The sequence below is a fragment of the Centroberyx affinis genome, unplaced genomic scaffold, assembly GCF_046629955.1.
Source record: "Centroberyx affinis isolate AG114_WGS23_722 - 3 ecotype Tasmania unplaced genomic scaffold, CSIRO-AGI_Caff_v1 ptg000874l_1, whole genome shotgun sequence".
Lineage (NCBI taxonomy): Eukaryota > Metazoa > Chordata > Actinopteri > Beryciformes > Berycidae > Centroberyx > Centroberyx affinis.
In genome coordinates this window covers 418,852-490,765 of record NW_027279466.1, presented here as the reverse complement: position 1 = coordinate 490,765, position 71,914 = coordinate 418,852, and the positions used below count along the sequence as shown (strand labels likewise).

The 71,914-nt window shown below is 41.7% G+C and overlaps 3 protein-coding genes and 5 non-coding genes across 8 annotated transcripts; 7 read left to right on the top strand and 1 right to left on the bottom strand.

The window, feature by feature from the left end:
- Positions 1-25,131: 25,131 nt before the first annotated feature.
- nppc (natriuretic peptide C) lies at positions 25,132-29,300 on the top strand. The gene is made up of 3 exons (XM_071521223.1): positions 25,132-25,386; positions 26,667-26,963; positions 28,838-29,300. The coding sequence occupies exons 1-2, from the start codon at positions 25,294-25,296 to the stop codon at positions 26,937-26,939; spliced, it is 366 nt and encodes a 121-aa protein (XP_071377324.1). The 5' UTR covers positions 25,132-25,293; the 3' UTR covers positions 26,940-26,963; positions 28,838-29,300.
- A 7,101-nt stretch (positions 29,301-36,401) lies between these two features.
- ncl (nucleolin) lies at positions 36,402-47,027 on the top strand. Its single transcript, XM_071521219.1, has 16 exons — positions 36,402-36,523; positions 37,670-37,774; positions 37,860-37,983; positions 38,601-38,732; positions 39,497-39,631; positions 39,901-40,053; positions 40,419-40,502; positions 40,689-40,812; positions 41,610-41,746; positions 41,864-41,990; positions 42,335-42,471; positions 43,339-43,468; positions 44,148-44,290; positions 44,809-44,935; positions 45,485-45,765; positions 46,247-47,027. Exons 1-16 carry the CDS (start codon positions 36,506-36,508, stop codon positions 46,309-46,311), a joined length of 2,022 nt encoding a protein of 673 aa, XP_071377320.1. The 5' UTR covers positions 36,402-36,505; the 3' UTR covers positions 46,312-47,027.
- Positions 39,237-39,374, top strand: LOC139645503 (small nucleolar RNA SNORA57). The gene has a single exon (XR_011695242.1). It is a non-coding gene; the product is annotated as a small nucleolar RNA SNORA57 (small nucleolar RNA).
- On the top strand, positions 40,553-40,610 carry LOC139645502 (small nucleolar RNA SNORD82). The gene has a single exon (XR_011695241.1). It is a non-coding gene; the product is annotated as a small nucleolar RNA SNORD82 (small nucleolar RNA).
- Positions 40,883-41,020, top strand: LOC139645504 (small nucleolar RNA SNORA57). The gene has a single exon (XR_011695243.1). It is a non-coding gene; the product is annotated as a small nucleolar RNA SNORA57 (small nucleolar RNA).
- LOC139645501 (small nucleolar RNA SNORA75) lies at positions 43,722-43,854 on the top strand. Its single transcript, XR_011695240.1, has one exon. It is a non-coding gene; the product is annotated as a small nucleolar RNA SNORA75 (small nucleolar RNA).
- LOC139645500 (small nucleolar RNA SNORA75) lies at positions 44,978-45,109 on the top strand. The gene has a single exon (XR_011695239.1). It is a non-coding gene; the product is annotated as a small nucleolar RNA SNORA75 (small nucleolar RNA).
- A 10,290-nt stretch (positions 47,028-57,317) lies between the features above and the next one.
- Positions 57,318-61,427, bottom strand: b3gnt7 (UDP-GlcNAc:betaGal beta-1,3-N-acetylglucosaminyltransferase 7). Its single transcript, XM_071521222.1, has 2 exons — positions 61,198-61,427; positions 57,318-59,578 (listed from the first exon to the last, which is right to left on the bottom strand). Coding segments are annotated over exons 1-2 (1,257 nt in total). The 5' UTR covers positions 61,200-61,427; the 3' UTR covers positions 57,318-58,323.
- Positions 61,428-71,914: the final 10,487 nt, after the last annotated feature.

The following is a 71,914-nucleotide window of genomic DNA, read 5'->3' as shown; positions in this document are numbered from 1 at the left end:
TAAAACCAGAAGTGCAGAATTTTATCAGCAATGAGGCCTGCAGCAAAGTGGCTCCAACTATCTAACTATCATTCAATACCTGATCAGCTATTCGATCGACTATTGTCTTTAGAATTGTTTTTTGCTGCTGTTGCCTTTGATGTTATGTATGCCATGGACTTCTTTTGTCATTTCTAATGTGTCTGAACTGAATCGATTTTAATTGAATTGTTCACTCTCTCTCTCTCACTCACTGATTACATCTCGTGTAAGAAAATCATCCATCCAGCGTTCAATTTGCAATATTGTTTGGTGGAGGAGGAGGATGCCTCATGACGTAGAACAGCAATAACTGTAACTGCCATTTGTAAGAAATAAAATGAATACTGTGGGGTTTTTTTATATGAATAACACACTCTGTTCATTTGTTCTCTGTTCTCAGAGTAGAGTGTCTTTTTTTCTCTAAATACCATGGTGAGGTAATCAGTGCATGTATGCGTGCACGTGTGCTATATATGGTTACACATTGCTATGCATTGTGATATTCTTTGACAACAAACTCTGGGATTTTGTCTTTTTATTTTCTGATCCCTGTTCCCCTCCAGCAGGCAACACCTTAGAGATTTTGTGAGATTCTTACCTCGTTGCCTAAATTGTTGCTGTTTCTGTTCACTCAAATGAGTATGGAAAATTACCAAATTACCATTCTCGGAATATGGACGCAGAAGTTTATAAGGATGTGTATCCTACAAACAGGAAAATGTGGCACCCTCATTAAAGATAACCAGATTTACTGTGACTCATTTTAAAAACAGCAGGAGCATGAGTGCCTAAGCTCTTACCTAAAGGCCACATCTACAGCTCAGGTAGTCTCCATTACCCGATCCCCAGCAGTTTTGTTAGGTAATTTTTGGTTATTGAGGTGAGCTAAACACACCTCACACATTCTCCTCTCAAAGAAAAAAGAAATGGAAAAGGCCAGGAAAAATTAAAGGTAATTAAGACCCAGTAACTGACTACAAACAAACCGCTAGGAAGGAAGTTACTTCTTTACGACTGGGAGAGAAGGTCTTTTTCCTATATCCAAGCCTATCTTTCAACTCCCCGCCGCAAAGTGCTAAACAGAATCAGCTGGTGAAATAGAAAGTTTGTTTTGATGCTCTCTGGTCTAATTGGTCTGTTTGACTCACGCCTCGACTCCTCAGCTGAAAAGAACGCCACCATGCCCTCAGATCCCCCCTCCGTATTTGTTTGATTTTGTTTTTGTGGAAAAACGATGGTGATCGAATTTCCACTCTCGCACTTCGAAGAATATGTGAAGAGATTTGTTCCAAAATTAGATATCCACCATTTGAACTTACTCTCTCCTCTAACACTTACCATGTTCCTTGCTTAAAGTAACTAAAGTCCTTGGTTGAGAAAACGGTAACACATGCACTGACCGTGTCTTCTACATTTTAAATATAGTGAATGATAAATCACTGAGCGAGCAAGATCACTTTAAGAAGTGATTTTCCCCTAATATGGATATAGAGTTTTAGAGATGTCTGTCTCTCTGTCTATGTGTGCCATCTTAATTTTATACTCTTTTTTTTTTCTTTTGGAGTGAGATGTTTTTATAAGTCCCTTGGGGTTTGTTTGTTTCATCTGAACAGTGTGTCTTTCTTCTTTCCTTTTTTCAGTTATCATTTTAAAACCTCTTCAAGCGTTGTATTCTAACACACACACACACACACACACACACACACCACACACTTGGGCTGGTTTCATGGATGCCAATCTGTTTCTGCCTCTTTCAGCAATTGCAATAAATGAAATTTCTGTGGCAAGTCAAAGCACCGACGATACATGTGTTCATCTGCTAAAGGACATCGTTATAGAGACAAACTGTGCAGTGAACTCCTTCACCCGCTATGCGCTGATATCAATCCAAACTCTGGCAATGATAATTTCCTCTTTAACAATGCTCTTCAGATTGCTGTTTATGCAGAGCAGTCCAAAAATACATTATCTAAACTAATAGTCTCGCTTTTAATGACACCAAGCCTTTTATTCTGCGCCAAATTGCGCTAGTCAGACGCCTTTCGGGTGTTTCTTCCTACTCAAGGCACCCCTATTGGGTTTCCAGCCCTTTATTTAGTTCAAATCAACATCCCCACCCAGAACAAATGGTCTACCTCAGATGACTCTCCAAACAGATCACACAGGATGAGCCCAGGTCTCCAACAGTGTTCCCTCTAACCCTCGGTCGCTCTCACAAGAGCCTCTCCTCATCAAGTGTTCCAGCACATCAAAGCCAGATCAAAACTTTTGCTGTTTTTCTTTGCTGAGTGTTCCCTGTCCATAGAGTTGACCAAATGACTGCAAATGAGCGAAAATGATGGAAAATTGCTGCTAAGTGACAATGACATTGACAGTATTGGGGATTGGTACCAGAAAATAGGAGTTCAAACGTAAGGACACAGCCAATGGCCCCTAATTTTCTAAAGGATAGCTATAATACACTGAATCATACCCCCCTCTCCAATATCTTCCTCTGTACTCACTCTAATGCTTTTATCGGTTTATCGTTTTTATTGATTGAGTTAAACCTCAATGGGCGGAGCCAAAGAACCACTAGCTAACTGGCAAACTTTAATGGCAAAGAAGGAGCTCTGGTCAAAATAAAAATAGAAAATATGACTGCCATTGACTTGTTTTTTCATTCATTCATGACCATGGCATTCATGATCTTGGAAGGTCAGCAGCTAGCTAACTAGCTTACCTAGATAGCTATAGGCTAGTGTGGCTAGTTTGAACTTGTAAGGTCAGCTAGGCTAACTAGCTAACATAGATAACTTAGTATGGCTAGATTGCCTTTTTTAGTTAGTAGCAGAGCGCTATGCTTCATAGCCTAATATTAGCTTCCTCCTCTCTTACCTCTTGCCTTTTTCACTTGGCTTCATGCGTTACTTAGCCAGAAAAACTGTGGTTCTCTGGCTCTATCCATTGAGGTTTAACTCAATCAATGAGATTATTTCTGCCTCAAGAGCAGCTCTGCCTCTGAGAAATGTTTGTATAACTAAAACGCCAATCTGCAGGGAGGGGTTGGTGGTGTTTGAGCAGTTTTGACACTGAACAATGATGATGTTGCAGAATGTTAAGAAATGAGCCGCCTGAGGGTCTGTCAGTCAGAGAGAGAGAGGAAGAGGAGAGGAGAGGAGGAGGATCTCCCTCAGGGAGGATACAGCGGGGCAGGAGACAACACGGCAGAGGCAGCAGGAGCCTCGGAGAACATGGCCGGCCGCCAAGAGCAGTTTGGCGGACCTCGGCTGACACAGCGCTTCGCTGCCGCGGCCACACAAGATCTCTTTGGTTAAGGCTTACGGGGCTTTGCGCTGGAACAAGCTCCCCTGGCCTCATGCGTATAAACAGCGCACACGCACAAACACCGGATCTACTCAGACATGACAATACTCTTTCGAAACCACTTATAGATGTGAACACTTAAGAGGCGTATGTTAAGCATGCAAAGTGGCATGCAAACACAAGGCATGCTGCCATATAAACAAAAACGCTGCCAGAACAGACTGTATTAGCCAGACCACACAAAAATACACACAGTACACGCCCACCGCAGGCACAAAATCACACACACACACGTTTTTATTACTATACTTGTCAGGACCATCATCAACTACATTCAACTCCTACCTTAACCCTTACCATGACCTGATCCTAATTCTAACCTTAACCCTAAACCCAAGTCCTAGACCCCCTTAAAGAAAGGAGGACCACCCAAAGTCCTCACTTTGGAAGTTTTTCCTCATCTTTATGTCATTGTGAGGACATTTGGTCCTCATAAGTATAGAAATGCAAGAATAAACACACAGATACACACACACACACACGTGCATGCTATTGCTACACTCAGTACATGTACACCCCCAGCCACAAAAACACATATGCTCACTGCAGCCATATCCCTGACAGACAAGATAAATAGATTGATTATGTAAGTGGAGCCTTAATCTCCCGGCTTCTGGAAAGCGCTGTTTGAGGCCTGACAGTTTTATGCAGCAGTGTGTTAATAAATGGTGCTCTCAAGTAGTATGTGTCTACTCTAAAACAACACAGACTCCAACCTGTCAATGGGGAATATTTATGAGGACAGCAGTATTTCCTCTGCTGCAAGTGGTTATTGACAGGTACTTTTACTAGGAATCCAGGCGCTAATTGCTGTGTCACTTCCCACACTTTCCTAAAAGTACTTTTCATGTTTTGCGATATGGTGAAGGGGACACTAACATGGTAAAAAAGTGAAGTAAGGTCACAGCTCTCCTCAGGTCTTATTTCGTGTCCTTACACTCCTTACTTTTGGTTTCTCGTAATGTTGGTGATCTAGGAATTTAAGCTTATTCTGCTCTTGAACTCATTGTAAAACACGAGGTAAATACAAGGTAACCTTGTCAGCAAAATGGCTAAAATACATTGTAAATGTATTGTCTTATATACGAGAAAATCACAGTACTCGATGTTGCACTCTATGTTCTTTGTATGACCTGATCTGACCACGGCTGACTGCACAATGTGATGAAAACAGCAAGGATGAGTTCTCAAATTATAGCTCACTGTGTATTATTTTAGCAATCAGTCCACTGAACCTGAGTCAAAAAGTGCTTCCACATAAATGTTTACCTTGAAAACATTAAACGTATGTTTGACTGAATCGACCTCTGAGATTTAGGAAACTCTATTGTAAACACTAGAGTCTAACATAAATTATCACTGAGGCGACGGCGCTGACACAAGTTTTACAAGAGCTGCCAAAAACACATCCTGCATTTCCAAATGAGTTGTCCTTGGCCTTTGAGAAAAATAACATTTTATGTAATGTTTTCATTTCTTTTATTATCCTTTTTTTTCACTTCTTAATTGGGACGTTTGTAGCTGCGAGGCAGAAGCTACGAGATAGTACAGCTTCTCGGCAGCGGAGGTTGTGGAGGTCGGGTTTCTGTACGCGGGCCAAACTGTCTGAGCGCTACTCACACTCACAAGTCATCAGCAGTACAATCATGCTATGTATCTCCAAAATTAACTGTAACACTTTGAAAAAGAAAGAATTTTCACTGGAACAACTATTTGAACTTTGAAGACTTAGTTTGTTTGTTTTTTAAAGATAATTGTTTTGGGGCATTTTGCCTTTATTTTGGATAGTTGACAGTAGAGATAGATAGGGAGACATCCTCTCCAGATCTTAAAAAATGGATAGAATCTATGTTAGAAATAGTATCATATGAACACATGTTAGCTAGAGTCAATGATGAAGGTGAGAACTTTAAGAGGTCATGGGACCGCTTTTTCGCTCATAGTATTGCTGGGACACGGTGATGATCTGGTTGTATTGCTATAACTGCTAAATGTTTATTTTGGTTGTTCTAAATATGTGCATTTCCCATGGGCCTTTGGATGTTTTATAGATAAAGGTAATAATACTGTCTGTTTGTGTATATTTAAATAAATAAATAAAAACTTTAATAACAAAGAGATAGATAGGGAGGCGGGGATGACATGTGACAAAGGTCCCCGGCTGGATTTTATTTTTTTTATACTGTTCTTACAGTTGTCATTGCTTCCATTTACTGTTGTTGTATTGCCGCTGTTTTGTCTTGTTTGATTTTATGCTGGTCTGTAAAGCACTTTGTAAACCATTTTTAGAAAGGTGCTATAAAAAAAGTTATTATTATGGTTTATTCGCTTTAGCCAACTGAACTACCAGGACAATTTTTTGTTATCCAGTGCAATGAGTGAGCAGGTAGGGGTTCAGTGTCTTGCTCAAGGGACACTCTGACAGGACACATGGTTCTGTTGCAGGGATCAAACCTGTGACCTTTTGGTTACAGGACAGTCTCTCTAACCGCTACAGACGAGCCTGATCCTAACTTCAATTCAAGAAAAGAGCTAACATCCCTCGCTGGCCAGTTCAGCTGTGAGGTAAGGTAAGCTAATATTAGCTCAGGGTATTAGCTCACAGAGGAGCAGCGCTGTCACCGGCGTCACCAAAACTGCCAAAGGAACGCTCCGGTGCTTGACCCCGCCGTCCGGTGCTGCGCTGTTTTAGGAAACAAACGTCCACTTCCCAGCCCCGCTGCCAGCTGCTAGTGTAGTGACAAATGACGGCAATAATTTGGGGGAAAGCTCCTCCCAGATGTGAGGGCAGCTTCAGGTCTTGTAAAGCGAAGGACTCTCGCTTTTTACAGCCGCCCACTCGCCCGGCCGCTGAAAGGTCTCCCTTCCGTTCCGCAAGTATATGACTTCCCTGGAGAACCTAATAACGTTGGTGCAGGGCGGCAGGGTGGCCCGGTGGTTAGAGCGAGCGTCCAATCACGGAAAGGACACGAGTTCAATCGCAATAACAGCCGTGCGTCCTGGAAAAATGCCCTCGAGCAAGGCAACTGAAACCCTTACCTGCACACTCACTCACTGGATGAGACTGTAAGCTACATGTCTAAAATGTAAACATACTCTGAAGCCAGCAGAGTGATGTTTCTTTTTTTATTAAACCAAGAATGAGATCGTCATGTCCCCAAAAAAACGTTGTGACTCATGGAGCAGATGAACATGCAAAAAAGAATTTATCAAACCGCATGCGGTCACCGCAGATTAATACCACATCTCATTGATGAGAAAGACACATTCTCAGAACGTAAGGGTGGAATCGGCGTTCAGATGTGAACTAGGTGAAGGAATAAGAAAAACAATGTATCGTAGTAGGAGTGTGTTTGGATAGAAAAAGATAATGTCTTTTTAATATGTGGCATAGCTCAATGTCACTCTGAAACAAAAATAGGGAACGCAGACGCGGTCTCGTCTTACCCTTTATGTAAATTCTGCTAATATATGTGGGAAATCGAAACAGAATCCAAATGAACTTTCCTCAGAGTGCTTCAGTACCATTTCACACAATATGAACACACACTAGGCATCAGCTTTGCTGCCAATAGATATATAGGGTAATTACTCTGTGAATTGCAATAAATTATGACAACTTACTCCACTCATATCCACAGGTTTATCCTGTAACAGGTTATGATTTATGTATCTTTAATAAGACCTGGAGCCACATTTACCAACAAAGAAGATCTAATTTTACCATCCCTTTTGCTATTTAGGTTAAATGCCTATGTAGAAAAGTGGCTTATAAAGGAGAGGGCAGGTATGTAATTGGGGTTATTAAGTGAGCACCTCCCATCTGAGTCTGTTCTCATTTAACACTTTGTCTTTTAACTTGTCTATCCGTGTCTTTGCTAACTGTTTGTACATACTGTTTCCTACTAATCAAGGTCTGGGTGCTTAGTAAATGTCCTGTGGCTTTTCACTAATGTGCAGCATGCCTTTGTACTTATGACTTATCTTCTTAAGTGCTGTGCTGTGACCGATACCAACACTTCATGTCATCTTGTCCTCTGATTGCGTTTTAATATTTGTTTTTAATCCAAGGAAGGCGTTAATGACATCTGGCCAGGGACTACAGATGGAAACTAGCCTTTTTGTCTAACTCTGACACTTTCCCTGTCAAATAAACTAATAAAGTCAAATAAATATCTCACTCAATAATTTCCAACCATAAACAATGAAGCTTTGAGAAGGGTCCTCCCTCCCTGTTACTGTGTGAATCTCTTATTGAGTGATACGTGTAATGTCTTGGAGGCATCTGGAAGAATGATCATTAGACTGACTGCAGCATAAGCTTTGGCACAATGCTGGTGCTGTAATGCCTTTAGGAAGGCATGTAAACTGGGCAATCAGAGCAGAGATTGGTAAATACTGACTCAGCTGTAGCAAAGTAAACAGAGATTGTATCGGTTAAGGCATTTGCATTTACATATTTCCAAGTGAATTCTGCAAGTCACAATACGCGAGAACCGAAACTTGATGGATAGGTGTTGAGCAACGAGGTAATCATTACAGGGCTGATCTTACACATCAAAAGCCAAGCACAGAGCTGTGGCATACACTTTCAGAAACACAAGATTGATATCTACCTGCTATCGCTGTGCCAGACAAAAGCCACAATCTAATTTCAAAGCCTAGGGGTCTGCTAGAGAAGAAAAAAATAACATGAGTGCCTCCAATATTTCACAAGTAGGAGTCTGGGAGCTTTTCAAAATTGGTTGCTGGCTCTTTTTAATAATCTATATTTGGAGCAAACAATAATTCCCCACTGGAGAGGGTAAATGAGGATAAAGCTAACCAAACAACAGCCACAGTCAACAGTTAAACAGCCAGCGTATGGTGGCTACTGTTTACACATTTAAGTAGTTTATAATGCTCCCAGATTGTGATAAAGATCATCTGTCAAGTGTCTATAACCACAGTTATTATAAGAAAAGCAAGTGAATGCAGAGAACATTGGGAGTTTAGTTACAGACTCTTTGAAGTGGCTAAGCCCTCTGGGATTCCCGTATCTCGTCTCTAAAAAAAAAAAAAAGTAAAAGAAAACCTAAAAAAAAAGAACAGAACAGAGCAGAACGTGTACCTGGAATCACAGTGCTGTTATGGGACATTATTGCACTTTATAAACAACTGCAAAGCATGGGGCCCACTCATGGAAGAATGCGCATGATGTATGAGTTGGCCAATTATGAACATGCACTTGATTTGTGGAACATCACTCTCTCCCATTGATTTCAGTCTTTTTTTATCTGTTTGTTGTTTTAGTTACAAATCCTCCAGATTAGCTGGTAATGAAAAAAAGCTGACAATCCCGCTCCGAAACAGGGACGAAAGGAAATGCGGATGGGAAATGTGAGGCGGGCCCACGCCCTTGAGTATAATGCCTCAGACATGGACTTTATGGCCATTACCAGTCCCTAATTTGATTCCGCCGTACGATCCGGAACAATCAGGACCAGGCTTGTCTTTAAGGACGACTGGTAAAACCCAGCCAACGGAAAAGTCAGTTTGCATAGCAACACAGAGACGATGCAAAAACAAGCTCGCTCAGACCCCTCATAGGTCAGCTCAAACATCAGGGGGAAACAGACATGACAATGACACACACCTGTAGCCTCTGGAATGGAAAAAAAGACAGAACAAAACAATGTAGACCAAATTCTAACTGCCCACTAAATGCCTGCTGCATCACAATTTACAGGGCTATAGCAGTGCAATATGTGAATCTCCATAGCTGGTTAGAACCTGATGGAAACTCGTTCCTCATCCTCGCTACCGTGGCCAGTTTAACAGCTTTTCCATGGGAACGCTCCCCAGTATACCCCAGCTGCCGGACGGGAGCCAAGAGATGCAGGGTTTGAACGCAGGCCCAGGCGAGCCTCCATTAAACTGGTGATCCCAGCATGGCGGTAAACCTCGGCGTGCTTCACTCCTTCCTACTGTAAAAGCCTGGTTAAGGCGTCAGGCCTGGCTAGGCACAGAAATGTCCTATGCCCCTCCCTGGCTAATACGTACCTCCAACCCAATGCTAATGCTAGAGACAAATACTGCATCTCCAATCCAATGCTAATGCTACATCCAAATGCTCTGTTTACAGCAGGTAAAGAAAATTAATGAGTATGACGCCAAAGCTAAATTAGGAATGCTCCATTTGCGCAGCATATCTACGTTGTGTGTCGCACGCTTTCATTGATTACAATGATGAGCAGCCATGTTGCATTGTTCAGGTGCCTGATGGAGCAGCCACGTAAGAGAAGTGTGTACTTGCAGTTTACCAAGAAGTATACGTTAGTACACTTTTAGTATTTGTGTGAGTCAACCTCAGGTATACTAAAGGTATGCAGAAATTAAGTTAAATGGGCTGTCCCATCAAGTACAAAATTGATACTAAGCATTACCAGTACCAATATTCCAATATGCCCTAGTGGGCAGGCCACACCAAGCCCAAAGCTGCATGGGCTGCCCACTAGGGCCCCAACATCTATATCTAGCTAGCCAGCTACAGCACTGTTTGTAAATGTGTGAATTAATACCAAATTTGATTTGAAAGCTTGTCAGTTCGCCTAGCAGTGGGTGTTAGCTTATTTATCTAGCTAGCTACATAGCTTAATGCTTTGAACATGATAAATGATTAATGCAATTATAAATCAATACTTTCAGTTGCAATACATTCCCCTGAATTCTCACAAACAATTTTGGATAGGACTGTTGGTATTTATTGAAGCCCAAATCGAACTTAGCAGCTAACTAGCCAGCGGCGATTGCTAACTTTCGCGGGTTAGCTAACGATTAGTGATTTGAACGATTTAAAAAAAAAAAAAAAATAGTACCTATTCACAGTAATATAAATTAATTAATTAAATAAAAAACGAAAATAAAAAATAAAGTTTTGATATTTCACTTGCTGGTTAAAAAAAAAAAAAAAGGAAACGATGTCATTGGTGTTCATCTTAAAATCTTTTACATCCAGAAACTCAAATGTCTCTGAGTCATGTCAAAATGCAGATTGTGCATAGCCAGTTTTAATAATACCATCACAGAAAGTCAGTATGTGCTTTTTCCCACACCTAGGAAAGGTGTTGCAAGCCCCAGTCCACACTGGCCACAAAAACCCCACAGTGGCCCCACAGGGGCTTGTTTGTTGGGTAGTTTGCCGTAGCTAGTACATTTCTTATACTGAAGTAGGACTTTAAAAATACACTTCAAGTTTACTACTTTTTTGTAAGGGAATAGCTACAAATTAGACATGCCATTTTCACGTGTTCATCACATGAAAATGTTAGCTAACGGTTAAGTAACTGGTTAAGGTTAGGCAATTAAAACAATTTGGTTAAGGTTTGGGTAAGGTTTTCGGTCATGGTTAAAAATGCAAAACTTTCACTGAAAATTAAAACTTACTGAACCCAGGTCATCTGAGTTACAGGAAAATGTTTATATCCATCCACCACTCCAACCTCTGGACTCTTACTTTCCACCACACTATTTCATGTCAAACTACTTCCTGTTTCTAGTCGAGTCTGTTTCTAGCATGTTATTTGCAAATTAAGACTTTGTGCTCATTTCACAGTCATGTCCAGTTGTTTACTTGGTCTTTAGCATGGCAACATCACAGCTCATGGTCTCAAAGAAAAAAAAGGGGTTTACATAGGAGAGGGTTAATAGGGTTCAGGTCCCACCTTCTTGTTCATCAAGCCACTCATGGTGACTCCCAGCCCCACCCCAGCCTGCCACACTGGCCATGATTTGCAATCGGAGATGACCTCACATGCTCGTTCGAGGCATGTTTGGGGTTTTAGGCTATAAATGGTTAACGTCAAGATCTGGGTGGGGAAAACTGATCGCAGACAAGTGATTCAGTGTGTGCCAGTCAGATAAAATAACATAATGTCTCTGGAAGAAAACTGACCATTCTGTCTGTGACTATCTTTGACCTTTTGAATTAGAATACGGAGGAAGAGTTCGCCCAGAGGTTATGGGGCGATACGTTCACAGCCAAGTTTATAGTATGTGACATGAGAAGTTTATGAGAGCAGCTCTTAACGCTGCTTGACAGAGGCCTGAATTTGCCTCTAATGTGGCGAGTCAGACGCCCTTTCATAGCACTTGGGTTACTGTCTCCTTTCCTCTCTGCTTTGAGGCTCCGGTGTTGAAGCATACCGGGTGAAAAAAGAGCTTTATTGAATTAGCTCCTGACTGTAAACGTAACTGCCACCACGCTGAGGATTTTTTTTTATTTTTTTTTTTAGTCCAAGCAGGGAAAAAGATTAAAGGAGCCAACAGGTTAGGATCCCAGACTTCTGCCTTGTCACACAGAGGTAAATGAGCCATTCATTCACATAAATCATACAATTAAACAGAATAAACAAGATTAAACAATATTAAATAAGCAAGATCACACGAGATTAAATCCACGCATGTGAAATGAAACCTGAGGCAAAATGAGTTTACGAGTCAAATCCAGACTCCAAAACACTTTGAATATGTTGTATTCCCCAACACAAACACCCCCGACTCCAAAACACATCCAAGTAATACAAGAATCACTGGATATGCAAATCACACACATACTGTAAATAAAAAGGGTCTGTGTTTTTCTCTGCGTTAACTTGCTCATTATATACCTGTGTGGCCTTTGCGCAGGTCGGCTGAATTTGACGTCACAGATCGCCCGCTAAATAAGAGGCACATGGGAGTTTAGTATTTTGAAAACCTCATCGCCAGACGAGCTCGGTTTTTTTCCGATTTGGGTTAGACCTCACATGGTCGCCGCGCCACTTGTCAAACGTCTCATCTGGTTTGAAATTGCTCTGGTGTGCAAGTGCCTATCACAGCTCCAAGTGGCAGCTCCAGTCCTAAATGCCGGGTGCAGTGAAACGCAAAGCCGTGATGGCCTCTAATTTCCAGTCGGCCAGAACCTTCTCGCACTTTTCCAACAAAGCTTTTTCAGTTAGAGAAACTGGCGAATGCAGGCAATGTACTGTAGGTCAGTGGTTCTCAACATGGGGTCCGGGGACCACCAGGGGGTCCCCAGCAAAATGATGAATTGTTAAACTTCACCATTATTTCATTTACAAGAAGTTAACACCATTAGAGAATGTAGAAGAATGACTATTTTGATCATAGTTTCACTGTTATCTCTCTACCTACAATACTGATAGTCATGGAATTCTGCAAAATCATATCTAACAATAAAAATATTTTCAGATTTGGGTCAAATGGGGGTCCTTGGCCCTAATGTGGACTACATTAGGGGTCCTTGATATGAAAAAGGTTTAGTATCACTGCTGCAGGTTACAGTGGCATAAAAAAAATATTTCAAAGTTGTTATCAACAATTTAGACCGTACAACAACTTAGACCTGTCCTGTGCAGGCTTCAGCTCTGGACTGACCAATTATCAATGGGATCCTTCAACCGGGGGCGGACTTAGTGATTTGAGGGCCATAGGCAAAAGGCAAGCATGGGGCCCCTGAATCCCAACATACATACATCCTTTTCAATTCATCCTTTCTATAAATTACCTTCAAGTTGAGGCTGAGCTTGGAGGCAGTGGTAATATTACTAGCAGCAGCGCTAGCAAAAGTTGACAGCAAAACTTCTATTTTCTTTTTTCTGCATCACTTGGGTGGCTTTGCGTAACTTTCTTGACATCTCTTGCAGAAAATGGGGCTATGGCAAGAAAAAAGGTTAAAGTCAAGAGGCAATATTGTGCTATAAGTTAAGTGGAATGGCTCACTATGCACTACCACATGAATCAAGATTGAAATTTTGTCATTGTAACAAAAAGAGGGGTGTTTTTAAGTTGGTCCATTTTTTCTAAACTGATGAAAAACATGTTCATATTAGTTCTATTCTTGTCTTTTGTGAGGCCCTCTGGCTGCTAGGCCCTAAGACAGTCGCCTACCTTTGCCTAATGGAACGACGCCCTTGCCTTCAACATGAGTGTACAGTGGGATATTTTCTTCGAAATTTTGAGCACACAACAACCATTTTATACACATTTTATTTTATTAATTTTATTTAAACAGGGACCGTTAATCAAGCACACATGGTCTTCTTCAGCTCCTCAGTACAACCACAGTCTTCTACTGGAGACAACTGAGCAACTCTCCTGTAGACTTTGGGGGTTAAATGCTTTGCTCATGGGCACCTCAACTGTCTATGTTGTGTTTTTCATTCACAGTCACTACACAGATTTTCTCACTCCATCCAGTATTCATCCCAGGATGCTTCTCTAATCTCTGGCCATCTTTCCTCTGACTCACACACATAGCACATGAATGCATGTTAGCAGAGAGTTCAGAGCGCAGGACCATCCATCTGTAGGAGCAGGTAGCGTCTTGCTCAAGGATACTTCAGCAGAGATGGCTGCTTGGATCTGCTCAGGTGATCAAACATGCAGTGACTTGGTTACTGGACAGTCTTTCAGTCCTACAGGCCACCTGTCCACTGGGAAAACATGTCAACTGAAACTTCAGATGAAGTTTTCAGTGACCCTCAGTCACTGAAAAGTATGGTGTTAACTTCATTTCTCGAACAGATATGGAACAGATATTGCACTTTTGAAATGTGCTACCTAATACAATTCTGAAAGTATTCCTGGACTTTAAAGCTGCACTAGGCATCTCCGTCTGAATCACAAAGTGGGGCTGCAAAAGAGAAGAGCGTCCCATCCTCACTAATTGAGATGTGGTAGATTTGCCCTTTTTGCCCAAATTAAATTCTGGTGCAAGTATGGACACTTCTCCGCCCACAGAATGTGACAAAATCTAAACTTTAGAGCAAAATCCAAACTGTCTCCTAAACAGCAGCAAACAAGCGGCCTATCCAGATCAGACTCACCAACGTTAGATCTTTTTCCTTTGAGTTTCCTTTGGTATAAAGCATCACAGACCGGCCGGGTTGGTAAACATGAGCGAGCAGCGTGCAGTTTACTGAAGGTCACAGGACTCGTTTTCTGGAGTTTTCTCCCAAGTGTTTTCAACATGAGTTTTGCAAACAGTAACGGCAACGCTGGCACTTCCTCTGAGAGCAGGAGGTGCTCATGGTTTCCCAACTAGTGGGTCTGCAGGATAGCGTCATCTCATGGTGTAGCGTTCAGAGAAAAAAAAATTCTTTCTTCTCCTACACATAAACCAAAAGATGAAAATGAAAACAATCACGCATATTTCTATTTTATTTTAATTCGTTTTACAAGTAGACAAGACAATTTAGTTCAATTTTAGTTTTTTCACAAGGTCTAGTTTTTATTTTTATTTCAGTTTGTGACATTTTTAACACCTAGTTTTGGATTATTCGATAATAACGTTGGTAAACTGTCCCATCCAAGTGTGTTTGCTTGCTCTCTCGGTATAAGTGGCTCCTGGATAAGAGCATCAGCTAGATGCGTAAAAAGACTGAAAATTGCCATATTAAGTTTATCAAGCCTTTGAATTCCCTTTGATGTCGTCCTGAAACACTTTGTTGTTTTGCAGATGGAGTGAAGTGGTTTCCCCACGTGAAGCGTCTGCAGCTTGCAGCTCAGATGATGTTGGGTTACATCATTCCCTGCGTGCAGCTTGTCCTCAGACGTTACGGCGAGCGTTTTATAAGTAGTAAAAAGTTGTTGTGTTTTTTAACCTTAGGTCAAGCTGTTATTTTACACCTCTGTCTCTCTGCTATATTTAGAAGCAGTTGAAAAGATTGTGATACTGTAGAATAGTGTGCAATAGAGTGCAACAGCAACAGACGTCATTCTGTTGAGCACTGATAAATTGACTGTTAAGAAGTGCACAGCCAAGAATTACACATATTACATCTTGGTGACTCACTGCAAGTTTTAAAAGCAGTTACTCATAAATTATAAGTTTAGAGATATTGGGGAAATACTGTTTCCAAGCAAAAAAAAATAATTAGGGAGACTCTGAGGAATTTCCCAGAAGTTCCAGCGTGTGTGTGTGGCAGATAGAAGTGACATTTGTCTAGAAACAGGACACTTCGTTTACAGTGAAGCGCATTATTTGGACCCTTGATCCAAGATTATATATCTGCGACGAAATGTTCTGTTTCCATGTGGTTTTGTCACAGCTTGTGCCACCCAAACCCCAAAACATGTGTTTTTCCACATGGTTTGAAAAACACAAGTGACACACCATTTCTGGTCTTTGAAAAACATTTCTGCCACCAAATATTTGTGGCGATGCTGTGAACGCTGGAATACACGCTCTTAAAATGCTGATGATTTTAATAGTAATGTTAACATTGGCAATGACAATGATGATCATGAGGGTGATTTTTAAAAATCAGAATAATTACTATGATGATTATAACCGTTATTAACATGATGCCATGAGGAGTGTCCTGCTGGCACGCTGATATCATTGGCTCAGTAATTGGGAATGTTAGCAATTTGTGCATGTGCAGTTACAGTCATTCCAACTACTAAACACAAACCACAGTCAAATAAGAGCCAGACGACATCTCTTGTGGTCCAGAAAACAAATTAATATCTGTGCGAGAATAGCTTTTGACCTAAGAGCGTCTTTCATATGCTCTTTGCTCATGTGTTTTCAGCAGTCGGCCCCCAGTTTGGAATTGGTTTTTCCGACTGAGGCAATCTGCCATGAGAGCATAAATTACACGCAGGAAACAGGATCTGTGGAGTATTTGTGGAACAAGTGTTAAATATATGAACAGTAGGCTAAATAGTAGGCAGTGTCATGCCGTTAAAAGCGGTGCAAAGCGTTCACATGGACAGACATCACTGACAACAATGTGTTCGCTTCACCTTTTTTGACGCCTTCTGCCATGCTTGGAATTGAAAGCATTCGGTCCTCGTTTTAAATCGCATTCCCATAGCCGCTTTGATGATACCATGTGATGTTAAATCTCACAGACAATTTGAATTGTTTGTAGATGACTGAACTGTTTCCATCATTTTTTTTTTTTTTTGCCTTCTCGATGTCTGCTCAAATATCATGAGGATAATTGGGTTATGGAATTACCATAAAGCAAAAACACAAAGTGCATGTTTTGGAACGGGGCAATAAAACTCTTGTTCATATGAGCATATTCCACTTGCGGCTTCTCCGTCCTCCGTGTTTCTTTGGCTTTCATGCAGAACCGTCCCTGAACATCGTTTCAGATGGGTTCCACTGTATAAAGAAAACGCATTAATCTGTCAGGCTGTGACATATAATTTATTGGTCTTTTGAAGAGTTATTATAGTATTTATTTAAATATTAATTAAATATTTATTTTATTCCTATCATCCATTAAAACACACAAGTGATATTAGGACCTTCTATTAGGGATTCCGATGTTATAATTAAGAGCAGTAATTCTCAACATCCGGGTAGCTCCAGGGGTCTTTGGGGGCAGTTTCCTCAACTAAATGCGTAAGTTTCACTACAATTTAATTCACTAGATATTAATCCAGTTAGACAATGTAGAAGAATGGCTATTCTAATCAAAGGTTTCATTTTCACCACTTTGATTTCTACATGTACAGTGTAGACAATTCAATAGTAAATCAACATGGAACATGAAAATGTGAGAACCGTGAGAACCGTATACAGTATATAAGAATAGTTGAGTATACAGTAGTAGTATATCAAAGCTTCCTAAACCAGACCGCCATGACCACAAGACACGTCAAGACAAATTTAGGTGCTTTTAACAAACAGGCAATGTCAAGAAGGGCCTTACAGTGAAGAAAGGACAGAAGTACTGATCACAGCAAGAGGTAAGAAGAAGAACGCGTAGGTACAATACAAGTTTTTAGATATGTGTGCGTGTGTGTGGCTGTGCCAGAGAGACAGAAAGAAAGCAAGAGAAACACTCAGAGTGTACATGTGCGTGTCCCTGTGCACTTGCATGTGTTTATTAGGAGTGCCCTGTTTAAATGTCTGCCTGTTCATTTTTTGTTTCATTGAGTTGTCAAATATTCAAGTGTGAATGCAACTTGTTCCCTGCGGACCACCGTAGGTGATTCGTGGGACTCTATGACCAGGTGACTCTCTTTACAGTGTGTCCTGGGTGAGAAAACTCAAGCAGTTTTAGATCAGAGAACAACCGAGTATGCAGCCTGAAGCAGGAGAACATGTTGGCACCATGTAGCCAGCAGTAGAAAAAAATGTCGACCTCACACAAACCACTGCGTCAACAAAAAATAAAACACTTTATATTGTAAAAACTCAACAATGGAGGATGGAAGATGGACTGGTTGGGGACAGAGAGGGGCACCATGCTCTTCTGTAAGGCCTGCTGCCGGTTTACAACAGTGGGAAAGAAGTGAGGGATGTGGTATACTAGGATTTAAAAAAAACAAATATATGCAATGCAAATGTATTATTTCATAGTTCAAGTTGCCTCCAAAAAGGACCAAAATGCCCCAAATAATCAGATCACGGGGGCAGTTAATTTCTTTCCCTGGTATGTGTGTATGTACGTGCACGCCTTGTGCACATGCGCACTCGCTCAACCCTGTGTATCAATCCCCTGCACCGCTGCCATCAGAAACAAGCCTGCTGCTGGCACATGCAAAAGCCTTCAGAGCGCTTGTGCAAAAGGCATTAAAAATCCCCACGCAATAAAACCGTTATTTATAGGACCGTAACAGCCTTGTAGTTTGTCTTACACAAACCCCAGAGGAGGAACCAAGACACTCAATCCTGCCATACACACTCACTGCGAAGGCCACTGCGAGCACACGGCCCCTCCTCCCCCCTCCCCCCCGACCGCCTATGCATAGCTTCCTGATGCGAACCAGCGAAGTTGCTTCATTTTTTTTTTTTTCGGCCACATGAAAGCTGAAAAACGTATTAAAAATTAAGCGGATAACAATTTGTGGTTAAAGGCAGAGCAAACGAGGGGGGAAAAAAAGGACAAAGCAAAATAGGTGCTCTCAGTAACCCTTGTGATGTCATCGGGAAAAATGTGTAACATTGTTAAAATGTAAAAAAAAAAAAAAAAAAAAAAAAACTAACTTGTGACACCACACTTGCGGCATGGCGAAAAAATGTGTCCCTCACTTGTTAAAATTCAAAATAAAGGAATAAGCAAGCGGGGAAAAATGTTCTGCTGGGCGAAACCCAGAAAGCTGGTCATGAGGTGAGCAGGGTTCAGAAAAACAAGCTGCTGCAGAGCGTTGCTGTTGTCAATGTGAAGCTGGCTGTTGATAAGCCTGATAAAGTGGCTCCTCCATGAGAACCGGTGTCCTCCGCTCACTCTCACAACAGGAACCCCCGGAGAGCGTGAGCGGGATTTTCCAGTCGAAAGCCACTAAAAAAAGGGGTAAACCCTCCATTAGTTCAGAGGAAGGACTGGATGAGGCCTCCGTCCGTCCGAAGCGTGGGAAACAAAAGCATCCCTCCTGCCGCTAGCTAGCACCGCGGCGCCCCGCTGCCTCGAAAAAGCTGCAAGAGAGCGTGGAGTGTGTGGTTTTTGGACGGGGTCTTACGACGGGGCGAGCCCAGGTCTGGAAACTGATCTGGAAACTTGTGCTTGATCGTATCAGGAGTTTGTACTTTGTATGGGCCTATGCATCCAACTTTCCCAGCTCACCACACAAATGTCAATATGAGAATCGCCAAGTACATTAAATGTACAGGGATGGAACTTGGGGACTTTTGACATATTGATAACTGATACATTTTCACAGTATTGATACACAAGGGCTACAGTCTCTCATATTGCTGCCTTTTTAGTCCAATTTTGGTGATTTTGTTGTTTTAACTTCAGTTGAAGGATCACATGCTCCTCTATGGGTCCAGACAAACTCTGTGATCCTTTTGTTTATGAAATCCTGTCAAATCCCATTGGATAAACCAGAGGTAGGGACTCGAGTCACATGACTTGGACTTGAATCAGACGTTAGTCACAATTTTAATTGCTTGAGACTTGACTTGAGTTGGGCTCTGCTGACTTGGGACTTGACTTTGACTTGTGCTTTGATGACTTGAAAACTGTTTCTAGTCTTGATAAAAGTTTGTGTAAATGACTTAGATTGAAAGTGATGAGATTTGTTCCAGCAGACGACTGAATTTAAATTCTGTTTTCTGAATTTGTATGGAATGATTGAATTTATTGAAGTTGAAAGTGATTATAGAAATCAAACTCATGATGCTCTTACCAAGTTTTTATCCTATTAAAACCATATTGCATTGAAAAGTCCTAGATATTTAGTTTTCTTTAAGATATTAAATTGATACTGGATTCTTGATTTGTTCTGACTTGACTTGGTGTTCTACATTTATACTTGAGACTTGACTTGAGACTCGAGCAAAGTTGACTTGGTCAGCCCTCTGGGATAAACTCAAACATGATGGTCAAGCTAAAATCAAAGCTGTTTTCCCTAGTGCCTGAAAAGTTGACATTTTGGAGATACAAGGTTTTCACCCGACAGGAGCGATATGCAGGTCCTGTACATTGCGAAACACAATTATGTCTGTATGTTAAGTGGCAGGGTGACCTCATAATTAAAATGTCACGTTTGATCCCTGCAACAGCCATGTGTCCTGTTGAAGTGTCCTCGAGCCAGACACTGAACCCCTGCCTGCTCATTCACTGCATAAGGTCAAGAGCTGGATAGAGCATCAGCTAAATGCCCAAAATGCAAATGTAATGTGGTGTAAATGTGTGTGTGACAACAAATGAGTAAGTCACTGAAAGTAGCGGTGTTGCGGTGTTACCCCAGAGTGTGTCAGAGGGAAATTGGTACATATGACTCATGTCAGAAAAGTCCATGTTGATGGTGTTCGAGGAAACATTTGTTTTTTAATGAGTCTTTATATGGTTTCACAGAAAGCAAATCACCATCTGTCCGGGCGTCTGTTGCACATCCGTCCACAACGGTCACATAAAGTCATCGATAAGGCATTGATGCTGTGGCATGTGTGACGCTGGTTCAGTTTAGTGTAGTTTAGCGGACTATTTTTAAAGTACATGATAAAAATTCAAATGCATTCCCAAACTAGAAGGGCACTCGGAGAGCGCAGACCTCCGCCAAGGTTTGTGCTATTATTGCTTATTCGTGAGTCGGATCTGGATCCGCTCTAAAATTTAATGGGTTCTTCCTTGGCACATGCTACACCCTTCCACCAAGTTTCATGAAAATCGGGCCAGTAGTTTTTCCGTAATCCTGATAACAGACAAACAAACAGACAAACAAACAAACGGCACCGAAAACATAACCTCCTTGGCGGAGGTAACTATCAAGGACAACACAAACAGACGGTCACACTCCCCCCCCTTAAGAAGTGGGAACTCTTCCATGTAGATCAGTGACACATTTCTCATTTTTCTCTATTTATTGTCATGGTTAACCCATGAGAATGAATATCTCAGCTGTTGAATCAGAATCATCCCTTCATTCATTGAACCTTCATTCATTCATTTTACCTGTTTATTCCTATTCAGAGTCACGTGGGCCTGGAGCCTATCCCAGCATGCACTGGGCAGAAGGCAGGTAAACACCCTGGACAGGTCGCCAGTCCATCACAGGGCGAACACACTCACATTCATACCTTCCTACTGACACCTGACTTGTCTTTAGGAAGGACGTGCAACCAAAGGAAACCCAACCAAACACAGGAAGAACACGCAAACTCTGCACAGAAAGCACCAGGAATCAAACCCGGGTCCTTCTATCTTTACCCAAAAGTTCTAAACAGCTGGTGTCTGGTAGCTCTTTCCTGGGAAAAATCCTCTGGTGTACAGGAAGTGATGTGTGTTACGTTTTCAGTTTGTTTGGAATAAACAGAAGAAGAAGAACTGGGTAGTTGGCATGAGCAGCGATAGCCACCATGGCTGAACAGACAAAGAAAACAGAAACTCAAACTGCATCAACAGAAAATCCAAGGAAAAAGACGCCACAGTCCCGCCCACACTGTTTGATTGACAGGTGATCTCTGAGAAGTGCAGAAACACCACAGCAACGAGCGCTGAGCAACAAATCTGGAGACTAAATTAGAAAAAACTAGGATCTCGTCTTTGACCCATGTGCCGTTGGAACCTGTTAAAGCCCCACTGCAGAGAAACACGGGTGTGAATGAGAGATTAACAATCTTTTCTGCGTACCTGAAAAAGTTACTCTTTGCAGATGTGTGGTTTCTCCCAGCAACAGTGTTTCACCCTGGCAGACTTCAGTTTGTGGCAGAGTGTGGCCAGCAGCACTGTCTGAATCCATCAGCGTCCACCTTCCAAAGCCAGTCTGCAGATTTTCCTCAGAACGACAGGCTTTAGTTTGACCCTGCTGGATGTAATTGGTGACAGCTTTTGCAATATGTGGGGCCGAATGACGGGGGTGCAGACTGCAGAGCTTTACTTTTGTATTTTGTGTGTGTGTGTGTGTGTGCAATAGGGTTAGACCAATATATTGATTGATGAGCCAATTTTGGCCTTTCAGCAAACATCAGATATTGTCCACTTTTTGTCATCCACCTCTGATATGATGGAGGTTCCTCCCTGACCACAGCTACATAAAAAACAGTCTGGAAAACCTGCAATGAAATGCTATTTTCTTTGCACATTTAAATTTTTCCCATTCATTGCGCTAAAGAATTTCATTAGTATGGGTTTCAATGGAGAGTTTTAGTGTCCCATGATGAATGCTGTTTCATCTAAATTTCAGTAGGAAGAACGCACACCCAGCAAGGTGCAGATTTGAGGTTTTTATAATACTTCCACTTATAAAGAAGAAAGTCGCTCACTCTTCTCTTTTCTTTTAGTTTAGTGCAATAAGAGAAGAGTGTGCGACTTGAATTTTCTTTATAACTAAATGCTGTTTCACGCTTTTCCACAGTTTTTTGGCCTGAAAATGGAAAATTTTAAAGATGTTGTATATTGGCACAAAATATCGGCTATTGGCAGCTTCAACACAAAAATATTAGTATCTGCTTTCAAAAACCCATATCAGTCGAACCCTTGTGCGTAACCAATAAAGAGAGTGGGTGTTGGAATAGGGAATAACTTTATAATCACAAGTGTGACGGTCGACTGTGATGACGCTGCCATCATCCAAACATCACCAAAGAGACATTTGATCGATTGCAATAATTTACATAGATTTACCTTCCCTCGTTGATGTAAAATGCAAAACTGGCACAGAAATCACACAGAAAATTGGGCATTTATTGATTCCCCCTCATCATTTCTCACACACAGCTTTGTGCAGTCTTTGTGTGATTTTCTTAAGCTCAGGAATGAGTAACGACTTGTCACAGAAAACACACAGTACAGTATTGATCCAGTAAACATGAGGCTGTGAGGGGCACGGGCTTTTCGGCACAGCAAATACTGCCACTCTGTGTTCCAAAACAGACAGTGCTGCCTCAGAATGCAGCTCATGTCTCCAGAGTCGTTCACCACGCTGCAAGAAATACCCACTTTAACGAGACATTTCACCTGACACTCAGTCTTATAAACTTATTTTTCTTAAAACGAGTGAACAAATCTCCCAGTGGGGTGAGATCATGTCACTTGTTTCAGGAATTTTTTTGAATCAAGTGTCATTTTCTGGAGTGATCTGCCATATTCTGCCTTATTTTAAGATGCTTACACAAAATTTCTTAAACAAGTGAAATGGGGAAACATTGTAAACAAGTGGAATTATCGTGTCCCACTGCAAAATTTTAAGACAAAACAAAGATTTAACACTGAATATGAGACTAAATGGACATTTTTTGCAGTGCGTCCATTAGTCACACTGAACCGATTGAAATGCAGTTGTCACCATATAACTCAGTATCTCCTGATCCACATCTACCACCTATTTCAAACACATTTTGGCAAAAAGAGTTCTATGCAGTACCACAAAATGGTTCTCAAGGCTTGAACCATAGCAGAACCCTTTTTGGTGCCTTAGAGAAACCTTTAAGAAAGGTTCTTTACAGCTCGAATGCTTCTACATAGGAGCTTTTTGCTATAAAGTCTCTTTCTAAAAGGGTTCTTTATAGCACCAAAGGGGATTTGCTCTGGTACAGTGTGAAAGAACCCTGTTTGGTGCTATAGAAAAACTTACAGAAAGATTCTTTATAGCGGGCTACCAAAAAACCCTTTTAGAAATATTTTTAGACCACCAGGCTGAAATGGTTCTACATAGGATCATTTTGGTGCAATAAAGAACCGTTTATATATTCTGGATTCTGACAGTTGTTTTTTTTAAACAAATCAGAAGGTTATTGGAGTCATTATGGTCCTGTATAGAACCACTACCCTAACCAAGGAACCCTTAATGAACCCTCTTTTCTCTGAGCGTGTGCGAGTGTCTGTCTGGACAGAGGAGCTCTGATTGACAGATTGTTTTCACACTGTCACACTCTCCCCCCCCCCCAATCATATCAATGTTTTTTGCCCGTGCAAGCCCTGTGGTGCTGTGATGACGGTGATCAATGACACTCACACACACACACACACACACACACACACACAGAGGGGAATTTGGTGTGCAGATGCCCTCATTAAAGCAGTGATGCCGTGAGGCCACGTACAGTAGACTCAAGGGATTTGAGAGAGAAAGCATTTATCGGTTTTGTTCCAGGCTTTGAGTAGCTGATGTTTCCACAGATTTCACTGTTCATACACCGAAACCTCAAAGTACATAATTATCTCCAAGAGCCACTAAACCCCGAGAAGTCACATCTCAGTTGCTGATGCGGGATCTCAGTCCCATATAGAGTATCACCAGGACACATTTATAACTCCTTTATGAGGCTGCGTGCTTCATTTGAAATGATTCTGTTTTCAAATCCATTTCACTCTGGATGTACAGTGGTGGCGGATGTATCCGTTGTGCGTTAAGTCAATTTTCCAATACACTCTCTGCGCACAGGTGCTTAATGCATCAATTGGTTGCTGATGTAGTGAATGATTAGATCTAACTCTTATACTGGGGATGGGAGTCGTCACGGACTGTTCCCTGGAGAAGCCAATGTACTTGTACCGCACATGAACTCCAGCTAAAGATTCCCGATGTCTTTGCGACGCAAAATCCAATCCTGTTACTTCGCATCTCACCGCAAAAAGTTGCCCATCTTAACCAGTCACTTAGTGCAAGTCTCATGTTCATTCTTAAAATCTTACTTTTCTTGAAACAAATGAAGGATTTTGTCGATGGGGATAGATAATGCACTTCTTTCCACTGCAGTTTATTTCAGAAATGTTCCAGAAACAAAAAGTGTCAATATCTTGAAACAAAGACAGGTAGGATCAAGAAGAAGACACTTGATTCTAGAGGATTCCTGAAACGAGTGAAACTGCATTGAAAATAAGTGTAATTATCTCACCCCACTGACAAAATTTTCAGTTGTTTTGGGGAGAAAACACATGATTTTAAGACTCATACATACTCACATACTAGAATATATGACTTATTAAGATGGATATGTTTTGCAGCGCGGGCGTTTAGATGCCTTAGATGTCATTATGTCTCCGCCAATGTCCCTCAGCTCTTAAAAAACGCAAGGCGTTTGATTCCACGTCCAGTTTCAGCGACTCAGCCAGAGGTCCGTGGTAAAAAAAAACAAAAAAAAAACAGACAGTGTGTTTGGATAGCCCATATCTCATTTCCCCCAAACCCACTATGACCGGAGCTTGTATCATCTAATTAATCACTGGCATGACGCGCTCAGACGCAGGTAGAGAGAAAACAGGGAGTTGGCGAGGTATCTGGGAGAAGGAGGACCATTACGCAGGTTATCATGACATCACCACGGCTGGCTATAAAGCGGTGAGGACTAATACACTGAGTTAGAGAAGCACTTGAGGAGCTTTGGAGTAAAGGACGGACTGAGCTAAATAAGCCTGTGGGTTTACCAGCTGATAGGCTGCTGCTGCCGTTCCTCTTTCTGAACTTCACCGCAGAGGAATCCCTTCCACAGAAAAAAAAAAAAAACTTGTCAAAATGAACTTGTCGCACTTGGTAGCTTGTGGACTTATGATCACCCTGCTTTCAGCAAGGACGGGGGCGAAACCTTTAAGTCAGGCGCAGCAGAAGGTAAGAGGTCCAGTTGATATCCTTGTTATTAGAAACTCAATCAGCTTATTTGCTTCACAGTTTTACGCAGCTGTTGGCAGATGGCTGTTTCAGGAGTGATCAGTGCTGCTTTGGTCCAGGCGCTGAAGACTGCTGTTTTACGCATCAGAGTTCGTGACTTCAGTCATGTTTAGCAATTGGACACTGGCAGTATGTTTCAATTGGCTCCACACTCTGAATCTAGAACAGTCTAGTAAGATTTTTTTCATTTACAGTATTTGGAAAGAGACAGAGTCTGTTTTGCATGACATGATTTCCACATATATTTCAACAATATGGATTGCAAATCTACTGTATTCTGCTCCTCCGCATCATCTCCCTCTCTGTTGCATCTAAGCGCACGACGGAGTCATCCGACAAGCGCTCCTAAGAAATAACTAAAACCAATGGCTTTAGGCGAAACCACTCGCCTCAACATAAACTGTTTTATCTCAGACACGATTTTGCAGGACGAAGATATTCAAGCTCATCGTGGAATACATATTTTCCCGTTATTAGTCAAAATCAAAGTAACCCAAACCAAACATTTCCGTGCGTAAAATAATCATTACGCATGGAATTTATCAAAGTGGAATCATCAACTTATGAAAATCAAGATTTCAGAAAGAAGATTTAACTTTTAAACCTGGGGTTTTTACCTCTTATATGACTGAATTTAGGTTCACTGCACGTTGATGGCACATCAGACCGGAGCAGCAGGCTGGAGGCACCTGCCTTTCTGCTACCAGGACACCGACCGCAGCGGTGTCTTAGTTCTTTGAGCTAAATTGTCACATAGTTGCAATGTAAATACAGAAAACTCGCGGGAAATAACTGCAAAAAGTATTTCCTCTGACGCTTGCGCTGAATAAATGCAGCATCCTGGGAGTCTGTTCGGAAGTTGGGCGTTAGTCCCAACCTGTTATTTTATTTCCGCTGATGTGAGGCAAGTGCAGACAGGAGCAGCATTTATTATCTACATTTCAATTATAGTGCCGTGCGTAAAAGTTGGCGAAGTTGACTTAAGTTTGTTTTTCTCTCAGTCCAATGCAAGGGATGTTTGGAAATGCTTAAATATGGAGCAAGATGAAGTTTTATTTGAAATCAAGTGTTATGCAAACGGCTGATGTGCTCAAACAAGCACTGAACATGCAGCGTTCACTTGTCTCTTGTTGCGTAAAAGATGTCTTATCTATCTCGTTGCAGAATATGTTTATCTAACGGAGGCCTGTTTAATTTATGTCATTTCATCTTTGTTCCAGTCTCTTAGAAGTTTGCTGGGCGAGGAGCTGGCGGAGTTTCTGGAGTCGGAGGAGAGGGAGCGGAGGCTGGACACCGTGCGCTCTCGGATACGCTTATTGCGAGATTTACGCATGGACACCCGGGCCAGGGGGATGTGGGCGCGTCTCCTGAACGACCAGCCCACCCCAAGGAGACACAAATCGGGCACCAAGAAAGGAGGCTCCACGGCGCGGAGCGGCTGCTTCGGACACAAGATGGACAGGATAGGAACCATCAGCGGCATGGGCTGCTAGAGCTGGAGCAGCGGAACTGTGCTGGTGAGTGGCCTCTTATCACTCCCATATGAGCTGAACGTAGGCCACTGTAAACATGAGAGGTGGACAGTGAGAAAGACAGAAAGAAAGAAAGAAAGAAAGAAAGAAAGAAAGAAGAAAGACAGAAAGATAGAAAGAGAAAGAACGAGCAGTGACACAAGTAAAGAAAGAAGCAAGCAAAGATTGAAAGGCAAGATAGAAAAGAGTTGGAGTTTTCTGTTTTGTTGATGGTGCCAGAAGCATCTCATGTACAGAGGGAAGGAAGGAAGGACAGAAGGGAAGATTAAATAAAGGGGGAGGAGATGGTAGGGAGAAAGAAAGCAAGAAAGAGGAAGGAAGGAAGGAAGGGAGGAGAGAAGGGGTTGAGGGAGGAAGAAAGACTTTAAGTTAGTGTCTGTTTTATCACGGTCCTCTAAGGATCTCATGTAGGCTACAGTGACAGAAAGGAAGGGAGGAATAGAGGAAATAAGAAAGAAAGAAATTTGTTGAGCCTGCTTTGTGTTTTGTCGATGGTCTTTTAAGAATCCTGTGTACAGTGGCAGGGAGGAAGGAAGGAAGGAAGGAAGAAAGGAAGGGAGAGAGGGAGAAAGAAAGCAAACAAGAAAGAAACAAAGAAAGAGAAGATGTTAAAGTCAGATTATGGTTTTGTCAGTGGTCCTCTCAGGATACTGCCTGCTTCACATCCACAGTTAGGCCAGACCAGAATCAAAATCAGGTCTTACTGGCAGCGATACACCAAGCTGAGAGCGATGACCATGCATGGTCTGATTCTGTCAGGTGATGAAGTCACAGTCTGGGTCAAAGGTCAAAGAAATCACATTAAGCATCTGACTATCTGCCATTGATCTCTGCTGTCTGACTTCAATCCTCTTTATCATAAAAGCCGATGCTTGAGACGATGTTGAGCTGCGGTTTAGGACAGAACAGGATGTCCCAGACTTGTGATGTCATCAAACCTCGACCCGTAGCCTCGCAGTATGCGATCTGAGGACACGAGCCGCGTTATGAGAGCAGGAAAGCCCACATATAGGGAGGCATTCCAGTGGGTGTTTAGGAAGTCCGTGCTTGTGTCTGTACGCATCATGCTGAACGGTCCCATCTGCTGGAGCCAGGCCGAACGCTGCTGATAAGAACAGAGATCATCCATCAAAAAACAAGGAGATCATAAGTCAAGTTTGAGAAAGAGAGAGAGAGAGAGAGAGAGAGAGAGATGGAGGAGGGAGGTGGGGATGCAGACAGGCAGACACACACACAAAAGCACACACAGGCGCATGTAACTGTAACTGTGACATCCTGGGTTTGAATCCGGCCCAGGACTTTTGTCGCATGTCTTTCCTGTCTCTCTCCCCTTTAAACTCTCTAATAAAGGCAAAAAAAATGCCCCCAAAAACAAATATGCACACACACACACACAGCGCCCCATGAGTGGCAAGGTAATTATTCCGGGAAACCCTTTCTCTTCAGTCAGTAAAAACAAAGAAACCTTAAAGGGGCGATGAATGAAGCAGTGAGGAAACCAGGTGACACATAATTCTCCCTGGAGCTCGAGGCTTTTTTGTGGTTGTGTGGCTACCAGTGAAATCCTGACGGGGGACTGTGAGTCACCCAAGTGTTTGTGTGTGACTAAGTTAGTGTGTGTGTGTGTTTCATCAGTTGACACCTCTGTTTCCTCCCATGGGCCAGTGCATTATGTGGACTTGAGAGCTTGTTTTGGACTTTCAGAGGCAAAACAGTCTCTGAAGAGTTAGGGCAGCTGCCGAGGCATGAGGATAAAGCTGAGAGATAACGCAGAATGTTTGATTGAACAAACTTAAGTGTGAATAAAGTTGTTTGTGACAGCTCGGTCTAACCTTGCTTTTCTTCTCTCCCCTCTCCAGAGCTCTGGACGATGGGTTTGGACAACATGGATTCAGTTTGTTCTCGCCCGAGGGAAAAAAAAAACTTGCCAAGTGACGGATTTTCGGTACGAAAAGTCACCATGACCAGCATAAACGAGGACTGAGATGACAACGCTACAAAACCCTTATATATATAAATATATATATATATATATATAACATACAAACGGTCAACACATACAAACACAGACCCATACTACAAGATGGCGGACAATGGTGTAAAAACTACAAACCGCAAAGCTGTATATTGTTGCTGCTGCTGCTGCTGCTGTACATTCATGTACTTCATCCTCCCCTGCATAAATGTATTTATGTTTAAAAAAAAAACTATTTATATGTTTATAAAAAGAGATATTTATAAATATGAGTTTTATTTATGTAACATTTTGAAAATGGATGCAAACTGCAGGTCAATTCCGTTTGTAACTTTTTTTTTCTCTTTTGTCTCAAATAGTTGTAAATGTTTTCAAAATGATAAAAGAACATTCCATGTGCACTTACAAGTCTCCTCTCAGGTGTTTGTTGTATATGAGGACGTTGTTTTAAGTTCTGTTATAACTGAATATGTGAGAGCTGAGACACTTGCCTGGGGAACGACATATACTGTGTTTGCAGTAGTGAGGGAAAATGAAGAGCGGTATCATTTATATTGAAAAAAATAAATTTTGCACACCTAAAAGTCTCTTAGTGACAGGTGCGTAGGACAAAAAACAAAAAGGTAGATACTGAAAAAGAAATATAATCGTGCACACTGTCCATACTTTGCATAATACTTTATTGCGATGTTTCGGTGACCGAAACGCTGCAATAAAGTATTATGGATTATATTTCTTTCTCAGTATTATTTAACTTGAAACCAGTTGGTGTAGATCTACTGTCTTACCTTAGCTGACAAAGGAAAAGGAGGGTAAAGTTAGCGTAAAGTTTTAAGCTGCTTTGAACAAAATGCACAATGTGGACTGACTTATAAGCAAAGATTACAGGGGAAATCTCACTTTCTATCATTACATTTTATAGTCAGGTTTTAGGCATTTAGCAGATGCTGTAATGCAAAGTGCAGCAGTAGAATAAACTTAAATTACCAGATCGCCAATATTACAAAACAACCAATATTAAGGACTGGAAGCCAATGGTCAAAGGTGCAGAGATTTACCAAATATCCCTGTGATCCTACAGTGATCATGTACAATAAGCTTATTAATTACCATGTATGGTAGAGAAGAGCTTTATTAATTTCATCATTCCAATGTAATTAGAGGAAGATATGGGAAAAGAGGATGTTGGATGGTTTATAGGGGAGAGGAGGTGAAGTGTGTTGTGATGGAGGATTCAGGAGTGATTCTGCTGTTCTTAAACTTGCTAAATTTGGAACCAAGTCAAGCTCTTACTTTCTGCTACAGTGAGTTTTATGGTGTTGGTGATCACTTTATTTATATGGCACTTATCTAAAAGCAGAGTTTACAAAATGCTTTACAAAAAAAATGCATAAGGCATAAAAAAATAGTAAAATATACAAAAATAAGGACGTAAACATGGCAGACATTCAAAGAAACAGTGGGGGTTAGAAATAAAAGACCATAAAGTGGGGGGAGTTATAAATATAACATAAAAGCAAGTCTATAAAAGAGTGTTTTATGAAGAAGGAGGAAGGAAAAGATGATAATGAATTAGCTTAAGTTCCCCAGCCAGGTTGTTCCACAGTCTGAGGGCCTGATGGCAAAATCCCCTTTAGTCCTGAGTCTAGACTGACTGGCAGAGGATCTCAGGCTGTTTTATCTTTCCAGGGAAGGAGTGTTTAATGTGACAATGTTTAAACAGGATCAGTAAAATCTTAAAATCATGATCATCACGAAGGTCACATGCTGAGAGGATCATCTTTTTAAGGATGGCAGTTATTTTTTTGTTTTACAAAGGAGGCTGAAAACAGGGCTTGAGACCAGAAGGCTGCTGGTTTGAGTCCCTGGACTAGCTGAGAAACTTGAATGAATAACACTCCAGTAGTCCAGTAGAGCTGCTCAGTCTGCTCAGTATGGGAGCGGTCGGTGGATCAGTGGTTAGATGGACCCAGGTTCGATTCCCGGACTCGCCTGGGTTTACTTTGGGAGTTTCCTCCACAGTCCACAGATCAGTCAGGTGGACTGGAGACTCTAAATTGACTCTATTAGGTTTTGGATGTAAGTGTCTGTCTATCTGTGTTAGATCTGGTGATGGATTTCTCCCTGCCTTCTGCCCAATGCATGCTGGGAAAGGCTGCAGCTCCCTGTGACCCTGAACAGGAACAAGCTGGCAGAGAAAATGAATGAATGTATGAAAATGAGGCAGAGCAGTGCTGAAAAACAAAGCAAAACGTGAAGAACTGACAAAAAAAGCAAAATGACAACAACTTTGACAGTAAACTCAAATTGAAGGTAAAGGTAATACCAATTCAACTTGTGCACTACCAGCAGAGCATCACAGTATGAACACAAGTGACATGGATGGTCAAGACTTGCAGTAAGATGCTCACACACTAGAGGGCAGCGTCACGCTGAGGAGAACAACTGTTCAGAGAAGCAGAGACACCTGTTGCACACACACACACACACAGTTAATTATATTGGACCATATCATTCAGTAATATTCAGTAATAGTGAAATATATTACATCTTTTCAGGCTAAGGGTGATTCAAATCATGACTGCCTTGTCCAGAAGCTGCTTAGTGTTAGCATAATCTTTACTGCATTACATAAGAAAAGGATGATCTGCATTATATTGTTTCAGTTTTGAGACAAATTCTTTGAGAAGATCACCGCACTCACGACTATTCAACGCGCTAAGGTGCCAGAAGACCGAAGAACAGTATTAAGGAAGAAGGTTCTGCACACTTAGATCCATGCAAGTTTCTTTAATAAATTAAGTGCCAAGCTTTCAGTCACAAGACCTTCATCAGGGCAAAGCAGCCTTCACAATGAACTAGGTCCATATATGATCATCAATGCAATCAGCTGTATAGATAACACCTGTGCTGTATTGCTCTTGCTCAGATGGGAATTGTAGTTCAGCAGATACTTAGTGTGTAGTCCTCTCTAGATGCACACAAGAAAATACATACAAGAGGATGTATAATCCGCATCACAAGTGCGAACACTCAACAAGCAGTGTGCAAAAAAATGACATACAACCAAACAATAGAAAATAAAAAATCTGTAACATTTATTATTCATGTATATATTCAGTTTTGAGACAACAAGGCCACTTGGATTCATGTATGAATGAATAATTTAATATGAATCTAATAATTTTCTGTTGTCATGGGCTGACTGACAAATACCATGGCAGTATCAGTGGATGGGGAGCAGAGGCGAGCGCACGCACACACACACACACACACACACACACACACACACACACACACACACACACTGCAGCATTCATTGCTTCTCGCATAATCAGAAACCAGAACCACACTGGTGGCTACATAAACAGCTGACTTCATAGATAATGCAATGCAATCCATCATACCAGACTGCAATATGTGTTATTGTTATAAACTTATCTCTGCCTCTGAAAACATGACATTTTGTTTAAAATCTCTAAGTAAAGGGCCTGCGGAGGCAAACAATGTCAGTAACATTGAAGATTGAGTTTTACCTTCATGCCAGTGATCATTTTGTCAAAGTTGGTGTCTCATTTTGGAATGGCACTCTAATACATCAAGGTTTAATGTGACTGTTGTCCAACACAGACTACCTACTGTGACAGAGAGGTTTAGTGCCACATTTACACTGATAAGACTCAGGGGTGAACAAAATAACTGATACACCACATGAAAAAGGACTTTAACTTGAAAAAGTCTGATAATCACCACTTTTATGTGCGGGTTTTCAAAGCAACACGAGGCAACTAACAGCACTCCAAAGAGGCTGCATAGCTGGTGTCCAAATTAGAGGACAATTTGTCACAAAAACTGTTAAATTACTTAATGTTGCAAAGGGAACAGTCTGGAAAATCAGGACAACATGCCAAACATGGACAAACTGTATTGGTAAAGAGGAACAGTGGCTGTAAACTGAAGCTCACCATCAGGGATAGACGGACACACAGGATAGTTGGTAAAAATCACAAAAATATGGCCTTGAAAATTGCCCAAACATTTAATCAACACCTCTGTGACACAGTCTCAACAAAAACTATATATTGTGAGCTTCACAAAGTATTAACGGCGGGGCTGCCATTCATAAACTGCTTGTATCCAAAGCCAACGCACATGGATAACAGTATGGTCTGGTGATTCGTCTTGCACCGTATTTCCCTCCATCCAGACCAATATATATATATATACATACTGTATTATGTGCACTTATTTAAACATTACTTATTCTGTTCTTGTGTGCCTTTATGATAGTTAGTTATCTTTCTGTTATTGGCCGTCTTTTTCATGGCCCTGAACTGTTTTGAATCACGTTTGTGAAGTATTTTGGGTTACATTGTTGTATGCTGTATGTTGTGCCATGTCACTAAAATTTTTTGTTGATTTTTGATTTGATTTCAACATCATTGAACTTAACAGGAAGTTCTGGGGTGCAGATTATGAAGCAGATTTCAACTCCTTCTTTACTCAAAAGACTGGAGGCTTTCATCCTTGGAGGGGAAAGGTCCAACATAATTATTAGTTACTTGACTTTACTATATACTACTATATTACTTGACTATATTTTAATAGTATATTATATTATGTGCTTCTGTTATTTTTGTTATTTTGTCCATCCCTTGTATATCAACCTATCTGCTGTATCTGCAGGCAGGTTGAATATGCCCTGCTGTAACAGTGACCATCTCCCCCTGTTCAGTGATGTTAAATCTGCTGCAGTCAGTAGCTACTGTGCACAGCTCACAGGGTTTTTAGTCTTATTAGTAAGGATGCAGCCATAGGCAAAAAATATCAAGCCAACAATTTAAGAAACATTCTCAATGATTTGCCAGATTCACCCAGAATTTACAGCAGAGTTTAATTCTTACTATGAATGAACCGTTTTGGGTGGCTGCCCAGAAATAAATGCACATTCCCCCATGATAAAGGGCATTCCTCCTGAACTAAAAGCACAAGATGCATCTACTTCACTCTCTGCAGTTCAGTTTGCTGCTGCTGGAGTTTCTGTTTGTTGGATTTACTCAGTCTAATCCATTTCCCTAACAGCGCTGATTAACAGGTGCAGACACGGGGGAGGAGGGGGTGGGAGGGGTGCGGGAGGATTGCATTGCTCAACTTCTGAATTTACTGCGCTGAATCTGAAAGACCAAGACAGTAATTAAACGCGTGAAGGTGACAGGACTCAAAACCAGATGTTGTGTTACATAGCCAGGAGGGATTTAACCCAAACACCTACTATTAGAATGAGTTTGTTTGTTTCTCTATTAAACACTGATACCTGGGGGAATTCAAATGTCAAACAGAAGTACTGATGTTGAATATTTGGCTCCAAATCACCTTTGCTGCTGTGAATCTTAAGAAACAAACTAAGAGATTTACTAAATGTTGAGAGACATCCCTTTGAGCAGACTGTCTTATTTTGTTCCTCCAGTCGTAGTGGCTGATGGATTCCCAAATTCACCACCTACTATCTGATAAGCCAAATATGATTTTAGAATAGAAAAGCCTTTTCAGGTGATGGTTGGTTACCTGCCAAAGTGCTGGAAGAGGAGACAAAATTTATTAGACTGATGAAATCTACTAAATCACTTACAAAACACTGCTATGTTTGTACATCAGCTACTGTATATCAAGAACACTTTCCTAATTTCCACACAGACATGCTCAGGCAGATGTTAATTACATGGAAATGATGTTGAAATTAAGGGTTTCATTCCAAAACACTTGATTCTGATTGCTCAATGTTTAAAAAAAAAAATACAGATCCTCAAAAATGTTACTCTTCTATAAGTAAGTAATGAAGATCCAGACAGCAAATAACATCAATAACATTCAGTAGTGAAGTTTCCGTTTTATGCCAGTAATCACTCTGTCAAAGTGAGTGTCACAGTCAGATGGTGTGTGTGTGTGTGTGTTGGTTGGACTGAAACTCTTCAGTTCCTCTACACAGCAGTGTGAAGTAAATAGGGGATGGCCATGTGGATGTGAAATGCAATGCTGCCTCTGTGTGGTTTTGAGGGTTAATTACTCAGACGCCCCCTGGGGATGACTGATACTCCCAGGCTGCTATGGGCTTTTTCTCTTGGATGAAATATGAATTAGGCAAACAGATATTTATTTTTCAAACACTGCTGCTGTAATTAATGAGCAAGATAGGAGCACTTTCACAGTTTCTGAAAATAAAGCCACTTCATTCCCAAACTAACAACTACTTATTAAAGCAATATACACCCAGACAGTCCAGCTACTACTGTTACTAGTACTACTACTACTACTACAGCTACTACTACCACTACTGCCTCTGCTACTACTACTGCTATTACTAATGTATAGGCTAATAACCTAATAACTATGTGAGGATGATCAGCAATTAAGAAAAACTAAGTATGAATACAAGGAATCTCTTATACTCCCATACTAAATTACTACAACTACTACTACTATTACTGCTACTAGTCCTACTACTATTAGGCTACTACTGATAACAATACAACTATGGCTATTACTGCACAGTAATAACAACAATAATAATTTATAGACTTAGTCACCAAAAAAATCACTACTCCCCTACACATACCAAATTCTACTTTTTTCAAGTATAAGCTCAGATCGACCCCAATGGAAAAGTGTGTCTGGTGAGTTTATCCAACTTTGTTTTTTCAATCTCATTTTCAAACACTCCTATCTTATTACATGACTATAGGGTCTTGCTCGGATATTTTCAATGATCCTATACATGTATGATAGGATTAGTAGTTACTTTTTCCAGGTTTATCCTGGTCTCGCTTGGCCGTACCTTTCTCCAAAACGTTATTCCAGCGAACGGGTTTGATATTCAGTGGATAGCCTATCGATCCGCGCACACTCTTGGTACACGTGGTTGATGGTTGATAGAGGCTGACTGCGACCACGTGGTCAATATAAACAGCTGTCCGCCATGGGGCATAAAGACGCTTATTATTCAACACATAACAACTGTAATAAAAACTGCAGCTGTTATGACATTAGCGACAATTTACTACTTTAGTATAAATGTTCAATAATTACCAATAATTCGTTTTGAAATAATTTGAGACCATGCATTTCAGTATTTCAACAGGTTAAATACAGTGTTTGGATGCAATACCTCATTTAATAGATTTTGCATTAACAGATTAAGGTAACATGTATGCATTGATGTATTTATGTAGTTGTTTTTGTTGATAAACTGCAGCTAAACAATGCGTCGTTTGTTTCTGTAATGCAATAAATGCTATTTCGCGTGTCAGTGTAGGCGATGCGCGAGCACTATGGAAATACCTTCATAATATTCTGACGTGTGATTGGAGGAGAAGGCCGTGTGGGCGGGACGCCGTGAACGCGCAGAGCACGAAAGTAACCAGCGCGTCTCCGTCATATCTGTCTTTCTTTCTCAATGTCCCACGGAGTAGGCTGGGCCACGTGCATGCATCCGTGATCTCTTTGCCTCTTTATATACGTCCAATTTCTGCGTTTCATTGAAACACGCAGCAAAATCATGGTGAAGTTAGCGAAGGTAAGACGCATGCCGTTTATTTTAATTTTAATGTGTGCTTTTGTGGTATGGAGCTGTGTTTACGCATGAGGCCTCTTTACGGAGAAGTTACTGCGTTGCTAGTGACGGGAAAATGGCACCTGGGCAAAATGTCTGCGCATGTTCCGGGGTTAATGTACATTCATTCGACCGTTTATGTACGAGTGCGGCTGTTGAAATGCATGTTGTTGCTGAAGATACTACCACGATGAGTAACTGTTTAACGTTATATCTCACTAAACGTTTCTTCTATACTCAGAATTGTCAGCCATGTTTGCTCCTTGCAGTTGGTTACTAGGCCTGCTAGCTGCTGCTAGCCAACTACTCAAAATGGCATGCAGGCGCGTGCACGACTTAAGCGTGTGGTTTACAGGTAGAAAACTGAGATGTCATTTGACGGTTTGTCGGCTAATGGTGATATTTTAAACAAAAATGGGAAATGGGACATCTGAAGCATACGGTATGTTAATGTATAGCTAGCTGGCTAACTGGCTAGCGCTAGCACGACCGTAAAACAGCCTCAACTGCTCAGCAGCAGAGCAGCTTATTCCCTCCGGGCAGCTTTAATATTAACGGCTTCCTGGGAGTTTAATTCGTGGTAGTGTTTGTGTCAGTGCGCTTTGCGTTTCTTCCATTTTGCTCGACGCTCGCCAGCAAGTGGCTGTAAACGTGCGTGTAGCTTGTAAATGTGACTGGCTGGCGAATGGGTGAAGCTAGCCGACATGCTAGCTTCCCGTCCCCCTGAGCTCCACGTGGGTTTTGCGCCTGCTCCGACTGACACGAGGCAAGGCGCAAAATCAAAACCCAGAAACCTGCTGCCATCTCAGACAAACGAAAAGCTAAAGACGGTCTGATCTCAAGTCTCATCATACGTTACTTATTATCTAATTAAATCATTAACGGTTATCTTTTGGGAGGCGGGTGGCCTAGAGAGACCGTCCTTCCACCGGACCGCATGGTTTAAGCAAACATGATGCCGAAGTGTCCTTGATCAAGATAAATTAATCCAACACCGAATCCCTACCAGCTCCACGAGTGCTATTCTGTAGCTGGATTTGTGCTGATTTATTTATTTCCTTATGATAATCAAAAAATGCTGTTACTTATGCTTTATCCTTGTTCTTGCAGGCAGCAAATAAACAAGCGACCCAGAAGAAAAAGGCCCCTCCGCCCCCTAAGGAAGTGGAGGAGGAATCAAGTGAAGAAGACAGCAGTGATGAGGAGGAGGAAGAGGTATATTTGAGGCTTTGTTGCAGATTTAAAATATTCCTATTTATGGGTTTTTGTTGAAATTAAAGGGAATTTATTTTCTTTTTAGGCTCCACCAGCGAAAGTGGTGAAGAAGGCCACTCCAGCTAAACCTGCCCCAGCTGTAAAGAACGGCAAAGCAGCCAAGAAAGCAGAAAGTGAAGATGATGATGATGACGAGGAGGACGATTCTGGTAAGTGATGCATTTGAAGTGTTAGATGTTGTGGTTATATTACCATGGTCGCATAATTTACACGTCATTCTAAGGTATAGATCACTCAATAAGATTTGAGTGTTGACTTTTATTGTCCAGTTATTGTCAAGTTTTAAAACAATCAAGCCGCTTTGCCACTAAACGGACACAAATGGGAGATTTGCCCATGTGTTGTCTGTCTGAAAAAAATAAAGAGAAAATTTACTAATTTTGCATTAGGGACCAAATTGGGATCTGGGGCAGAAGTAACTTAATGTAACCACCCGTTACTTGCCCATCAGTTTTACAAGCTCTCCATCCAAATTATATTCTTTGCACTTTGTAATGGCATTTTTACATCAACGTTTACATTGTAGCGAGCCAATTCCATTGCTAGAAAGGTCTGTAGCTCAGAAATTACATAATTCTGCACAGTCAATTTGTTGTCATTGCACTTTTATTTATTACATTGTATCGTGAACGCCATATTGTATATTGTGAGATAAACATATCATCCAATCCATAGTAATTGGCTCTTTATTAGCCGTCTGCCTGTTGTCCTGTGATCTTTAATATGGGTGTGATGAGGTCTAATGCTTTGTCAATCCAACCTGCAGAGGAGGAGTCTGAAGAAGAAGCCGCCCCACCAAAGAAAGCCCCTGCAAAGGCTACACCAGCTAAAGCCACACCGGCCAAGGCAGCCCCTGCAAAGGCTGAGGAGTCAGATGACGATGATGATGACGATGATGGTAGGACTCGCAACATTGCAAAACAGTGAAGGTCCCCATGAAATAGAAATGGATTTAAGTTGTGTTTCTGGTGCTAAAATATTAGCAAGACAATTGATTTGATACTCTGTTAGTTTTTTTCCAGAACTGGTGCTTTATTTTGTAGTATTGCTATTTTGTAGTTAACAGCTTCCATAACATTAATTCTGAACAGAATCATTAAATTATTTTTTTTTATAGAGATTGTAAGCAGAGAAGTTGTATGTCAGAAAACAATTATACAGGCAATATTTTTTGTAGCTTCAGTTACAACAATTCAAAATGACAATTTTCCCTTGTGCAATTGTGTTTTAGTTAGGCTGGCATCAGTGTTATGACAACACAATGTACCTAACAATAAGGTAATCCAATTAGTTGAGATAATTCCCACCCCTATGTTTTCATCAGAGCTAAATGTCATCGACTGAGCTCTTGGTTTCCTTTTCCCTGGTGGTTTTGACAATACCACAGTCCCACGCTGCACACCCTCCATTTCTTGGCATGCATGTTGTTGCTCAGTACTCATGTGTGTAATGTACGGAGGTAGAACAAAGCCAGTGCTATGTCTTCGGTACCGGTGTGTGTTATCGTCTGCCGGTTCTATCCTCAATCGCTGGCACACTCCCGCCTTTTTAGTGACTTCTGTCCAAATTGATCTTTCATCTGTAAATCTCTTCCCAAGACAAACTGCTATACATTGATTGTTCTTTTGAAATTCATGATTCTCATTTTTATATTGTCTGCAGATGAAGAATCAGAAGAGGAGGCCCCACCACCCAAGAAAGCTACTCCAGCTGCCAAGGCTGCTGCCAAGCCCGCAGTGAAGGCCCAACCTGCTAAAGAAGAGTCAGATGATGATGAAGACGACGATGATGAGGAAGGTGAGATGAAGCCCTTCATTTTCTTCTTAATCTTTAATTAGAGGAGCAGCAGTGCCTCATTTTTATCTTAAGTGATGCAGAGTCAGTGTAGAGCGGCCTGCTTTGATACCACAGTTGTAATCATGCATATGATGACCAACAAGGGACTTAATACTGAGTGTATGTGATGTCACCTTTTTTTTATGGATCTGATGCAAGTCAATGGAGGGTCAGTGGATTGAATGCGAGCATGTTGACTCTGATATTAATGCATCACTTGTGGATTTCAGACTCTGAGGAGGAGATGGACACCGCCCCCGCTCCAGCAGCCGCTAAGGCAAAGAAGGCAGGCATGGTCAAGGCCAAGGAGGAGTCAGAGGAGGAGGAAGACGATGACGAGGATGACGACGAGGATGAAGATGACGACGAGGATGAGGAAGAGGGTAAGTTAGGATGATGGAAAAGTGGAAGGCGACCTACATCAATTTATCCTCCAAGACAAACTGTACCACCCGCTTGGCGGGTGTTAATTTTGAATGAACAAAACACAAAAGGCAAATCAAAAAGATTTACACAAGGTATATAAGACATTAATTAAATAATAAAAAAAACATATGGAGATAAAAGTATATAAGAATGAAAGAAAGAGCTCATTCATTTAGAGACAGCCAGCAGTTGTAGTTTTTGCAAGCCTTTGGCACCTCACTATGATGTCGAACACCTTGCCTCTTTTCTTTCTTCCTCGTCTTGGCTGGATGGGTGTCTATGAATTGAATGTTATGGAACTAAATGGTCCATTACTCCACAGCAGCCCCAGTGACTCCTGCGAAGAGGAAGGCGGAGGGAAAGAAGGACACGCCCCCTGCCAAAAAGGCCAAGGCAGAAGGCGAAGGTAGGATTTGACTCGGCTGACCCATCAGTAAAATTTCAACATTGCTCATTATGATGATCAACAAGGGACTTAATACTGATGTGTGATGTCACCTTTTTAATGTTCTGAATCTGTCTGGCATCATTATTCACATAACACTCTACATGAAATGAAACTCAGTGGAAATTTAATCTCCCCCACTCCCAGGTTTCTGTCTGTTTGTTGGAAACTTGAACTCCAACAAGGACTTTGATGAAATCAAAGAAGCCCTGAGGAAATTCTTCTCCAAGAAGAGCCTTGAGGTGGTAGACGTCAGGCTCGGCGGATCCAAGTAAGTGATTTTTATCATTACGATGAGTGCACCACTGCCCCTTGAGGATAATTGGGTGAATGCTGTACCCCCTCCATTTCTTGGCATGCATGTTGTTGCTCAGTACTCATGTGTGTAATGTACGGAGGTAGAACAAAGCCAGTGCTATGTCTTCGGTACCGGTGTGTGTTATCGTCTGCCGGTTCTATCCTCAATCGCTGGCACATCTTCATGCGTTCCTACACGACTCTATGAGACCTGGAAATGAGCAGATTCATATTCCTTAACTTCCCCCACTTCTCAAAGTACACAAGTTTAAAAGTAGGGGAGAATATTGTCTCAATGTATGTGATTACACATTCAAAAAATTGGGTAATTTCCAGATCTTCAAGAGTTTGGGAAAGTATGGGGAAAATATTGTTCATGTCCTGATAATGCATAGGACAGTGCCCATTCTGCTGTGATTATCTCACATATTCTGATGTTTGTTGCTGCGATGAATGACCTTCATCTTTAGAGTGCAATGACATAGCTATATAGGGGCATATTGCCCATCAGTGTAAATCATACTGATCACCAACCAAAATCTTAAACAAAGTCAGGTCTAGAACAAGTATCAGATTTTGATATTGAAACTGTAGAAACCCTGATTTTAATGTAGTTGTAAACCCACTGTGCCCTGACATGTTATATTTGTTGAGAATAATCATCTGCATACATAAAATCCAGATAAACACATTTTGAGATGCTGTAAACAAACTCTTGGCTTCCTTTTTGCAGTTTGACAGTAACGTCTCTTATTTGGCTTGTCCCAACAGGAAATTCGGCTACGTGGACTTTGCGTCCGAGGAGGACATGCAGAAGGCTTTGGAGCTCAACGGCAAGAAGTTCATGGGCCAGGACGTGAAGCTGGACAGGGCCCGAAGCAAAGAGAGCTCACAGGAGGGCAAGAAAGGTAAAAGATACTCTCAGAGACCCCGTGAAATGGCATCTTTACTTCCTTGATTTGATGCATTTCCTAGATTCTTGTAAATGCTGTTAAGTTGGGCTCACAGTGACGTTTGTCCAACAGAGAGGGACGCACGGACGCTGTTTGTGAAGAACCTTCCCTTCTCCGCCACGCCCGACGACCTGAAGGAAGTCTTCGAGGATGCGGTCGACGTTAGGGTACCGCCAGGCCAGAACGGCGCAAACAGAGGGTAAGAACTAGTCGCCGCCAATCGGTGAAATGATGACGTTTCACAATTTGGTTTTCCCTTAACCCAGATGAGGACCCTAGTCAGAATAAGGCATGTGAGCAGCTGAGGATCCTAGACATGACAGTAAATTGTCCTTTCCCACAACCATGACTTATAAACAAGTCAAAGTGAACCATCTATTTTTCACCATTTTACAAGCCAAGTGTCTTTGTAGAATACAACAGGACATTAGCTTTTTTGTTACCAGCATTTGGTTTGTAATTTCCAAGTTCTAGACAAAAATAAGGAATTTGAGGAGCTGTAGGTGTGTCAGATGAGGTAACCTTCCTTCTTCCTTTCCACAGCATTGCCTACGTTGAGTTCAAAACTGAGGCTGAAGCGGAGAAGATGCTGGAGCAGGCCCAGGGAGCCGACGTACAGGGGAGGTCAATCATGGTCGACTTTGTAGGAGAAAAGAGCCAGAAAGGAGCCAAAGTGGCAGGTAAACTCATCAAGTCATTTTGTGAAACTATAAAGCTTCAGTAATTCTCCTTCAGGCTGTTCTGGAATTTAATCAGAGGTAGAATATGGATTCATGTAAGCCTGTCTCTAAGCCCCTCTTAAGACATTCTTCTTCAAAGTTCTTTTTATTGAATTTTCCATCAAATTACAATGATCAGGTAAAAGGTGTACAAATAAGGTCATCCCAACCCTCTCATTATTCCTTAAGACATTCAAATGCTATCGTGCGATAGCATTTGAATGTATCTGCAATATTGACACTTTATTTAGAAGGCCAGCTGTGGTTAAACAATCAAGATGTTAATGGATGCAAAAAAGTGCAGTAAACTTATTTTGTACCTCAAATGAAGACTAATCTTGATCACAATATCCAGCAAAAGAATCAGGATTATCATTTTTATTTTGCAGCCCTGTCTTACCAATCATGGGATGAGTTGATTGGGTTTGACACTTGCATGTAAAATTGCTTACAAATCCTTTTTTTTTTTTTTCAAACTGCTCTGTTGCTTATGCTTGATATTACAACAGCATGGAATAGCTTGCATGAATTGTAATTTATAGCCTTTTGTAGTTTAGATATCATGCATGAATTTCTTTTGATGTAATCATAAGGCACTTTGTCTGGCTTGGCATCTGAATAGAGGGAGATTTGAATTAATTCTCTGGGAAATGAAAAGGGGTTCCTGTCTGAGCATGGCCAGATATGATGCAAACTCTATTTCCTGAATCTCTGTGACGATTTCAAAGATAGTCAAGTACTGATCTGGTCCATGACTAGAGAAGTTTAAGACCGTCCTCCGCCACCTTCGTCCCGATCTCACTCGTCTTTTCTCCTTCCCTTCTGCAGGGGCAGGAGCAGTCAGTAAAACCCTGGTAGTGAATAACCTCGCCTTCAGCGCCACAGAGGACGCTCTACAAGCCACATTTGAAAAAGCCGTCTCCATCCGGATTCCACAGAACAACGGCAGAGCCAAAGGGTGAGTGTGTTTGCTGATAAAGCATCCAGTGTCTATGTCCTTTCACTTGAGTCGCTCTCAGGATTGATCTGGGGTGTGATTATTTCAGATTGCATCATTTATGAACTCGCACGCAGGCGTAATGGAGTTTCCTGTTATGAACTTCTGTCTCGTTTTTTGTGTCATCCTAAACCATCCATAAATAAATCATTATTGGCAGTATCTCACAAAATGAAATGCTACTCCAAAAGTATCTGCCAGACCACAGCAACATCCCTTCTCATGAGCTCCTCTTGATCTCATCAGTGATTTTGCATGGATTCGCACGAGAAGCAGAGCCAATGCACAGTCAGAACGGGCTCCCCTAGTTTCAAATGGGTGTTGCCCATGTCTGCTGTACAACACGTAGAAGCAGCTGAGAGTTGAATTATTCTTGTCATCAACATAATAAGGACTATAAGCAGTGTAGGAAATTGCTACCAGCCACCAGACTAATTCTGATGAGTTTTGTTTTTTTTCTAATCTTAAACCTATTTGACTGATAAAATAGCAAGTCGCTAGAAAAATCTGGGCTGCATGAGTCACCATGGTTAGTGGACAAATAAGTTACTTCCTACCTTGATGGTACAAATCTGAAGAAGCAATACAATACATAATATACAACTCCTTAACCTTTGTTGTCTTGTTTCTCCCTGTACAGTTTTGCCTTCGTAGAGTTCGAGAGCACAGACGACGCCAAGGACGCCCTGGAAAACCTCAACAACACAGATATCGATGGCCGGTCAATCAGACTGGAGTACAGCCAGAACAGCGGCAGGGGAGACGGGGGCAGAGGAAACTCAGGTACGTCTTCAAACCTCACAACGGCCACACTGGAGGCCAAAATGTGGCTAAAATTACATACAGACAATCCCATAACCAAAATGGGTCACATGTGATCACCGCAAGGGCAGTGTGTCATTTTGAAGTGTCCTTGAGCAAGACGCTGAACCCCCTGGTCACACATTGTAAGCTGTTCTGGATAAGCACTTCAGCTAAGTGCCTGAAATGTAACTAAAGTAATTTGAAACTGTTAATGTAAGCTGAATCAAGTTTTCCTTTCACTGGACTTCATGCGAGTGCCCAGGCTCAGGAATGTTCCCCCACTCAAGTGCCGAAACTCGTAAATCCAGTTTAATGATGGTTCACATCATAAGGGTTGTATTTGTCCTTTAATTGAGAGTACTTCATTAATTGAGGTGTCTATAAAAAGTTAACATTAACTGATACAATTCCTAATGTTTTCATAATGGCAACTTAAAAGCTGTACAATGACTTTTGGTCTGATTGTTCTAACTTAAATTTTTTCCCTTTGCCACCAGGTCCTACAAAAACCCTTTTCGTCAAAGGTCTCAATGAAGACACAACAGATCAGACCCTCAAGGATTCATTTGACGGTGCCGTCGCAGCCAGAATAGTCACAGACAGAGACACAGGCTCATCTAAAGGGTAAGACTGGACATATTTGACCTATTCCCTCTTGCCCGCCCCGTCTTCTCATGAGCTCCTCTCTGTCCATCAGTGACGGTGTATGGATTCGCACGAGAAGTAGAGAAAACTCGCAGTTAAACAGGCAGCTACCTCAACTGAGTGGGAGTTGCCCATGTCTGATGTGAAACAAAATCTACAGGACAGTTTATAGGAATGGAACTTGAAATGTTGAGATGCTTTCTCTGATACAGGCCTTCGACCTCATTTATGTCTTTTTTGATAGTTGTTTTGTTGTCCTTTTATGGTGTACATAGTATATTCATTACGGTTTTTTTTTTAAGGCCCATCCATTACTAGGGGGCTGTTGTCATAGAATAGCAATGTTTTAAAAGACGGAAATGACGGAAATTTTGCTAAGATCATTTTGGCTTAGCTTCAGTTTCAGCTCTGTAGTTTTTCAGTTCATGAAATGCTGATATCTCTCCCTGCCCCAGTTTTCATCTTGGGTTTTCGCGAGCCAATAATTCACCCGATTGAATAATTTGTTTCTTTTTCCTTCCCCTGCAGCTTTGGCTTTGTGGACTTTGACAACGAGCAGGACTGCAAGGCAGCCAAGGAGGCCATGGAGGACGGGGAGATCGACGGCAACAGAGTGACCCTGGACTACGCCAAGCCCAAGGGTGAAGGTGGCGGATTCCGCGGGGGCCGTGGTGGCGGCGGATTTGGCGGCTTTGGTGGTCGCGGCGGTGGCAGAGGAGGAGGAGGTCGCGGCGGATTTGGCGGACGCGGTGGCGGCAGAGGAGGAAGAGGAGGCGGCCATCGTGGAGGCGGACGTGGCGGCTTTGGAGGTAAAGGACTGGGAAATTTCTCATGAGCTTAGTGGTGAAATTAGACCAGCTAGTATATTTTGGCTGGACTCGCCACAGGTAGCCAATCATTTGGAGGTTGTATTCTAAAACTCCAGTTTACTATTAAAGTGGAAGAAATGTTGGGTGTACTAGCCAATGAATAGTGGAAATACATTTCCTGCTCCAACTCTAGGTTAGAGCTGTAAAATAAAGGAGATTTCCTTTCATTGGACGACAGATTGTGTAAAAACTGTTTTTGCTCTCTGAGCCCATAAAAACCATGACAACATAAGTTAATGTTGATTAACTTTACAGTGTCCTCATGACATTAGGTTTTGTTAATTTGATCATTTTTTGCCCAAAATACCACTTGTGACCTTCTGGATCAAAGTCCTCATCATAAAGAAAGTGGATATTCTGATTTGATCAGTTGCAGATGAGACTGTCGATTGGTAAACTAAGATGTTTCTTCTTGTTCTAGGTGGAAGAGGCGGCGGTGGATTTGGAGCCAAACCCCAGGGGAAGAAAATTAAGTTTGATGACTAAATCCTTAGTCTGTTTTACTCTTTGAATGGACTCTGGTTTCATCGCTTTTCAGAGCCGTTGGACATTCCAGAAAGCGTCATTGATTATATATTTAACTGTTAACGGGCATTTTAGCCCCTCTTTAGACCCCTAAAACCTTCCCTCCCTCGCCAAAAAGGTCCTCTTCGGCTTGAGGGCTGCTTGTGAGTTCTGAATGTCCCGACTGCAAACCTGCACCCTTCATCCATATGAGTTTAATTTTGTTTTTGTCCGAAGGAGTAAAATGGAATGCGTCTGGCAAACCAGTTTGCTGTGAAAACTACGGCCGTTGTTTCAGATACACCGTGTACATTTAAACAATTTGTATGATTTCATTTTACCTTTTTGTAAAAAAAAGTGTTGTATCCATACGTTTTTGTTTTTATTTTGTTTGTCATTTAGTTTGCTTTAGGTGCAAAAGTTTTACTGTAATGTTCAAGACATATTTTGATGGATAGTGGATGGAGTCAGGACCCAAATGAGTTGGGTGTTTAAGAATTTGATAAAGGTGTTCTGTCTTGTTTCTTGGGTGGGGCACAGTCAATGTCTTAGAAGTCGCAGAGGGCTAGAGGCCTCAAATAATCAAGATATGTAACATAAAAAAAAAGATATTTGTAGTGCATTGACTAATTTTCCCATCTGAGAATCTAAAGGTTTTCATGTGATTGAATAAAACCTTGTAGGTGGTGATTTTTAAATGTCTTTGTCCTCATTGTGCCTTGTCAGTCTGCAGCATTGAATCAAGTGTATCAACGGGATCCTACAGGCTTGAAATATTCTTGAAAGAGCAGCTTTGACAGAATTGCAATGTACATTTATATTTTGAAATTAAGCGCTCTGGAATGGACAAAATTGCATTTATTAGTGTCAACTCTAAGCAAATATTTGTTTTATGAGTAGGAGTAACAAATGAAGCTTGTAAGTTGAAAGACATGGGTGTTTATTTCCACCCTAAGTCACCTGCTGCAACCCTGGTTGTGATTTGTAAAGATGATGCATCACTTTGAGATCAACCGGAGCTTAAAAACAAATGAATGGGATGATCAGGGAGTCCTTAAAGTTACTGCTAGATGGGCAGGAACCCTGTGTTTCCACCAGGTGGCAGTGTCCAACAGGTAGTCATGAGTATGTCACCTGGAGGACAATGGCATAATATTCCCTCAATGTGGAGCTGCAGATAATAAACACTGACATGCAGGTTATTGCATATTTGATTTGATTATTTGTGGCACTGTTAACACATTGACATTCAGAGCTACAGAGGTTGAAGTATTACTCACTCAATCACAAAGCAAACGGCACACCTCCAAAGACAATACAAGGTGCAATTCAGACGGTTCACTTTTGCCTGATGAGAACAGTGTAGAAGTTCTCTGCTTCAACAAATAAATGCTCATAGTACTACTTGTATAACCATGTTGGATACATGGAGGGGTGACGGTGGCCTAAACGTTCGAGAAACAGGATTGTGACTGGAAGGTTGCCTGTTCAAATCCCCCCCATCTGGCAGGGGAAATGTGGGTGTGGAAAGTGAATGAGCAGCGTTCTCTCCTCCCTCAACGACCATCAAGTTGCCCTTGAACCGGGCACACAACAGCTGGTTCAGTGGAGTTGATCAGTGATCAGCAGTCGAGACCTGGTGGTGCTGGGCAGCTCCTAGGTGGGGATTACATGAATGTGAAATTCATGTAACCCTAACCCTAACCCAGCACCACCAGGTCTCGACTGCTGGGCGTACGGGAAAAACACATACCTCCCTGGATAAATAAATGATAATAAAGGCCTTTATCACAAGCATGTCTCAAAGGACTGTACAGAGAATGAGCCTAACAAGATCTAACTGATCAACAATCAACCATAGAGCAGAATGATGTAGGACAAACATCAGGAAGAGCAAGACACACTAAAACAGATTATAGCAAGACATATAACAGCTTACCTATCCTACATAGCCGAACGTACCAGCTCCACCAGCCTTAGGCCCTCCATGAATACAAGGAACAACTCCCATGAAAAAACCTTGTTACGGAAACAATTGAAGAAACCTTTGGGGGGCCGAGTCACAGAGGGATCCCCCACTGCTGGGACGGCTGATTGTGCGATAGGTGCCGGGAAAATAGTGAGAAGAGCATGGACAATGTCAAGAGTAAAACAGAAAGACAGATGAGACAGAAGAGGCAACATGCGGCGGGGAGAGGGGGGACACGAATATCCACAGAAGCAAGGGCAGAACTCGCGATTCAACTCTCCAGTTCCCCTGTAGCTAGCACCCCACATTCATCACTCTTGACTCAGAATACTCCCAATTACCTTTCTACTTTTTTTCCATATCGCTCTTATTTCTTGGAATTGTCTTGAAATTACAATGGGTGGTGAGTTTTTCTTCCAAAACAGCACTGGCAGGAAAGTGAGTTTTTGAAAGCCAGAAATCTCACCACCTAGTGAAGTAATGGTTGAGTTGTTAGTATTGATCAACAACCCTATCGACCCCCCACATTGATATATTTTGGTCATTTTGTGTCTATGGGGCAGTAAAAATCTTACTTATTGCCCCTGAACCTGAAATGTCATTACACTCTTGATTTCTCACTGGCAAAACCAAAGGCGATGACTCCGTGACACTTGATTAGAACTGGCTCTGAGGTGCCGGGCAGGCCTCTCTCGTCGATGAAATTGCCGGACAGGGGACAGCGGTGTGTTGTCATCTCGCGGTCCCGGTACCTGAACAGGGAGCTTTGTGAAGGAGCCTGGGCGGGAGGCGCCGATGACGGGCCGCTGAATACCCCCTTTTAGGGATTTGTTGCCCCCTGCCTTGTCTGAACAGCGACAGAGGTCATGCTAGCCTCTCTCCCGGCGTTATGTCAGCCGGCTAGAATGACCTGTCCTCTTTTTTTTTTAATCCTCTCTCTTGAGTTCACCTTCTAGTGTTGTTTTCAGTTCAACTCCATTTCCCTATCGCTGTATCCTTTCTCTCTTGCCCCTCCACCCCTCCCTGAGATTTTGTTTTTACAGTTTTTGTTAGCCGTTATCCAGAGGGACTTGCATTGAGGGCAACACTAGAATAAGCTTCACTTCCTAGTTCACCAATTGTTTACGCAGCCAGTAGTAAAGAGTGAAAGTCACAGGCACCTGGCAATGTTCCTGCGATCCTAGAATGATCATGTAGGAGAGAAGTGCCAGGAAAATAAATAAATAATAAAAAAATAAGCGCAAGGGAGGGAGAGAGTTAAAAGGGATTTTTTTTTGCTTCAGTATGAGATCATATTAGACGAGGAAGATATGGGAGAGGGAATATGATTCAGCGAGGTGAGAGTGCTGAGATTTCATCTTCCACTTTAATGTTTTTGCTCTGACTAATAAAAAAAGAAAAGTTGAAGCTGAGTGAATAGGGCATTGTCGAGAGGAGAAGAGAGGAGAGACTGACACTTACTTTGACTCATTTGTTCAGTGGCTGGTGTAAAAAGACCCTTTTAAATGGGAGTATACTGCTGCGAGTCCTCCTCACAATGGGTCTTTGTCCAGGACACGGTGTCCTATAGCACACAAGTGCTATGAAGTCGCATGGCTCTGGCCTCTTTTTCCGCATGACACAGGGAGTTGAGGACTGCGCTGCTGATATCTGCCGACTGGGCAGACGACAAACTTTCACCCCGCCATTATAGCCCCCCCCCACCCCCCAAACTCTCATAACCAATGGGATCTTAGTTTTACTACTTGGCAGTGCTCCCTACACGTGTGTGGAAATGTAAGGAAACAGAATCTGCATCTGAATCTGAATCTCGAAAAGTTTGGGGTTCTGAAGCACACAAATACACATTGTAGTTACAGGCCTAATATCATTTCACAGATTAATATTCAGCTGTATGTAGATATGGAATAGTTTGTATATTGGCCAACTACTATTTACACACATAAAATCTAGACTAAAATGTATGGAGCTTTGAAAATGGAAATGGACTCCTGACTCTTTGTCTTTATCACGAGTAACAACAGTCCTTGCTATACATTTGCCTGTTTATAGTTATGTTTAAATACGCTACGTGTAACATTTTTAAACATCAATATCACTGTCAAATTAATTGTTATACTGTGGTGTAATTGCCATAAACAAATGAGAGAGGAATAAGAATGGTGGAGACGATCGCTAGCGTCTATCTCACACCATTGTTATTGTTCGTGCCAGTGTTTCTCAAAATTAAGATCACAGTTCCCATCAACCCCGCTGCTGCCTGTCGCAAAAGGGATGTTGCTACTTCTTTCTATTGTGTGTCTTGTGCTTTGTTCTACTTCCTTATGTCTGTGCTACATCATTCTGTTCTAAGACTGATTGATGAACTTGAACTTGTGCCCCCTCCTCCTCCCTGGTGTCACTCTGCGTACGTTTGTTGTCTTTGGCTTTACTCGGCCTTTCACTCCTTCCACCATCTGCCATTGCCAGAAACCCTGGAAGCTTTAGCTCCGTTTGCCCTGGAAGAACAGCGCCTTCTTCCTGTTTTGTGCCGTAAAGCAATCCAGCAGATTTCCCTCCCAATCCGACCCGGTGGAGAAACAATGGAAAATGCAGAGCAGAGGCCGGTAGAGGCTGACAATCTTCTCGCCACGGTCTTATATGTTTATGGTAATTGTACTCATTTCTCAAAAGGAATGTGGTAATGATTTTTTGATGTTAAAATGCCACACGTGGCACTTTTAAGATATGATAGAAAGTGATGAATGTTGGCCCATTTGTTTTCTTCATCTGTCTCCCAGACTTTATTATTATTCACCTTAGATTATTCACCCCTTTTTGCTTTTTCTCCCTTTCTGTTTCAGAAATTAAATTCCTAGATCAGTGATATTACAGACGACCGATAAGGAGTGCCCTGACAATAAATGTGCTAACTATTCACATGACCATACAATGATCTTGTATCATGAGGCCGAGCCACACAAAGAGATAAGACCTGAGGATAAAAAGCTAGAAGGTTAGCTTTGTAGGGAACATGTCAAACAGCTTTTGTGCTTTTATAGCAATTAAATATAGAATTACTAAATATAGAATTACTAACACAATGGTAAACTTAATCCAATTACATAACAGTAACATTGCATCTCTGGCTGTAACAAATATTACTGTGCCCCTGAAACAATGATGTGTAATGGAGACGTGTCAGGTAGAAAAAATAATAGCCAAGGAGAAAAGGTAGAGGGATTTTCCTTTATCTACTCAGGGCTTTGCCAGTGTCACAGTGAGAAAGGGATCTTTTCATACCATCCATGTATAATATTGAACAATCTTTAAGCCCTGCATTATTGCTGTTATACCAATAAGCAAACAGTGCAAACATGTCCATGGTCATAAAGCAGATGGGGGCCCAATGCTCATATTTGAACTGAAATCTGAACAAGCCTAAGCCTTGTAACACGGTCTGTACTGATGCTAACCCATATGTAAATACAGGTACATCTATAGTTACGGATGTAAATGGGTTTTTGTAGAAAAGAGAAGAGGTTGTTCAAATGGGTCCAACCTGAATAAACAGGTTTTCTCCAGCTTCATGAAATCCTCTTTGTGTTTATCTTATTTTCTCCCCTCCATCGTAACTCACTGTATTTACAGTACAACCATCCATTATGAAGTACAACAATACAACCATCCATTATGAAGCTTCTTCATATCTTGTTCTTTTACGTCATTATTTTCATCTCAGAGAGCTGGAGAAGATTGTACTTTGACTATAAGTTGTTTGCAGAGTATAAACTACTGTATATAGCATGACTCAGATATGATATGTGACTAATTAGTGACTAATATGTGACCCATTGCCAAGTAAACAAGCTGATATCAGTGCCATAGATACCACTAAATCTGTTCATGCCATTTCACAAACTTTTGCATCACTTTCCCGTAGCTGCTGTTACTCCTGGCCTTTTCCTCAGTAAGCGTTCACCCTCACTGTTGCGTAAAGGCACCCTGTGCCCGGCAAGCCATCCTTCACTCCTAAAACACGCTCATTTTCACTTCCAGTGTCTTGTGAACAAAGAACGCAGGTGCTGGAGGCGCACACCCAAGAACTGTAGTCGAGGTGCAGACTTCCTGAAAAAAGTGTCTGATTAAAAAGAAATGGAGAAGTCACTCGCTCCATTATGCTCCCATATTTTAATAAAGTTGTGACATGTTGACCAATGTTTCAGCACACTGTGCCTTCATCAGGGTTACAAAAATGAGGATTACCAGGCAGTTTATATACACATACAGTATGTGAAATTAGTGAAAATGCCAACAGCTGTGTGTGGGTGTGGAGAACTCTACACAAAGTGGCTGTTAAAAACTTTCTCAAACAACCCTGGGATTAGAGTCAGATTAACTCAAATTAACAATACAATGCAATTTTTACCTCAATAAAGACAGCATGTTGCCACTAATAAATTAAATTAGTAAACACATGGAAACCACACTATATGATTAAATAAACAATGCTCATAGAAAAGATCAGCATTAAGACATTACTTTTTTTGTGTTGTGAACAGTCTGTTAGCTCCTGTGATGAGTGCAGTTTGTTCTCTGGAGATGCCGTCACTTTGTGGTTCAACAAAAATGATATTGTTAAGGAGTGAAAGTCAGATCCCAGTCTTTATCTATGGCTGCTGAGGCGTGGTTCTTCTCTCCTGTAGGCCGACTGTATAGCTTCTGTGTTTGTCAAGGGGAAGTCTGTGTATACTATATAAATAATTACATGTTTGGGTTATCTACAGGGGTGGAGAGAGAACCAACATATCATACATAAGCAGAAGTACTGTTACTTTGCTGACATTTTACTTAAATTGAAATAAGGTACTGGTGTAAAAATCTATTTGAGAAAATATAAGAAGTAGCTTATTTAAAATATAACTCAGAGGCGAAGTTACTGAGTTACTTGCATATGATGTGAAAGGACAAAAGGACAGCAACTTTCTTTACCTTGTTTCCTTCACTTAACACTCATAAATTGGGCAGTTTCTGATGCAAAGCTTATAGAGAACCTACACAATTTGTACTGTAATGGATGCAATTTAAAATGTACAAAACCTGAGTCAAAATATAAGTAAAACTAATATTACCGAATTCAAAAAGTACAAGTACACACTCAGTTGCAGTAACAAGGGTAATTTGTTACTTCCACACTTGGCTATCTAGTAACTGCAGCATGGTTGTGAAATTTAAGGATTTTTTTAAAAAAGGATTTTAGTTATTTTTGGACACAAAACTCCCATTCATTCCTAATGAATGATCTCCATTTCCAGCGGAGTCCTGTTTTTCCTGATTTCTCCTGAAGCCAATCCCCGAGCAGGGAGGGAAACATTGAGGTTTATCCAAACTATTTTTTTTCCCTTTTGGTTCAGTTTTATGAGAGAGATGTTCCATGGTACCTGAACTGATATAAAGGTTACTCTGCAGGCTGTGGGATGAGGAATGTTCTTTTTAATTTTAACCCAAGGAGCAACATTCCCGTCTTTAGCTGTGCCAATGATGGTGCTCCAGTGGCCTTTGAAGTAAATAGAGGGCTAGTGCGAAAGCTTGCGGCCCCTTCCAGCCTGCTCACTGACCGTGCTGACATCAAAAGCTTCCCCAATTAGTTTCAGCAAACATGCGGCTCCAAGTCTGCAGCCAGGTTGGAAAGAGACGACTGGGCCACCTGCATACAGTCAAATATCTTCATTGGTGTGGGATAATTAACACCAGATGATAGTAAATTTTGGCTGGTGGTTGATAAGTTTGTCAGTTCCCCAGCCACTAGGCAGATGTTTTTGAAGATCTGTCTATCCAATTCAAACCACAAATATTCAGTAAATATCCAGAATGCGTGGTAAAGGTTTTAGATTCATCTACCGCTGAGAAAGGAAATTGTGTCTCGCAGCCTAACCATCAACCTAACTGTCCTTCACTTTCACATCCTCCTCCTGTGGGTTTTAAGTTCCCCACTACTTGCATACATTGCCTATCTGTAGAGCTGCGAGGACGTGGATGACTCAGGTGTGAAGCATGGCTTTTACTGCCTTTCACCGCTCTCTGTAGCTCCGTTTCATTAGTCATTTAACCAGCCTCCTTCACTTCCCCTCGGCACTTGGTAATACGTAGCACCATACGTAACGCGAGTGGTCACTTGCAGAGCAGGGGGACAGGGTCCGAGGGGGAGCAGAATATTTGAAATGGAACGCACTTGCCCTTAAGCAGGCCTAATAATTAATAATAAGAATAAATAATAAAAATTACAAAGAACAATGAGTAATGAAATATTGCAGATGAGTTCATTTCATAAATATGTCTACATCCTCTAAATTTTGTTTGTTTACTCGCATTTATATTTATCACCTGTTCGTGCACCGGAATTGATGGACGATCACAATGCATCCTGGGAAATATGCGCTTGTGAAGTCTACATCGTTGTTGACTCGCTCCCTCGGCCCTTGAAGGGTCGATCTCAGAAAGTTCACTTGAGTTATAAGAGTAATGGAACGACACTTAAGATGGCGACGGGGATTCCCCCGAGGGGAAGTGCGAGGGGAAGTCAACGAGGGCCGGTTGAAATGACTAATGAAACGCACCATGGGTCTCTACACACTTACACTTGAGCACTTCACCGAACCATTAGGAAGATTATGACTTCCTACCGCACCACCCAGCGCATCCTAATGCAGTTGCACAGGACCCACCAAAGTGTTAAGGGAAACCAATTATCTTCCTTCCAAAGTAGTTATTACTACTTCTTGTTAGCTGCAATCTGCAAGATTTGTATGCAGAAATACAACCGTCTTATCACAAGACTTGTCACAAGTCAAGTGGGGCTGCAACAGAGAAGACCGTCCTGTCTGCACAGATGCTGTAGATTTGCTGTATTTGCCTGAATTAATTTCAGGTGTCAGGTATGGTCACCGGTGGGAAGTCTTCTCCACACACGGGAAGCGAGGAATCAAAACTTGGGAGTGAAATATAAAGCTGTCTCCTAAACAGCAGTGAGCAAGCACTCTGTCCAAAGAAAAGTGGTCTTACAATGGCTGAACCTCTTCACCACAATCACCCCTACCAACAAATAAGAAGAAGAAATGTAGATCCTAGGAGTGCACAGTTTACCGACGCTCACCTCAAATGATTTCTGGGTAATGTCCTTTAAAGTTTCGAAAATTCAAACGCTTTACGGTACCAAGGGGAGGTTTTTGTCTTTTTATTTTCAAGGGACGTTATGCAACCAGGGTGGTGCCACCTTGAGTGCCTCCTGCGTCCCTTTTCAAAGTGTGGTTCACCCATGCTAACATGTGCAGCATACGTGTGACTCCACCTCGCACATGAATGTCCTCGCTGACTTGTCACATGTACACCTGGTGTTTCTTTGAAGCTGGATCATGTATGGTTTTAGCTGAAGGATTCAGTTCCACAACAAACTTACATGTCATTCCCTCCCCTCACATGTTTTCAGTACCTTTTGTGGCCCTCCGAGACACCACACAACAGTTGAAATGGGATCAGATGGGCTTCTAGCTGCTAATATAAGACCCTCTTGAGTATACAATTGCTTACTATTGCTGTGTTCACTTGTGCTGTTTTGTTTAGATGTTGGGCCTCAGTAGGGACTTAATCATCTGAACAGAAGGTATGTTCTCTGGCAGTACCAAACAAACTGCTCTATCGTATAAATGTGATATAAAACAAATAATTCTGCTCACTACTTTCTTGGTAGATTTAAGAGGACATTAGAAAGAGATAAACCTGCTTTAGCTATGCTTTTCCTGGCACTACCGACTTAGTTGGCTTGTGTCTTTCTCACAGATAACGCCCTTTATGTCGATGTCCCCCCATGAAACTGTATACAGCCAAGATCCAGTTTCTCTATGGCTTTCTTGTCTTTGTACTGCAAGAGATTATGAACAATAACAGGAATGTATTTCTTTTGTTTTGTAATGTCCTGTTTGTTTTTTGGGCCAACTTAAAGCACAAGACAATATCTTCACTGTCAACCGGCAGTATCACTGACGGCAGTTTTACTTGGTGAAAAGATACACAATATCTGGCCGGGACGCCTAACATAAACAATGTGAAATCACACACCAATCATGACTGTGTACAAACCTCCTTTCTGAAAACCAATACAAAGCAGAGCGTGCGGAGAAAATAGATTTTTCCATGCCGAGTATCAAATGTATATTGGGAAAGTCGTGTCATATTTCTTTTTCAATTTATCTCAGGTTTGGCTGTTTTATCAATATTGAATGTACAGTAAAAGTTACAATACAGCAGTGTTTTACATTAAAGTACTGTAGGAATAAGACGGTAACACTTTACAATAAGGGTCACTAAGTTAAGGGTTAGTTAATGCTTAATAAGCATTAACTAACCCTTAATTAACAGTGTGTAATTTACTAATGGTGTTCATGTTAACTAAGGTATTCATTTATACATTTAATAGTTTATAAAGATGACTATTAAATAATGTATAAATGAATGCCTTAGTTAACATGAACACCATTAGTAAATGATTACCAGACACATTAGTTAACTGTTAATTAAGGTTAGTTAATGCTTATTAAGCATTAACTAACCCTTAACTTAGTGACCCTTATTGTAAAGTGTTACCAATAAGTAACAATAAGTAATAAGTGACAATGTTTTTAATATCTTCCCACAGGTAAACACTGCTGAAGTGAAAACAGAAATATATACTCGGCTGAACACTGATAATACTAAATATATTGTTCAGATTACACCAGTTCATGTTTTGGCTGTCTGAAGATATATCTCTCCTAAAGTGCTTTCTTGACTGGATTATAGAGAAACTGACACCCACATGTTAACAATTCAATCATATCATGGCCTCTATTGTGTGGTGACCTGATTTTGATATTCACATTGATGTTTACTGCTGATAAGGCCAAACACTAAAGCTGCAAATCTAGGACATGCTTTTAAAAGAAAATCGTAAGGGCCAAAAGTGATTTTAGACGTTTATTTACAAATGAGATTCTATGTACATTTTGATTTTTACATGTATTTACATCATCCACACATAATCACCACCCACTAAACCCACAACGTTCAGCTTTATAACCATTGAACATTCCCTCAATACCATCATCCCCTTCATAAAATTAAATATCAGACCCCCTCTTTTGCCCCCCTTTTATTGGGGGGGCTATTAAATTAACATATCATGTACACGTACCAGCAGTAGTTTTATTTGTTTCACAGTTTCATTGTAAACCCTCTACCAAATTCAATGTCAAGTATATCAGCACATTCAAATCCATGGATAACATACATGAAACAAGTTTAGACATCTTTTTTTTTTTTAAGTTTCCAGTAGCATGCTAGTGGTAGAAGTCCAGATCAAGTCAGTTACATTCCAGACAATAACAGAAGTGCAAGGACCTCTACAATAAAACAAAAATGATCTAAATCTTACTTTGGGGACATGTATACGCATGCCGACCAGACACCGGTATCCTGGCTATGTTTATTAAAGTAACAAGCTATGAAATAAGAGACTTTTGGACCACTTTACTGAGGTAGAGACACAGTTGTTTCTTCCTATTGTCTTAAGCCATTTGAAGCATTGGAGCATGCCAATGTCTAGTCCAAGTGGAGGCTATGTGCAACGCTCAGTATAAAGTCAAAAGCCTGTTATTGTGGAGCAGCTGACCGATGCAGTAGCTCAACCTTGGGTTGTTGTCTCTGAATTTGCCTGCTGACAATGAGAGTCCTTCAAAATGCCAAGAGAATATAAATAATTTTAAGCAACCTTTTTTAAAAAAAACTCTATATAATTTACTCTGACGGTGGTGGATGCCACTCCACGAAATCTGCATCACAGTACATAAATAGAAAATTCAAATATTATCCTGGTCCTTCTCCACATAAAGGAGAATTTGAATCGGAGTTAACCGGGAAGTTAACTTTTGCCTCCCTCCCTAACGCATACACTTCCAATTAGTGCCCACTGAGGCTCAGCTCATGCTGTCCTTCGCCCTGATGTTCCCATCAGGCTATAAGATCTCCACTTTCTGCGAGCAGACCAGGTCACTGTTCACCAGGTTCCACATGTGCATGAGGTCCGATGGGAGCAGCTTGTGCACCACAATCATGCTCTTAAAGAAACAGGGTTCTCTGTTCAACTTGCTGTTCTTATTTTTCACCAAGCCAAACGTCTTAAAGGCATTGTGTCTGACAGGGGTGACCTGCAGCACCTCCAGGCACATGCCCAAAAAGACGTCATCGATGGGGTAGAGCTCCAGGCTGTCCGAGGCCCAGTGGAGCCTCCTCGCCAGGGGCCCATCCATCAGGAAACCCCCTCCACCTGCATACGGTGGGTAGTGCGTCTTATTGTACAGCGCCTGCGGGATATAGTATTTGTTTTCCTTTTTACGAATGGGCCTAGCCTTGAAAATCACATCCCCCACAAACAGGTTCTTAACATGTTTGGTGCTTTGCAGATACTCGAAGATGTTGTTCACGCTGACAAAGACGTCGTCATCCCCCTTGAAGATGTAGCGCACATTGGGGCAGTAAGTGTTGAACCACTTGAGGAAGTGGGTCTCCTTGAGCGTGAGGTTGTAGAAGCTATCCAAGAAGTCCCACTGGAGAATATCCCCGTAGATGTAGTCCTCGTACTCCAGTAGCTTCTGGTGGTTCGCTCTCTCCGCCTCATTGGACGGATTACCAAGGAGGAAGACCGTCCTCACCCTCTTGCCGTCCACTACCTGCTCTTTGCCCCAGGTCTTTCGGATGACCTCCCGGCGGTCGTGCTGGGTGGCCACTGACTTTATAACCATGAGCAGATACGTCTCCCCGCTGCACTTCTCCGGGTGGTTGATGAGCATGGGAAAGTAACGGCAGTGCCGATAAAGCAGGTACTGCTTGAAATTATCTTCCAGGCTCATGAACCACTCCTGGCCCGAGATGTTGATGTTGACACTACAGTTGGAGGAGGTTACATCCCAGGTCCTGGGGCTGTGGTCCGCAGTGATGCTGGGCTCCTCCGTGGCGGTCTGAGCCTCAGGCACCGGCTGGGGGTTGTTAGCCTTCCAGAAGGCATTGGTTCCCGAGGAGGAGCCCTTTTTCTGCTGTAGGCCGGCTGCCGCCTCGGCTCCCTCAGAGGCATCCATGCGAGTCTGCCTCTCGATTTGGAAGGGAGTCCCCACGCTGATGTTCCCCCTCTGGACAACAGTCAGTGCCACCGCAGCCAGGAAGAACATGACACTCACCCGCTTGTACACCTTCCAGCGATCCCTGTTGTTCATCCTGGGGGAATACAGAGATCACAGATGAGTCATGTGCCAAAGTTAACTTTCTAGCCAACTTTCAAACACTTTGAATGGACATTAAGAAATTTGAATACTGAATAGAGTTGTAGTTGCACGGATTTGAGTGAGCAGTTCACATACAAACTGTATATAAAGTGTAGCATGACGGGGAATAAAACTATTTAAATTCTAAATTTAAATATCAGTGAGGCATGAAAAACATTCTACATTCATTGTGTTGGATGTAAGTATGGGTTTCCAGTGCTCAAGCTCTGACAGGGAAGTTTCAAGCTCATTGTTTGATGCTTGCAATGACTTGATTTGAAATGTAGGGCCTCTAAAACAATATACCTTCAACCACATGTTTATATTACCCACAGGGGAATATTTGCTGTTGCATGTATAGCCAGTAAAACAGAATAAGGACAGACTGTCATAATAATATGAGATCATGATGAGCTTCATAGATAGATAGATAGATAGATAGATAGATAGATAGATAGATGGATAGGACATAATCACTGAATGTTTCCTGCACTTAGCTTTACCTCAATATTTTTTTGCAGAGGAAGAATGTGTGTGTGTGTTTTTTTTTTGTTTTTTTTATATTCACTAGACATTCATTATAATAGTGACAGACCGACTTGTAACACTGAGGTCTTAGCCTACTTGTCACTTTTTAGTGAACCAGTGTCACTTCTGGAACAATATGTGGAATGCAGGCTGCTGGAAAAGCAAAGTTGCCCCTGCACTTCAAATTGTCATGTTTTCATCATGTCATGCCGGGGCTCGCACAGTCACGACCCCACAGACACTCCCATTGTGGCCCCTTGCTTTCTATCTTTGGAGGAAAATCCCAGTCAATGTCGCACGGCAAAAAAAAAACAATCGTGATAAGTTTTTTAGTTTAATATTCAGTATTTAAATCTTATTTTTCTTTAAACAAGTGAAAAAGTGTGTCAAAGGAATGGGGATGAGACAATTCCACTTGTTTCCAATGCAGTTGCACTGTTTCAGAGTTTTCTAGAGACAAGTGTCAGATCTTGGAGCGAAGACAAGAATAAGGCAGATGATAGCATCAAGAAAATGACACTTGATTTAAGAAAATTCTTGAAAGAAGTGGAATTAGCTGATTTTCTTTTTTTTTTTTTTGTTACTGTTTAACCTCCCACTGCGATAATATGCGTTACTGGTATTATGTCATCTCATTTTTTCTTAAAAACAATTGGAAACATCTGCCAGCGGGGTGAGATAATTTCACTTGTTTCCAGTGCAAATCAGCTTCTTTCAAGCATTTTCTTGAATCAAGTGACATGTTGACGCCGGTGGAGCGACCTGCCTTTCTGTCTTATTTCAAGAAATTCTCAAAATAAGTGAAACTGCATTGGAAACCGGCGAAACGCTCTCTCCCCGCTGGCAGAATCGGCAGAATCTTTAAACTGTTTTAAGAAAAATAAGATTTTGAAACCCAATACTAAACGACTTGGATACTTTTTGCGGTTCGGTGCGGTGCGTTAATTGCGCATATCCAAAACGCATTACTCAAAACAGTCAGATAAGGTCTGCGAAAAATAATTATTTCACAAAGAATAGGCAATGTAGAAAAATGCCACTTACATTTTCTCCTGTGCTTTAGACTGAAGTGTGATGGTTGCGAGACAATAAACCGCAAGTCGCGCTGATTGTTGAGCCCAGAAGAGCGGAGCGGCTTGCGTTTATGTCCCTTCTGCTGTTTATTAAGATATTAAGTCCCTTTTCAGCGAAACAGGCATGTGGAAATATTTCTGACAGTTATGAGAAACGAGCGGAAAGCTTTGACGTTTCCCTGCCTGTAACGCGCGCCTGGTCTGATCTGATCCGTGCTGCCAAATGAGCTTTCGCAGCGCTCCGGCTTTTAAAGGCACGCCAGCGTTACGTCGACTAGGGGCCGACTGACGGATGAATGGATAGAAAGACGAGAGTAGTCCGTCCGCCCATACACACACACACACACACACACACACACACACACACACACACACACACACACAGCATAATTTCTTATAATGATAACTGATCATTTCTAATAGCCTAACTGATCATTTCTAATAATCACCCTCTATTCTGAAGTGATACTCCATCATAGGTTTAGCCTACATTAGATCTATTTGACACTAATGGGATCACCTTAGGATGAATATATTACTACTACTATTAACACTAACACCACCAACAACAACAAAAACAACAATACTTCTACTACCACTACTACTCTTACTAATACTACAACTAATAGCCTAACTTTGCTAAATAATACTAAACTGTATTGCCATTATAATCAGTTTGTACAATTTGTACAACTCTGTGTGCAGGGTATCTTTCACACCTTAACCCCTTCACCCCCACTTATTACCTAACAACAGTTAAGTAAATTCAAGCAAAGCAAAGCAAAGCCATGAAGTGACTCAAACCAACAGGTTTGTCACAAAGTGCTTTACAGGAAAAAAAGGACAAAACCCCCCCCCAGATAAAAACAATAGTAAAGATAGTAAAACAGCAAAAAGAGCAAGAGGTGGAATCACAAATGCCAAGGAATGGAGCCTGTGCGTGTGTGCGTGTGCATGTGTGTGTGTGTGTGTGTGTATGTTTGTATGTGTGCATGCATGCTCATACTTGAAGGAGTTTAGAGAAATGGTGCATCGTTACAGTTACAGTGAAACTTCACTGGTAATATTGACCTTTGGGGGAAAAGCCTGCTTAACGTTGTCAGGATCACTCATAAATCACTGACTGAACCAAATATAAATGATTTGCAAACATATTAGTATTATTATTCATTGCACTCAGACTGAGTGGTAAGCTGCTGACGTCAGCAGGAGGCCCCGGAGTTAATGAGCCGCCTCAAAGCAAACTTCAACTCCTGCTTCTCACAGCCATTGTGTGATTAAGGATTTAATGTATTTGTGAAAAGGTCAGATATGTCATTTTTATAGGCTGTCTACTGTGGGAAATAGTAGTCAAGGTCACCTTTCGATGAATGCATTCCTGTAACTTGGCGCAGGACTCCTGTCTACAGTTACTGCAAATCAAGAGAAGGCCGATGTTTGCTTTTCCCTTAAATATGAAGTGATGTCACGAATCACAAAGATAATACAGTACCACAAAAACAATGCCAGAAGACAACATCATAGTTTTAAGTTGTATCAGTTGTGGGCATTTTTATTGCCAAGACTCAATTTGGAAGCCACTCATTTGCACTGTTAAAGGATAATGCCGGTGTTTTTTAATGTATTTCTTACTGTCAACAAATCCTATGAAAATAACAAAATCAATAATGCGTTTGCTCTACTCCCGTTACTTTCCGACTTCCCACGTTCCCTTTTTAGCCTTCAACCCGGAAGTCATTGGCTCCAATTGTAAGGTAAAAACCTTGAAATACAGCTCACAAAGACATAGTTTCTGTTTTAAAAATCGCTAACTGTTACCACGAAAAGTCAGACTGTTGTAGTTATTACCAAATCAAATTCAAATGGGAACAAATTCTTCATTACGCCGGGGACTATTTTCGGTGCTACGGAACTACTTTCCTGAGATCACAAACGTGTTTCCAGCCGGCTTATTAAGTTGTTTGAGGAAAAAGTCGGCCGGCCCGGTGCATCACAATGATGAAATATGCTGCCTAGAGCAACGGCATGGCTCTCTGACATGTTTTTAATAGTTTTAATACAATGGAGTTCTATGGCTGCTGGGACATGCCTTTATTGGGCATCGGCTACATGGATGAGACTTGTTGGCAAAACAAAATCATTGCTGATTTTGTTATTTTCATAGGATTTGTTGCCGGTAAGAAATGCATTAAAAAACACCAGCGCTATCATTTAAAGTCTCTCCAATAGCACAACAACAGAAGGACGGGTGATGGCTATAGTTGCTGAGTGCAGCTCTAACCACGCCACAACCGCACTTAACCCTGGCTGTGGCAAACCGTGCTTTTCCGCCTCTTTACGGCCGAGGGGAAGAGCAACAAAATGTCCCTCCGTGCTTCAAAACAGGAATTTTTCAATCTGAACACAGCTGTGATCCAAAATCCCTCCTTCCTCTCCTTCTCTCTCCATTTCCTGGATCCAACCAGCCATCCTTCTCAGGGCCATGTGCATCCTGTTGCCCGCCAGCACTATTTTTTCCCGTCTTTTTTTTTTTTTTCCTCCCCTCTCCCCTCTGTGGTTGAGTGGCTCTGTGACCGCTGAGCTGGACTGGAGTGCAGATGGACACTGCTGTCCCTCGTCTTTCCCTTGGCTGGTAAACACTATGGTTAGATTTACTTTCTGTCACCCACCCTTGTGGCATATCCCTCCCCCTCCCCTAGCGCCCCACCCCACAGGATTACAAATACAAGTATGTCCTCTATGAGTTGAGAAAGCTCTATGACCCTTGGGCTTGTGAAAACCTTTCAAACCCATTGGATAAACTGAACAAAATGCTTGGTTGTCAAGGTAAATGTGAGTAGGACTGGGAGATAGAGAGTGTCCTGAAAATGAGCAGTGAGTTTTCGTTCCAAAACAGAGTACAGGCCAGAAAGTGATTTTTGAAATCCATAAATGTCAACACCTGGCCTAGTAATCGTTGAGTCATTTTTATTGGTATCATCATGACTGGAAGGTTGCCTATTCAAATCCCCCACTGGCAGGGAAAATGTGGGTGTGGAAAGTGAATGAGCAGCGTTCTCTCCTGCCTCATCAAGTACAAGTTGCCCTTGAACCTGGCACACAACTGGTCCAGTAACCTGGTGGTGCTGGGCAGCTCCTAGGTGGGAACTGCATGAATGTGAAGCAGAACTTTGTACAAAAAGTGCATGCTCAGACAAACTTCCCTGGATAAATAAATGATAAAAAAAAATTGTCTTTACAAACTACAGTATGTGTTGCTCATTAAAGTTTTGACCCATCTGTACTAAACTTTTCAACAATAGGTTTGCTCACTCTCCAGTTACGTTTTAGTTAGCACCCCGCGTCATGCATCATGCTTTCTACCTGCTTTCATATCGCTCTTATTTCTTGGAATTGTGAGTGTCTTGAAGTTGCAATGGGTGTTGAATTATGGTTGAGTCATTGGTATTGATCAATCGTACTTATCGCCCCTTTAACAAGCATTTCTTAGGATTGTTTATAAGCGTTCATACAGCTTTGCTTTGATTTGTTCCGCACAGCAGGAGCACTTTCCATGTAATTGATTTTTCTAACTGATACGTGTTCACACACAACGCTGATGAAGGAACAATATCTGTGTTACTAGTGTGCAAATATCAAGAATAAGAACTTGAGGTGATAAGTCAGTGATAAGTCAACAGATAGGGCTCTTCCCCCGTAGGCACGCAACCTGCTGAAACCCTCCAGTCTTATGATAAATGAGAACCTGTGTAGCAGAGTTGTGAAATCCATGGCCTATTTGACCGACCCTCATTTCACACATCACTCCACTCCACGCTCTGTCTGATGATGCTCCACTCTATAGTTCCTTTTCACCTTCAGTTCCTCCTTGCGCAAGAATGAGGAAGTCAAGGAGAGCTGGAAGGTGGAGGTGGGAGGTGGAGGTGGTGGGCGTTGGAAAAGTACACTGTTAATAAGAAATGGAAAACCTTGCTGCTAACCTTTGGCCCAAAGGAAGTCTGTGCTAATCCTTTGTTGGATTTAGCACACCTGAGGGACTTGGGAGTGGATTACCTTTGGTCTGTCCGACTCTTGTCAGCTCTCCGCCTGGAAAGAACCAGTCTCAGAAGATTTGTGTGTCCCTCCCCCTTTTGGATAAGTGAGGGGCCCCGGCTGGTCGCTCCTCAGTCACTGTGAAGGAATTTACTGCTGGGGTAGAAAAGGTGGCTTGAGGGGATCTCTCTCTCTCTCTCTCTCTCTCCCCCCCCCCCCCTCCTGCTCATCTTCCCCTCCCTCTTTTCCACCCAGCCGTCAACTGAGGATGTTCCTCTCTGAAGAGGATTGATGGAACAAAGGAGATGTGAGCAGGCTGAGCCATGAACATCCCTGTCAGCTGTGGCTGTAGGTAAACACCTGCCCCCTCTCTATCCACCCAGCGGCCCCCGTAGCTTTAGTAAACACCGCTCTAAGGTTACCACAGGCTAAATGCACAGAGCGCTGAGTTTTCCAATAAGGTAAATATTAACAACTGAAATACTACGTGCTACTCCAAAAAAATAGTTTATTTCTTCATGCTTTGCTGACACAGGTTCCGGGACAGGTTATGGCACAACTTGCACATTTCCCTCCATATCTATCTTTAGGAGGTTTCGGTTTACCTTGTGTTCTTCAGGTAAATCACGGCTAGTCAGAATGATATGAATGATTCACAATGCCGTTTGGAGAAGCTGTACTTTGTGACGTGAATTTCCTGAACATTGCGGAATTAGCATATTGCAACATCAAAACGATCCTTCTCTGCAAACGGCTGTGTTTGCGTGCGCGTGCACGAGTCTCCCGGAGGATGTGCAGGAAGGCCCAGAGGAAGGCAGCCAGCGCGGCTCACTGCTGAATTGGTGCAGATCTCATTTGTGACAGAGACTGATTAATCTTTTTATCTCCTTCCTGGCCTTAGACCAACATTAACCGTGGCCTTCAAAACATGCTGACCCACAGCTGGGATTTGCTGTAGTGTACACAGAGTCAATGTAGTTACACTCATGCGGAGGTTAATGGGCAGTTTGTGGGCGCATTCCTGAGAAGGTCAAAAATGTAAAAGGCGGATTCCAAATAAGCTTTGTATGTTTGGTGAGTTGGCTTTATGTTTGGCTCTTTGACCAGGTTTTTGCAAATATCAGAAGGTTTGACGAGAATGCCCTCTTTCATCATGGAAGTTAAATATTTTTTTTTCTTTCCTTTAGATTGACTGGTGCACCTACAAAAACAACCAAACATGGCCTCAAAGGAAAAGACACAGTGCTTCCAAGTAGAAGCAGAAGCAGGGGTCAGTCAGATCTATCAGTTTGAAAGGATTGTTCAGGAGGAAACAGGAGGTTCGGGAGACAGAGAGGATGAAAAGCTTGTCTCTTCTTGCCTGGCGTCGCATTTTATCAGTAGTGCAAATGGCTGTCTGCTGATAAACACACAGCTGAGAGGGGTGCCAGTGATCCTCGTGACACTGAGGGTTCTCCACTTGAGGATGTCCCCGTTGTCCCACGCTTTAGTGTCTTCAAGAAGACCTCATGTTCAGGACCAAAAAAGGTAAATGGGAAAGGTTGATTTATGGGCTTGAGAAGGCAATATATCAACCTAGCAACAGTTGTGATAAAGTCTATTAGAATTCAAAGAACAAACCTGATGAACCCAGGCAGTGAAAATGCGTCTTTCTGTACTTGTTGTTTCTCTACAGAAATATTAAAGACATTGAAAGTAATGGAACCGGTCTGAATCGCTTCAGTGTGTGGTAAAAGACTTTCATCTTTGCAAGCATCCTAAATGCTTGATTTTTTTCCACGTCTGTAAGCACCATTCCCTTAATCTTTATCCACACTTTTTCCACACTTGTTTTGATAGCAAGCAGCGGCTTCCTCTGTGTCACAGCGCCTGCTGGACAATACCGGCGTGGCTGGAGCCCAGGGTTACACGGCCACCTGGCAAGTGCGTCACGCTGTCATGTGCGGCCCGTTTCCTCACATTGTGCTGCTGCTCATTGGCAACAAGCACAATGTTAATTGCTGAATATTTTGTCCCCTGGGTGGCCAAATGTGGAGTTAGTTGGAATCGCAGTGAGAAAACTAGCTGTGTCATTCCTTTCGCCTTTATTTATCATGGGGATGTTGACTGAGAGGGTGTGCTACATTTTTCAGCAATGCCCAATGAATTCAACCACAGCCAACAACTCTTTCTGTTGGAGTTCTGCCAGAGCAACTAGGGGTGCCAAGTGTCTTGCTCAAAGGCACTTCAATTTCAGTTGTTGAAGGAGGGGCGAAGGTTTATCATTTACTTTTTTCCACCCAGATTTTTCCACCCGAGGTCCAGGGTTTTGACCCCTCCAGGCTGTCACAACCCTGTACTGTACTGCTGTATAGCCAAGGCATCACCATGGAGCTCTGGAGAGGTTTTTTATTCCACCTGCACACGAAACGAGGAGCACTGGCACAGCAATCCTGCATGCATGTTTGTTAGAGGCTATCTGGCAATGTTGGTAGGTAGATAGCTGCTTTACAGTTCCTTCCATGTAGTTGGGATGAAGACTCTTATTAGCATCAGGGTTCCTACTAATTTTCCATTTAAAAATTCCATACTTTTAACACCGTTTCCAGAGTGTATTTTAAGACTTTGGTCAGAAAATATCTCAATATGTTGAACGGCTCAACTCTGAAACTGCATAAAATCTGCAGTCATGAGTGTATTGAGACTGAACAACACTTTGTCCGTGTGTTTTATGCAATTCCCAAACCTTTCAAAACCTAGGAAAGATCAAATTCATTATGGACACTTCTCCGGGCTTGATCTATATGGAATGATGCCAAGCTAAACCTGCTGCGAGGGCCCGCTTTCCATCAAGGAAGTCACCGGCATTAATAAAGTAATGCATTACAGGACTAAATGGACCATAAATATCAGTTATTAAGGAGTAATGACAACTCTTTGTAGACCTAGAACTTGAATGCTAATGATATTTATTCATGAGAACTTTAGTGTAGCCTTCAGCGTATTCCCAGGTCTGTCACTGTGCAGCTGTCAGGTGAGCTGGCCTCCGGTTTACAGCAGGACATGAGCACAGCCTTCCTGCTGTGCTCATGAAAAAAAAAAAAAAAAAAAAAAAATATGGCACGGTGGCGCAGTGCTTGCACTGCTGCCTCACAGCAAGAAGGTCCTGGGTTCGATTCCCATCTGGGTCGCTGTTGGCGCTGGGGGCATGTTCTCCCCATGCCTGTCGGTGCCCAGTGCTCAGGTGGGTTATCTCGTTAGGGGCCTTTCTCTGTGGAGTTTGCATGTTCTCCCCGTGCTCACATGGGGTTTCCACCATATAACATCAGAAAGAACCCCCATTAAAAACATGCAGAAACGCTCCTGTCCTGTCCAAAGATATGGACATCTGGAAATGGTCCCCGGGTGCCGCAAATAGGGATAGGGTTAGTGCTCCTGGCTGTCCCCTGGAGGAAGGTCAACCACGGATGGGATACACGCAGAGAACAAATTTCGTTGGCCGCCATTCCTGCATGTGTGTGTGTGTGTGTAAGGTGTCGCCGCTCCACTGCATGTGTTGTGTGTGTATGTGCTGATGACCAAATAAAAGGTCTTCTTGCTTCCTGCTGCTGCGAGACATTTTTATTATTTGGCACAAAGAGTTTTTCTGTGGGCAGTGCAGCGCCCACGGGCCTCCGCAGCATGAAGGCAAGTACACAGCGCCGTGTGGGCAAGAATGCCAACAACTTGTTATGCTGGCAGTAATTATTGTGAGGGCCGGTGATTTATGATGCACCGCCCTGCGCTGTGCATCTTTACAGCGGCTCATCGGGACAGAGCTTCAAGCCAAGAATCCCGCAACTTCTGTCTTTAAATTGGAGCCACTCAAGAATCGTAAATCACTTAAACCCTGTAATACACTTGACCTCATGAATTTTATCCCAGCCTTTGGTGTAACTGATTGTCCCGGAAATATTTTCACAACAGTCTTTAGTAGATTTATAGTTGTAATGCTTTGTTTTCATTTGAATATGAAAGCAAAGCATACATTTCATTGTATATTGTGTGAAACAGTTTTCTAAATTGAGGACCATATTTTCCCAACAGTATTCCTCTGTGAAGCTTTAGGCTATTTTTCTATCTTGTACAATTTCCAAACAAATTAAATCTTATCAACTCGCAACAATTTGGGAAATACTGTTTAATGAGCGAGACCAGTTTATTCCGGTAAAGTATTGCCTCATGTTGTCACATTTGTGTTCTCAAAACAGTTCTGCAAACCCCAACAGGGCAAGGAGGATGAATTCCTGAGACTAGAGATCATATGTCATGTCACAAGTTTATTTAAAATCACTTTGAAAAATGTTACACTTCATGGCTATCAAATTACCACAAAAATGCAGCAAGTAGCAACACATAAATATACATCATGACAGCTGGGAAGCAAATGTGCAAATGTAATGATGCTGGATTTAAGACATGTTCACTCAAGTTTTTTTTGTCAGATTTATGATTGGTTGGTAGAGCTATGTGACTGAAATATCAATGAAACCACAATGAATTTACAGTGGAAAGAATGAACAATATTATTTCACAACATGCACAACTCTGACAGAAGAGCTTCAAAGCCCCTGTCACTCTGTAAACATTCCTTGAGCATAAGTTAAATAAAAGCAGCTATTCAGTCATGAGTTAATGTTTTATCGATTAACTAAAGCTTGTACATTCATTAATTTAGATGGACGAGTATTTCCCATCATGGTCAAAATAAAAATATTCACATAGTGAGATTCAGAAGATAAGAGGTATCTGAATCAAGATCGAGGCTTTGCAAATTAGCCACTGTCAAAATCAGCTGTACAAAGAATTACATGGATGCAGAAAAAAAACAAACCCTTCTTGGTGTGCCTCATGTTAAATTACTCACAGAAAGATTATCAGACTCTTGAACTCCATGTTTACTCATGTCAGATTTCCTGAAAGGGAGGCGGAGCAGAGCGTCTTCCGGGGAAAACAAAACTGAGGTGAGACATTTACAAGAAAAGCTCTAATAACATGACTGGGTTATGTGTTGAGCCACGAGCCTGTAGCTGCTGATCTTATCACACACCACCAACACTCAATAATGATACTATAAGATACAGTAATCCTAACAGTAGTTGGTGCCACACAATTATGTATTCGGTATTGATAGAAAGATAAACTATTTTTTAATCTTCCATTTGAGCTGCATGACATCTATGGCTGCACAATTATTTTTAAGTGTATAACTGTGTATCACAACTTTAGTTTCCACAATTACTGATCACAGAGTATTTACATGTTGACAATATTTCACATCATTTCATGTGGTTGAAAATATCAGGAGTCGAAGTTAGATGCCACTGGGGAAAAGTGGAGAAAAATAATGTTCCTCAAATCACCATGACTAATAATTGTGAACAATAATTGTGATTACAAGCAACACGATTACAGTTTTAGACATAATGGTGCAGCCCTAGAAAAATACCTAAAAAAAAATGCTCTTAATGCTTCAAAGCAGCTGTAACAGCAACATGCAGTCTCATATGGGTGTTTTGACTCATAATAACTTACTGTACAATATTCAAAGTTGATTACACATGATGAATGCGCAAGTTTCATAAGTTTGTTAAACTTCTGAACAATTTGTGTGTACCTAAATGTGCATAATTCAGTGGAAACTACAATGGTTAAATCTTTATCAGTCAGAAATTTAGTTAATATTACTGTTTACATGTAATGCACTCAAGGCTTTACCCTCCTCCACATTTGATTCATGTTTTACTTGTTGAGTTGATATATTATTTATGTGGATTTCATATGTGACTGCATACTGCATGCTCACACACACACAAACACACACACACACACACACCACCAACACACAACCTTGAGAACATATGGAAATAGATTCGGAAGTTACTGGATTCACTCCATGTGGACAGACCGAAGTCGATGGATAAAATAATTAATAATAATAATAATAAGTATTTAAGCTTAACTTTTTCCTGAGCAAGCTAGACAAACTACCTTTCTTGTATGAGAACAATGCATATTATACAACAAGCAAAGATACTACAAGTTAAATGATGCCAACTTTGGCTAACAGGGCCGAACGGTGAACAAAATCATATGAAACAGGTGGATGACGTTCCTTGAATACCTACAGCATGTGCTTTCTTTGTTCTGTCTGTTTGGCAAGTTGTTTGGAATGATTTATGGTCAGAATTGGTGGTAAAATCTGTCCTTGACCTTTTAACCTTACAGAATTATGACAGGAGTAGAGCTGTAGCATTCAACTATATCACCTGTTCCCCTTTTGTTGAAACCAGTCCAACCAAGATAAGGGATTCCGAGGAATGAGAGGTATTCACTCGTATTCAGAGTAGAGATACGCATGTGTAGTGGGGATTTATCTGCAAAATTGTGCGGTCTGGCATTCAGACTGCAGCCTGGCCCGAGCACCGAAGCTCTCGCCAGGCGGCTCTTCAGCTGTTGCGTGCACGGGGCGGAGTTTCCCCAAAAAGAGGCGTTCCCCAAAATCTCTGGGATTCTGACTTGCATTGCATGTTCTTTTCTACTTTGCGAAGTCTGCTCTGGAGAAAAAGTGCCATGAGTACAGCAGCCACTGTGTGTTTTTGATTAGGCTTGCATTCAATATCCACTATAAAGACAAC

Bases quoted from the DNA above. Each gene is read 5' to 3' on its own strand.
- nppc (XM_071521223.1), top strand. From the start codon at position 25,294: ATGAACTTGTCGCACTTGGTAGCTTGTGGACTTATGATCACCCTGCTT. The intron at 25,387-26,666 runs GTAAGAGGTCCA...TCTTTGTTCCAG, and splicing joins TAAGTCAGGCGCAGCAGAAG to TCTCTTAGAAGTTTGCTGGG.
- ncl (XM_071521219.1), top strand. The intron at 37,984-38,600 runs GTAAGTGATGCA...TCCAACCTGCAG, and splicing joins TGACGAGGAGGACGATTCTG to AGGAGGAGTCTGAAGAAGAA. The intron at 40,813-41,609 runs GTAAGTGATTTT...TTGTCCCAACAG, and splicing joins GTCAGGCTCGGCGGATCCAA to GAAATTCGGCTACGTGGACT.